This window comes from Mercenaria mercenaria, unplaced genomic scaffold (assembly GCF_021730395.1).
Source record: "Mercenaria mercenaria strain notata unplaced genomic scaffold, MADL_Memer_1 contig_5075, whole genome shotgun sequence".
NCBI classification, from domain to species: Eukaryota; Metazoa; Mollusca; class Bivalvia; order Venerida; family Veneridae; genus Mercenaria; species Mercenaria mercenaria.
Genome location: NW_026463358.1, coordinates 2,810 through 70,100, shown reverse-complemented (window position 1 = coordinate 70,100; position 67,291 = coordinate 2,810). Strand labels below are relative to the sequence as shown.

At 35.3% G+C, this 67,291-nt stretch overlaps 2 protein-coding genes and 1 non-coding gene across 3 annotated transcripts; 2 read left to right on the top strand and 1 right to left on the bottom strand.

The window, feature by feature from the left end:
• The first annotated feature begins 25,112 nt into the window (after positions 1–25,112).
• On the top strand, positions 25,113–25,679 carry LOC128554493 (uncharacterized). Its single transcript, XM_053535768.1, has one exon. It carries the CDS (start codon positions 25,113–25,115, stop codon positions 25,677–25,679), a length of 567 nt encoding a protein of 188 aa, XP_053391743.1.
• Positions 25,680–28,536: 2,857 nt separating this feature from the next.
• On the top strand, positions 28,537–29,592 carry LOC128554492 (uncharacterized). Its single transcript, XM_053535766.1, has one exon. The coding sequence runs from the start codon at positions 28,537–28,539 to the stop codon at positions 29,590–29,592; it is 1,056 nt and encodes a 351-aa protein (XP_053391741.1).
• Positions 29,593–65,409: 35,817 nt separating this feature from the next.
• On the bottom strand, positions 65,410–65,481 carry Trnas-cga (transfer RNA serine (anticodon CGA)). Its single transcript has one exon. It is a non-coding gene; the product is annotated as a tRNA-Ser (tRNA).
• Between the last annotated feature and the right edge of the window lie 1,810 nt (positions 65,482–67,291).

The window sequence follows — 67,291 nt, the reverse complement described above, 5'->3', positions numbered from 1 at the left end:
GATCTGCATTCCTTAAACTGCATTTAAATATATATGTTCCTCTTGTATTTTTGTAACGTGTGTAATGACGCTTGAACATAGCGTCATTAGTTGTATACATTTACTATTCGCAATATTAGGGGACTCAGTTCCCATACGACAACAGACTTCATGACCACCGACCTTTAGTACTTAACTGAATATTGATAACTTTCTGGCAATCGGTATGATTTTAAATTTTGTTCATTTTCGGAATTACACATTTATTTTCAATATTTGCTTTGCTGTGTTTTTAGTCACGCCTTTAAATTTTTACTGTTTTTACTGAAAGTTTTACTGATGGACTTTTAAAAACCCTTGTTTAAAAAATATGAAATAACTACTTAATTTCACAGCTAATAGTTATCATCCCACATATTCGAGAGGTAACAAACACATTGAAAAACGGCATGTTTTAGGCAGATTTACTCCCCAATTTAAATCGAAGGGATATTGTTTTGTACTATTTTTTTCCCTGTAACTTCTAGTAATCTATTTTCAAATTTCTTTGATGAAACTGTACTAGACTATGTAAATTATTATGTCCATCCATAAAACTTTCAGTAAACTTTATACATGACTTAAGTCACAACAAAACAAAATGTTTAAAATAAAAAGAGTATTTTTCAAGAATAATTAAAAATAAAAAAAAAAACAAAAAAAAAAACATTGCAATATATCTTACACTACCCAATTCATTTAAAAAGTCATTGGCTAACTGTTGTAGAATGTGAAAATCCCTTTAGTACGTTGAACATATCATAAACAACTAATGACGTCATGTTCAAGAGTTAGTAGACATGTAACAAGTATGATAGGAAGAACAACTGTCAAAGGAAAACGAATAACTTGCTAATAGCTTAAACGAGTTTTACAACCTGTAATTGAAGTTGCATTTAGCACTTTGTTGTGTCATCAAGGCACGCACACCTATGCGTCATATGATTTTTCAAAAAGTTTTATTTGTCATTTGGTAGCAGAATTGAATAAAAACGAAAATAATAATGCGAACTGATGAAATATCGAACGCTATATTTTGTTTAATGCTGGCGCGCGTTCAAGTAACAAAATTTTCGAATTTCGTATTGGCACGCAAGCCTTAAACAAAATGAAGCATTCATTTAATTGTTTCCCGATGGTATTAGTTCCATAAACAAAGAATTCATTTGGCGATTTGGCATGCTAACCAAGTTTCGTTTGTTCGCGATGGCGCGCTAACCAGGACGGCACGACGAAACGAGTCACAAAAGCAACGATTCGCAATGTCCTAAATCAGCAACCATATTTGCATGTCGAAATACTTCTAAAGAATGTCAATGAAAGTCTCTTTTAGAACGTATTGAGTTAAACAGAGCGCAGCTGTCTGAGGATGTCAAGTTGTTTGACACGGAGATAATGAAGTACCATGGCTTAACTTATGTCGGGCCGGGCTTTGGTATGGCTGATTTACTCTGCTGGTTGCGGTCATTTTGTGGTTGGTTTCTGCTTCACTCAGCCCATGTATAGTAATTTTATTATGCTGGACTATGTGATCAGATAACAGCACGAAAGTTTGCCTTTTTCTAAATTGATTCAAGTTGCTCTGGATTGGATAACTTGATGTATTAGCAGTAAGGTAACAAGCTCATAACGTAACTTCTTCTAGACAAGTTTAACCATTATTTGGATAGCATTTCTTCATACTTTAATTCATTTGAGAACAGACAATATGACAAATTTTCGTTGTAGAGATTTGTACATAATGATTTTAGATAAGTGATTTTGTGTAGTATTATGTATATAACATAAATGACCTCTTAAAATTCTGCTAGAGTGGTGGCAATGCATAAACATATATTTCATTGTGTTTTTAATATATTGTGCATATTTATGTCATGCCAATGAGATCTAAATAAATAAATAAATTAATATGTTTTCTCAGGAATCATCTTTATTTCAAATCTTCTTTCGTTAACTTTTTCTAATTTCAGTATTACACCTATTACTAAAACAGGGTTAATGCTTGCAGAATGGTGGTCAAAGCATTACTGAATAAAAGCTTGGGTACAGAGCTTTACGGTATAGCGGATAGCTAACTAATTTGTCCTGCACTTCAAATAAAAGAGATGAAGTTTAGTAGTTTTTTTTTCTGTATACCAGTCAGAAAACAGCTATTCTGTTCAAAACATTCCGCTTTTAATAGAAATGCATGTGTTTTTTTCTCCCCATGCCATTGTTTACATATGCGCTGATCTAGGGTGTACAGGATAGCTTTGGTCATTTTTTCCATTATTAGTTTAAAATCCACATGCAAACAAGCTTCCCAAGATTATTTTATTATGAATTAGAATAATAATGTATCCTCTTTTAAAAAACATCAAAGACTTTTAATTCACTGATGTTTTTTTACATACACAGATTTAGTCAGTAAAGCAGTAAAGGATAACCTCTATTTTCATTTGATAACATATAAAAAATAACACAATAAGGAAACATTTAAAATATATGTCTGAATGTCTGTCTGCATGCCAGTGAAAGAATTTCAAGTCTAAATACAAAATTTATCAACCTATCCTCTATACCCTAAAATCCGCTATACCCTACAGCACTGTAATATAACTGTGAAGTTTATGGGGAAATGAAAGATTTTCGATGTTATCGCCAATACTCTTGGCCTTGTAAGAATATTCTTTTCTATGCCATTTAATTGTTTTTATAACCTATGTTTCGTATGCCGGTAAAAAGTAACATACCCTATGTTACTTTGTTATATGTAGAAACTTTCAAACAAATCAATGATTGATTCATCAAATACCCCAGTTTTACTCAAGTGTTGATTTACAAATGTATCTTGTCTACTATATTCCAAATGTGCACTTACATCGAATAAAACACATAAGAAAAGACTGTAATTTCACACTTCTAATCTAAACAATCTACAGTACCTGACATATTTCTTTGGATTCATTTCTTTAAAAAAGATTCCACGGTTTATAAATAAAACGTAGACGAAACTAATTGACATGTTTTAATGACATTCATTGTTTTAATTAAAGCTTTGTCTAGCAAGCGACAGTTTATCCGCTATGAAAAGTTTATCTTTAGATAGCGGGTCGGTCTGCGCAACACGTGTACCAAAAAGATACAATTAGAAGGTAGGAAATGTAGTGAAAAAAACTTAAATACTAAATTTTCTCTTATTGCTATTTGTCAAAGTGGACAGTTTTAACAAAATCCTTCAAAAGTAAGTAATTACGATCCCAGTTATGGTTATTGTACATTGTACTAGTCGTATTTCTTCGACTTTTAATGCAGTTTGATAAAAAAACTTCAGAACTAATACCGTGATATTCTGGACAAATGAATTGAATAAAGACAGTTAACTAATACGTACGCAATACTTATTGACTCTTACAAACTACACTTTCTCTCTATTGTCTTTGTCAATGTAGAGGTTTAAACATTTTCTTTTGAATAATTTTGGAGTGTTCTCATGAAAAAGATTGTGTACATGTAACTAATATATAAAGGGAGTTTATCAAAACAATGGTAAGTAAGATAAATTCATAGTTCTTGGTCAGTGTACTATTGGGAAATATAGAATAAAAAACAGTTCTGCACGTTTAATAAAGCTGAGAAGTAATGTTATTTATCCGCACAGCATAGAATAAAGGCCGGATCCCGTATACAGAAAGGAAAATTGTCCTGCATATAAAGGTCAGTCATCCTGTGTAAAAATTTATACAAAAGCACAAAACACTTTATTTCTAAAGATGAAAGTGATAACAAACATTTTAGCACATAATAAGATCATTCCCAATTATACCTCAAAAACACAGGAATTGCAGAAAAATATAGGCGTTAGCACATAACTAACAAAGAATATTTTTATACATATTTATAACGTACGGTGGTATGTTTAGGACATGCAATTATATTTTTCAGATTAAATTATCTCGTGTACACGACATCTTATCTCGAGCGCAAGACATCTTATCTTGAGCGCTCGACGTCTTATCTCGAGCGCTCGACATCCATATATCGTGCGCACGACATCTTATCTTGAGAGATCAACATCTTATCGCGTGCGCACGACATCTTATCTCGAGCGATCAACATCTTATTTCGTGCGCACGACATCCCATCTATATATATTAAACCCCAAACTGGGATATAAAAGCAGGAAGATGGCGCTGGGGCAGGCTTCTACATAAAATATGCATGGTAAACATCAGAGAGTCCTTTTTTGAAATCCTGAAAAACATTCCTGAATGAAAAAAAATAAAAATAAAAATTGCACATTTATACTTTGATAAGTATAATTTCTATAGAAGCATTTAAAATTTAAAAAAAAAATCAAGAAAGTATACTTAAGATTTATTTTTAATCTCAACTGTCAAAAATTTGAATTTCCCGGGAGGGGCTTAGAGGTCATAACCGATAGCAGAGAACTGTAAACAAAACTAGATCGTGGTTTTGTTAATCAGCAAGAATGCTGCAGCAGCCGGCAGACAATAATTCACTACAAATTGTAAAGGCATTACACATTCACCTCTTTTGTTTAGTATCTGTTTATCTGCATTTTATCACATGTATGTTTATGAAATAACACTATATTCAGAAAATGACTCACACTTGTGAATAAAAACTTATTGTATAACTAGTACATTAGTGTTTATTTGCTGAAGCTTGTGTTAGATAAATAAGTTGTAATTTCTGTCTGTTCTCTTTCCACAATAAATTATATTTCCATTTTCCCCATTAAATGCATTATTTTCAAATTGAAATAATCCGGTATGAAAGTCCAGTTGCAGAGTGCCACAAACTTCTACTTGCTAAAGCCGGTCCGCATGAAGGTTATGACCTCCCTTTCAGCCGGTAACAGAATAGGGAAGTTTACATGAGTAACATCTTTATCTGACAGATGGCGGAAGATGATAAAAATAACTTAATTCAGCATTTAGATAAAGAAAAGAAATAAAATCTGTTTTTTTAAACAATCTAGATTTAGTCCATAGATTCTAAATGATAATTCATTTTCTGATTTAACCTTATACATGTTGAGCCAGTACTTCCACTGTTAGATATCAGAATGATAAATTGTTTACATATTCTACATTTGTTCCACTCAGTAAAGAGTAATACCCTGCATCCCTGAATCACACACATTACAGTAGTTAGCTATGCATGTTATGTAAACCATTTGAAAGCTGCAGATAAAAGTGATTTATATCTAGTTCCCAAAACATTTGGTTGACCCATTAGGTTAGTTGGTTATTTCACTAGCTTCAATATTGACCTACTTCAAACAAATGAATAATAACTGTATAGTTTGAAACTGCTACAGTAAAATATATAGCTCTTATAATCAGATCAGTATTTTGGTATATTGAAATTAGTACTTCATAAAATTAGCTGGTCTGATTACTCTGATGTACCTATAGTGTGGTATTCTGGTCACTGTGATAAGCTGAACTAAAACATTGCCAGGATATTTAGTCACCAGATGTATGTGCAGTTTGTTCGTATTTACATGTATATAAAATATGGATAACAGAGCAAGTAGTTTCAAAATTAAATTTCTGGGAGATGAACATGTAAAAACAAATACTCAAACATTCATTATGTAATATGCATATTGACATTGTTATAATTCTGAGAGATTCAACAATTCTATGGAACATGATTCAAAAAATTATGTAAGAAATGCCAATTCCTGTGTACCATTGCTCTGATACTGATACTGATGCTAAAGCAAAGTTAAGTTTAAACGTCTTAACTTCCTCCAATCACGTAAATTATTAGTACTTTAAAAATGGAAAATATTTGTAGATACCCTGGTAGATACATAGTCGTTTTAATTTGTGGGTGAATATTTACTACACTTTATTCAGATCGATCTGAAAACTAGTTGTTCCTGTATATACAAAAGCACACGAGTTTCAGTGTTATCACCCGCCAACCTACTCTCTAAATATGCTTAAAGGCTTTACTACCGCTGTATCTGCCAGGTAGGGCCCGGCGTTTAAGGCCCTTTCTGTAGGCACTGTAACTAAAAATACAAACTTCAAGAAGGAACTATCTATTTTAGATATATGTGTAGCTAACTGCATCAAAGAATGTAGACTGAAAAAAATATATTTCAGATATCATTTTCGGAAAAAGAGTTATTTGAGCTGAAAAAATGATCCCGGGTAAAATATTTGGAAAAAATGGAGACAACTCCGCTATGACGTTACGGTAGGCTTAAGTGGCTATTGACCTAGTACCCCATGCAAACTATACACTTTTTACCTCTTCGAAGGAAAAAAGCATGCATAATTATTCATAATTGCCATAAGGATTAACAATCTAAATAGAAAATTATGAAAAGATCAAATAAGTTAATGCCCTGGTGAAACTGTGACATTTTCTGTGGTGAAATTTGTCAACAAACAAACGATTATTTTGAAAAAGTCAAAACCCACAGAATTTCACAAGGTAAAATATATTGAAAAGGTTACTATTGGAAAGAGAACAATCTCTTCTATCAATATATATTACCTTGCGCTCGAGATAAGATGTCGTGAGCACGAGATGAGATGTCGATCGCTCGAGATAAGATGCCGTGCGCACGAGATAAGATGTAGTGCGAACGAAATAATTTAATCTTAGAAAAAATAAATGTATGTCATTAACATACCACAGTAATAACAGACAATATGTTGAGTTATAATTGTGAAAAGTTTTAGTATAATTAGCATTGTGATAAAAATCGATGAACGAAAAATCTATCAGAATTGTGATTTTCTTATCGAGTATGAAATAATGCGTGAGGTCCAGATTAGAAAAATAAGGCTAACGAATTTCATATGCCGACATTTTCTGAAGATAGTTTTAAGTTAAATATATCACAGATGAACAAAATACAATGAAGAAATGTTTGTGCTTCAAACGTGCACAACTTCCTTAAGTTAGAGCATTTTGACTCCAATTCTTTTTATAGCGAACACATTTGAAATTTTATGTCCAAACAAACACCTTTTCACACATGAAAATCGTACCCAAAATTTTGTTAAGTGAAATGCATGTGGAAAAAATGCGTACCTCAAGGGAATAACAAGAATCATTACAAAAACAAAAGCTTTTTCGGCGTAATCAATGTAAAGTTTTACTTCAAGGTAATTAACGAAGATAAAAGGTAAAGGTAAATTTCAACTAACAGTAACATTGAAACAAGGACAGTCAACGGCAAACACTTTAAGTAGAAGTAATCAAATCCTCCTGAGACTTTTGTCTTGTATCTGTGTGATATAAACGTTGATTTCCATATTATTACATATTTGTTCTGATTATATTTTAAACAAAGTAATGTACATGCAAGAAAACACACTGTACATCTGATCAATTATCGATCACGTAGTCAACGTTTTTAAACCATCACTAGCATACTTATGCTAAATTAATACTTTGATTATATGAAAATAATAGTTATGTACAAATGACACGCATCCAGTATCGTGCTCCAAAAATATAAATGTCACAACTCTGGTGTTACAATAGCTGTCCTGTCATTTAAAGAGAATTCCTATAGTTTCATACATTTTTCAAATTCACATACATGATAGGAATATTTGTGCTGAAAACAATGAACAATAAAAACAATGGGTCACCAGGCTTGTTTTTGTGAAAAATTGTTTTGAACACACCTACTGTTGCTGAAACTGCCTGCGATTTTTCAACATTTTCATAATTTTCTGCTTTTTTATTAATACCAACCAAAATATGCACCAAGACATCACAATAATGATTATTCTTTTTACAGATTTTATTATATACTTATAAAAATATATCATAGTCATATTTTAATACTATATCCTTACAATAATGTGTACAAATAAAAAAAATCTTGTTTAAATTCACTTTTGTGAACTTTTTCAGTTAAAAATACCCATAGTGAAGATTTCTTTTTTAATTTTGAAAAAACTGTTTCATAGACTTTTTTTCCTATTTTTCTTGTGTATAAATGTGTAGCTAAAAATGTATGGGACACCAGGCTAAATTTTATGTTAAGACCGCTTGAATACAACAATCGTTTGGATGAAAAATGACGCGAACCTAACCAAACCGATAACATGTATATCTGCTAGAAGTAAAAAAAGTTAAAAAAAAATCTTCATTTTTTCTTTAATTGAATACTAAATAATCTGAAAGGAGAAAGTGTCTTATCAATACAAAATCAATTGTCTAACATTATATAAACAACACTGTCTTTGTATTAAAATGCGATGCCAAAACACAAAAATGGCAAGATACATGTCAGGCATGATACATGTCAATACAATATAAACCAGTATCAACATTTTATTACAGTAACTGATAAAACTTATTAAACTGTTATTTTATTCAAGATTCCTCATATTTAAGATTTTCTGTCACATTTTTCAACAAAGTTGACTTCACTTCAATTTTCCATAGATAGTGTCGGCTGCGCAGAAAAATGCGCATACAAAACTACAGGAATTCCCTTTAACAAACTGTTTATAATGTTTATACATTCCATATGTATTAATTTAGTTTCATGATGATTTCTAAATACATGTTGCTGATCACTTGCGTGAAAACAAAATGTTATATAACAACTTGACCAGATCATTGCAAAATTAGCCGAGATCATTTTGTTTAATATATCCTGTCTAATCATTACGGCGTTTTATTAAGAAATGTTAGTTAAAATAAAATTGTAGATTAAGACAAAGGAATGACAATGGACAGATTGTGATCACAATACCTCATCATTTGCAACTTTTGTTCAGATGAAATTTTATCATGTGTTCAATCTAATGATATTTCACATTAAGCAATTTGCCCATAGTTTCGGTGAAAATGTTCGACATTTTCGTTTCCACCAAGTTTGTTATAGAATGTAAATATAACATTGAAAAATAAAATAATGAATATAAAATTTAGATATTCGTAAAACTGTGAAACAAATGTAAACTTTCTGCATTATTTCAAAAGCGTTGCAACGGCTAGCAACCCTCTTCAGATTTCTGGTTATTCTTAAGAATACATGTATATTACAAAAACCTTATTTTAATAACGTTGTGCAACTATTTTTTTCATAGTAATAAATTTTATGGAATTTTAGAAAGTATTTTTCGCATTTAATGTGTGGTTAGATCCGTTATATGTAAAGCAAACATTAAACAATAGTTCCTGCATATTTTGAAACTTTTCTCTTTGCGCATTGGTATAACAACAACATCAACATTGGTAGTTAAGGCATTTGGTTATTTCACAAAGAGCCCTGCGGCCTCCTAGTATATAATGTTTGCATGTCTTCCTTTGATGAATTTTTAATCTGGAAAAAAGAAATTGAAGACGCTTTTAGTGATGCTGACTACAGCACTAGCTATTGTTTTTACTCCGTCCACGACAAAGGTTATAGCTTTTGCTAGCGGTCCTTCGGTATTCTCGTGCCTTGTTTCATCGTTCTTTCTTGCAATCGAAGAATCTAGCCTGTTCAAAGACTCAATGTCCTCTTCTTCCCAATCATCTTGTACATTATAAACTGCATCTATATATTCATCATTGTCCTCTTCATCGCATTCATTAAATTCTTCTCCGATTTCAATTGCTTCTGTGCGTCTATTATCATACATTTGTGTTGCTTCTCCATGTAGTTGACTTTCGCCTACTTTTTCATCAGATGTACGTTGCATTGCCTTTTCATTTTGTTCTCGGAGCTTGTCGTTTTGCTGAGTGATCAATCGCTTTTGTTCTGTTATCATCTCCTCGTGCTTTTCTTTCAATTTCCCAATTTCCTTATCAGCTTGTTTTATTTTACTGATCATCTCATCTTGTAAATCTTTGAGTTTTTGTGCACTTTCCAGTTCAGCAGTTTCCTTTTGTGTCTTCATTTCATTGCACTTTCCTAGCAAATTATTAAGAAAATTAAATATATTTGTTAGAAATTACTGCACAAATTGTTGATTTTAGAGGCGAAATGGTAAAGAAGCAAGGATAAATTGTAACAACGTGACAAGTATCTCCACCTGAAATTTGATCACAAAATAGACAGCAGTGCGACAAATAATCCTATATATCAGTTATCTCATGTGTAAATGATTCAAATTTTTCAATTCATGTTAGAGTGGATAATACTTTACCAAACGGCAAGATTAGAAACCTTTACAAACGTATAGATGTCTTACTGGCCGAAACTTACTATGTGCATTTTGTAACATTTTGCTATACATCTTGCTTTCGATTTATAATAGTTATACCAAATCCAACTGTCGCATGAAGAAAACACTGCAAACAACCATAATACACCGAAAACAGTGTGAGAAGAATTATTGCTAACGCCAATGTAAAGTTTCTCTGAAGAGGTAGTATACCATATCGTAAATTCTTAGTATTTTAGATAATTAAAAAAAAAATACATCTATACACAAGCTGATTTAGACACATATTTCATGTAAATAACAAATTGTTTACAGCCTATAGCTGGTCAGATTATTATTTGTTTTTTGGATTTAACGTCGCACCGGCACATGATAGGTCATATAGCGATTTTCCAGCTTTAATGGTGGAGGAAGGCCCCAGGTGCCCCTCCGTGCATTATTTCATCACGAGCGGGTACCTGGGTAGAACTACCGACCTTCCGTAAGCCAGCTTGATGGCTTTCTCACATGAAGAATTCAACGCCCTGAGTGAGGCTCGAACCCACCTCGCTGACGGGCAAGTGAGTTGAAGCTGATCAGATTAAGTCATTTATTCAGGAAAATACTGCATTTGGTGATGCAAGCATGAAATTTAGCATATGTACTTGTCTGAGCCTATTTTCTTCAAAAAGCCCGTTAACCACTTGAAAATTAAAATGGCGGCCATTCTTTAAAATGGCCACCACAGGCAGTTGATTTTTGACTTGAATAGGCATAATATATTTTATATCGAGTTCTTTTGTGTCAATATTGAGGGAAAGATATCTTTAAAGATGTTTCGAGTGTGAAAAACCTATTTTTATACGCAAAAGACTGGTTTCTAAATCAAATATGGCGTCTTTTTCCAAGATGACCGCCGTTTCATGCAAAAGAACTAATTTGCCATTAACACTGACGTTCCAAGTTAAATTGATTATATTGTTAGAGTCGAATGACTTATATTGTTAGAGTCGAATGACTTATGTAGAGTGTTGAATGACAGTTTTTGTCTTGCCTGTGACTTTAGGAATTGACGACGACATTCATGGTGTCAGATTGGACATGTTTGCCAGAAAGCAGAGGTCATATGATAATATTCCCCAACTCAAGCAGCATTTGCCGAATACACAAACCCTGCTGCATACCAAGCTGGTTTCATATTGGGACAGGCACTGTTTTGCCAAACGGAAATCGTGAATCCTTCTGAATGGAGATGGGAGAAACATGGTGACCTTTGGCAGATATACTAGATTCCACCAGTTGCAGATAGCTGTAAATAACTGACCAAATGAACAGAATGTTGTGCTAGGTGTAAATGCTTTCATTTTGGACACCAGTGTACAGATCTATGCAGCTGCAAATGTGACAACTAATTAGCCAAAATATAAAGTCTTGAGAAATGCTTTAGTACAGTAGATCTGCATTGTTTTACCGATGACACAAAACAGATCTTTTATTTTTCAAAATTGATGTGTCTACATGTATTGATACATACACTTTAATTTTAAAAATGTCCGCCTTATATACAGTTTGACAAGTTCCAGTCAATCAGTGACGGCCATAAAGAGACATAATTAGAGACATGAAAACTTAACCTTGAAATTTCTAATTTTAAAAGGGGATTATTTTGTTAACATTCATGTCTGGAACTTGGCTTGGCACATTGCCTTATAAGCATGAAAGCATGTGTAAAGTTTCAGCCCAATAAACCTAGTCGTTTCTGAGAAAAAGACTTCAAAATGAAATTTCTAAGTTAAAAATGGAAGATAATTTGCTAAAATGTATTTCAGAGTTATGGAACTTGGCTTAGGGCAGCGCCTTATAACCACACAGACATATGTGAAGTTTCAACCCAGTAAACATAGTAGTTTCTGAGAAAAAGGCTTGACATATACACTTAACGTTGACGCACCCGCCATTGGCGTTATCGCCGTCTCCGCCGGAAGAGCTACGCCTTTGTCCGCCGTCAGTTCTTAAAGTCGCAGGCGAGGCAAAAACTGTCCTTCAACACTCAAAATGTATTAATTGACCATAAAATTAAAATTAATTTAACTAGAAACGTCAGTGATAATGGCAAATAAGTTATTTTTACATGAAACGGCAACCATCTTGAAAAAAATACGCCATATAAGAGTTTGAAACCATTCTTTTGGGTATCAAGAATAGGTTTTGCACATTCAAAACATGTTAAGAGATATTATTTTTTTTTCAATACTGACAAGAAAGAACTCTGTATATGTCTGTTCAAGTCAAAAATCAACTTCCTGTGGCGGCCATCTTGAAAAATGGCCGCCATTTTTATTTTTTAATTGGCTAACGGGCTTTTTGTAAAAAGTAAGCTCAGAGGAGTACACATGCCAATTCTCATGCTTGCACCACCAAATGCAGTATTGTTTCTGTAATCTGCCCAGCTACTAACAAAACAATCAAGATGAAGCATAAAAATACAACACTTTTTCATAGCATTTTTACCTTTAGACATCTATGAAAATACAGAGCATTTAAAAAAATGAAAACGGTTTGAAGAACCTGAATGAGAACAGAGGTTGAAAGAACAGTACTTTTTGGACAAAAACAGTATATACACTGAAAGGAGAATGAATTACTGGTAAACCAGTAAGGGGCTATAAGAATTCACTTCAGCATTCCTTTCTCAATTTTATTAAAAGAAACATTTTTCTACTAGATAAATGATCTTTATCTGTACGTTGATTCTAAGGTGTCCGACAGCACACATCCGCGATTAAAATACAAAGTAGCTCATGCGTTAACTCTTTTTTTGCTGTCTTCGTTGGGAAAAATACCGATATAGTAGTAAATCATCCGTGTACAATACAGCTTGTGATAAATTTCCGTGCCTTCTCGGTTATGCATGGGCGTGACACTAACTGTTTCACTATCGGTGATTTTTGTGATCGTCCGATTACGGGAAGATTGAATCTAGAATTTAGTGCTAGTCTAAAGCTTAGTGGTTCGATTACCGAAAATAATAGTGCATCCGTTTATTTCCTTGTACTTGAACATGCTTACTGCTTTGCAATGATAAAAATAAGATTGCAACGCAGTTCTCACTTTATTATTATAGTACGAGAATACACGCATCTATATCTGTTAGAAATCGATATGAGGGGCCTCCGTGGCAGAGAGGTAAAGGTCGCTGGCTTCAAATCACTTGCCCTTCATCGATGTGGATTCGAGCCTCACTCGGGGCGTTGAAGTCTTCATGTGAGGAAATAATCCAACTTGCTTAAGGAAGGCCAGTGGTTCTACCCACGTGACGAAATAATGCACGGAAGGATACCTCCGCTATCAAAGCTTGAAAGTAGACATATATATGTGCCGGTGCGTCGTTAAACCCAACAAAATGAAATAGATAGTCGAAGAATGTGAAAATAATGTTATTTTCACAAAAACAAAGAAAGAAAAAAAAAGAACAAAAAAAAAAAAAAAAAAGAAAAAACAACAAAATAATAAATTGTTACAAAACTAAAAACAAGGAAGAATATCCAACACGGAAAGCCACGTTCCAAAAACGCATCCTCCCCCAATGGCACACACGAACAACACTCGCACACCATATACAAAATAAACACACAAGGAGAAAACAAACAATTACAGGAACACAGTGGGGCACCGCCTTGGAACGGTCAGTGGCAAAACCACCACTGGGGAATTTAAACAGGTTTAAGGTGCACCTAACCTCACTCTCACCCCAACCATGTTCCAAAGTCACAAGACAGTGTAACTAAAAGTTATTCCCGACATATATATATATATATATATATATATATATATATAAAATAAACAACATTACATGAGTAACATTATATATAACAATATAATGTTACTCATGTAATGTTGTTTATTTTTTCTTTATAATATACTTGATCCGGTACAAACTTTTGCATTTATATATATATATATATATATATATATATATATATATATATATATAGTTAACTTTCAGAGAGAGAAAATAAAGCTTCTCTGGTCCTAATCAGTTAAAAAGACTAAACTGTCACTACTGATTTGTGAGACATGAAAACTGAGATTTGATATATATATGCAAATGCTGAACCAGTACGAATGTGTAGTACAATTCGGGCTCGTTTATAAAGCAGCATTGAAATTAATGTTATTGGGTTAGTGGACTTGCTGTGGCATGTGCGAGTTCGTTTGTACTGCCAGGCGCTTTGCCGTAATTGGTCTGGTATATTGTGGTGGTGATTTAGTTTGTATAAATTCTCTCTACTATATAATAATTTATAATGCGAACTTGTATCCTAGCGGATCTCACGAATGGGAAAGTCAACTGTTCCGAATATAATTATTGATCGAGGCCGCGATCATATTGAATAGGACAAGTATATGTGCGCTGGGGAAAATATTTCATGATGGACCTGTGAATTCTTTACTTGTGGGTGAAACAGGTCTCATAAGCGTACATACGACTAGCTTCTACTGATTATAAAACATACCGTACGATTTGTTGTGAATTAACTGTTGTTGTACTTTTAGTAGTTCAACCGCCACCTTTATTTAAGAGCAACATTTAAAAAACACTTTTTTTTCATCCTCAAGTAATAAGTAAGTAGACTCGCCCAGTTTAATAAATCTAGACGCATTATATAACTATACATAGAGCGCTTACTTCACCCGATTTACATTCGGAACATTTTCACGCGTTTCGGGCTTTATCGTATGTTTAACATGGGATTTTTGAACCGTCCAAAGATGTTGGAAATGTTTGTCTCATTGTTTATTTTTTTTTTAATAAAAATGTTACTGCTTTCATTGTCTACCACTTTTTTTTCCACCCTTGCCTGAAAAAACAGTAAAGAGTTTGTACACTGTTCAGACAATTGTGCTCTGTTGAAATTTAACCAAACACAAGTTTACCTGCATAAATAGAAAGCATGATATGTCACCATGCGCGGATCCAGAGGGGGGCGGAGGGGGACCGGGGCCGGACCCCCTCTGGAAAATCTTTAAAAAAGGAAAGAAGACAAGAAGGAAAGAAAATGTTTTTCGAAAAAGGCAACATTAGGACTGCATGTAAAGTATATACGGCTGCTGCTACATACGACCCAGACATAATTCATATTATTTATCTAAAAGAAACTTAGAATTTTACCTTCAAGAAAGCTTGATTTTATCATTTTCCCAAATTTAACAGGTTAGTCCATAAAACTGTCCCAGAATGCAAAAAATGAAGTGCTAAATTTCAAAATTTCCAGGGTGTCGGGGGCGGGGGGGCAGGGGATCGGACCCCCTCTGAGAAAATTGGCTGTGTCCGTGCATGGTCACTATACCTGTCCAGTACTGGACATTATGGTAAACGCTTCTTTCCTGCACAAATGACAATTTCGCAACTTCTGTCCGGTTTGTACAAATTTCTGGCCGCGATAAACCATTTGACTTGTATCCCTTAATGCAAACTATCTCTATATATTCAATGTATCCGCGAGATCCAGTTAACTTTCAGAGAGAGAAAATATAGCTTCTCTGGTCCCAATCAGTTAAAAAGACTAAAATGTCACTACTGATTTGTGAGACATGAAAACAGCGATTTGAGTATATATATATATGCAAATATTGAACCATTATGAATGTGTAGTACAATTCGGGTTCGTTTATAAAGCAGCATCGAAACTAATCTTATTGGGTTAGTGGATTTGTTGTGGCATGTACGTGTTCGTTTGTACTGCTAGGCGCTTTGCCGTAATTGGTCTGGTATATTGTGGTGGTGATTTAGTTCGTATAAATTCTCTCTATTATATAATAATTTGTAATGCGAACTTGTATCCTAGCGGATCTCACGAATGGGAAAGTCAGCTGTTCTGAATATAATTATATCCCTTAATGCAAACTATCTCTATATATTCAATGTATCCGCGAGATCCAGTTAACTTTCTGAGAGAGAAAATATAGCTTCTCTGGTCCCAATCAGTTAAAAAGACTAAAATGTCACTACTGATTTGTGAGAGATGAAAACAGAGATTTGAGTATATATATGCAAATGTTGGACCAGTACGAATGTGTAGTACAATTCGGGCTCGTTTATAAAGCAGCATCGAATCTGGTCTTATTGGGTTAGTGGACTTGCTGTGGCATGTGCGTGTTCGTTTGTACTGCTAGGCGCTTTGCCGTAATTGGTCTGGTATATCGCGGTGGTGATTTAATTCACATAAATTCTCTCTACTATATAATAATTTATAATGCGAACTTGTATCCTAGCGGATCTCACGAATGGGAAAGTCAACATCAGTAAGTCAAGTAAGTTAAGACAAATGAATATTGCATTCCGTATCCAAAACTATTTACATGTTTGTGGTCCTACATGCTTTAACTTCATAAACTAGAAAGTAGGTCAGAAGGTCATGATTAAGATTATTGAAGCTGTGTATTGAAATCTGTATCAAACATTAAACTTGTGGTCCAGATTTCTTTGGCATTGCTTCATAAATAAGTTTTTGTGAAACAAGGGACTACCTGGGCGTGGCCTATGTTGACACAAGATCATGATTTGAAAAAGCTTGGTAGATAACCACAAGAGAATATGTTTTACATTAGATGTTTCAAATTTCTTTCAAATATTAAACCATGCACAAAATTGTTACAATTAATTATTATAACTTTAAGCTATTCAAATTTTACCATGGGGAGAGCATCCACCAGCCTGAATATCTCTTGAGAAATTAAATATCTAAAACAAACGACAAAAACAGTTATCCGGAAAACTATTTATTTGACCTGTATGACTGGAATCGTATTATCTAAAGTGACTTTGGTAATTCAGTTTTGAGTAGTTATGCCTATTTATTAATCACTTCTTATAACCACTACAAAATGTTATTCATATTTAAATACGTTCGGTAACTATTCGTAAGAAAACAGGCTTTGGGTCAGAAAAAGTCCATACTCTTGCCTTTTTATAAAGCAAATGCATCGACGACCCGGTTTACATCATTGACAACCTCCTTGTGAATGTGTATCAGAGGTAGTGAAGACATTCAGTCACTCGTCATTGTTAAACAAAGGTTGTTTTGATACGTTTCATTGCACTGAATGAGCGTTTGCAAAATGGAGATGTTGGAGGCATGGTCAGAAGCACAGACAGAACAGTGTTTATACAAGGAAATAAGTCCTTGCTGGAAAGTATGAATGGTCTGAAGTCTCTGTTGTTTCTGACTTGCAATATTTAAATCTACTCTCTACTTTGTAACTTCATTTTCAAACAGTTGAAATGTGCCGTGAAGATCTGGTGCATATGCGGTGTAAATAGGCGCTGGCACTTCTGACTGGAGGATTACTGGTACATTTTCGTCGGCAAAACGGTCTATATTTTGTAGAATGCGAGTAGCCATTTCTAGACTAAATGGTCGACAAATATATTGTATACCATAATCCGCCAGTAATCCAAGACACATTCTACACCATGGTTGCCTTCATGCATTTGCCTTCCAACACACCTTGGTTTAGATGGTTCAGTGCCGACGTCTCTAATCATACGAATTGACGTTTCGTATAGGGCACATTACACATCAGGGTCATTCCGTTCATTCGAGAGAACTTGTAGCTCAACCTTTGTTTCTGTAATGACATCTAGTAAGTCCACATCTTTCTTCTGCGAAAGGCTCGTCAGCACTAAGATGATACTCAACACATAATAAGATACTACAAGAGAAATGATAAAAACAGATGAAAGAACTGCAGTAAGCTACTGGCCCGCCTTCACATCTCAATCTTCATGCAGTGTTTTCTGGGCATGGATTACAACTGGAAACACGCGCTTGAATGTGCGTAGGGCAACATTTCAACTTGACCACCGAATTTTACAAAGGGTCCGCATTTTAGGGCGTTGCTTCATTTTCTCTCTTGGAATTTCGTCCCTTGCCAGTTCCTTGGTAAATGCTACCAATCGTTAGCTGAGTAATCAAACAGAAAGCCTATAGCTTGCACAGTTGCCATCATGGTTCTTATACATGGGATTTTAGAGCTGTGAACTAAGGCTAGACTAAGTGACCTTTATTATCTTCTCTGGTATGTTTCTTTTTCTTTGTACTGAATTATTTGTTGATTCAGACATTTTCTTGTTGATCGAATCATTTTCAGAATCTCTAGACTTGATAGTCGCATAATTTATAGCTAGGACCGACGCTGGTGACTAAATTGTTTTCTTACTGCCCTTTCACAAAAACAAAACACAGTACAATATACTGTAACTTTTGCGCTAGAGTAACGAAGTCACCTATATCCAGACAACCATTCTTCATTGATTTTTCGGTGTATATCGCCAAACATTCTGAAACTGATGATGTGTAAAGAAAAACTTGACTTTCATGTAAATTTACAGAAAGGAAATATAGGTAACACGCAACCCATCATCGCTTACAGCCTCGTACTTTTATTGCATGTTTTGCATTTTACTTTTTTCAAATTTGAAGAAAATGTGTAGGTACGTGCATAAAGTGTCTGTAGGAAGCTACGCCAGTGTCTCCGTGAGGTAATATAACAGATATGTTACTGTTGCTACTTTTCTTTATAATGCGGTTATGATATATGTAATAAAAATGCAGTCAACCTTGTAAAAAGTACATCGAAAACAATGGTTTATTAATAGAATTACCTTCATTTTGCTGAAGAATCTGATCAATTATTGGTCACTTTCCGTGTAAGCTGAATTTTCTAAGTCATGTGATTTCCCACTATGAGAGTAATAGTTCCAAATTATTCACAAATAAAAAATGAATTCAAGTATGTCCAAAGATTATAAACCCTTTCTTCAAAGATATCTTTTTAAGTCCACAAGCTTAATGTAATTAATTCAAATTTAAATATCCAAACTGGTAATATTTTGTTACCAAGAAATATGTGAAAGTTAATCAATTTATTCTTAATCCCGTTTATGAAATGTATAAAATACCGTGAATTTAACACGCCCGACACAAAATAAGTATGAGAAGACATTTTACCTGAAGGCAAGGAAATGAATGTATTTACAATTCGTAAAAAACGGAATATTTCAATAAAATCTGCTTCTCCTAAATTGTAAGCAAAATAAATATGTAGGCCAACGTTGTATATGTTGATTAATAAATTTGTACAATTTTTCGTTTTATAAACATTTTGTTACTGCATGAAAAGATTTAGATTTATACAGTTATAGGACAAGGGTAGAGAAGGAATTTCTCCTAGATTGCTAAGATGATGCATGTAATTAATTTTAACCCCCAAGTCAATAAAATGGACATTAACACTCAGCAGTGGGGCTACAGATTACGACAGTGGTCAAATCTAGACAATGTGTGAAATGATAAGAAGGAATGTGTAAAACAAAAAACTGCACATGTATTTGGCAACAGCACTGACTCTTTAAGTTTACAGTTTTGATGGCTTAGCTTTCTATTTCTTGTCTCAGTGTTTCATTGCTGCATAATTTTATTAATGTATCAAATGCAGTGAGATACATTTTTCTATCAAAAATGTGTGTCTCATCTCAACTATGTTCACAATGTAACTATATACAGCAAAAGCATTGATTTGTTTTTTATAATTAATGAAAATCACACGGCTCTTTTTCAACAAGTTCAGTGTCTGATTTCCTGAATTATTCCTTTGAATTTACATGTTTGTGGAGGTAAATATTATTTACTACACTTAGCTGAGAGTTATTCTTTGCACTGAAAGCAGTTTGCACTGTCTTCTCATCTTACGACGGACAATTGCTACACACTTTGTCATTGTATGGTCGACAGACTTCATTTACCAAACTTCACATAAGAGTTATTCTTTGCACTGAAAATCAGTCTCATTTTTATCAGTCATCCATGAAAGTCATTCTGAGTTAAGGTAGGTCTTTCTGCATTACTGTCATAGTCATTCTGGATTAATTCTGAATTAATGTCACTATCATTGTAGTAACTTGATTCAAAGTCATTCTGAATAAAGGTCACAGTTATTCTGACTTGTGATCGCTGTCATTTTGACCTCAAGGCATAGGCATTCTGAACTTGATTAAAAGTCATTCTGAATAAAGGTCACAGTTATTCTGACTTGTGATCGCAGTCATTTTGACTTAAGGGCATAGGCATTCTGAACTTGATTCAAAGACATTCTGAATAAAGGTCACAGTTATTCTGACTTGTAATCACAACTTCGAAGGACAAACACGTATCTTTTAAACTTCTAAAGATTATTTCATCTCGTAATATTTGAAGACATTCTGAATAAAGGTCACAGTTATTCTGACTTGTGATCGCTGTCATTTTGCTTTAAGGGCATAGGCATTCTGAACTTGATTCAAAGTAATTCTGAATAAAGGTCACAGTTATTATGACTTGTGATCGCAGTCATTTTGACTTAACGGCATAGGCATTCTGAACTTGATTCAAAAACATTCTGAATAAAGGTCACAGTTATTCTGACTTGTGATCGCTGTCATTTTGCTTTAAGGGCATAGGCATTCTGAACTTGATTCAAAGTCATTCTGAATAAAGGTCACAGTTATTATGACTGGTGATCGCAGTCATTTTGACTTAACGGCATAGGCATTCTGAACTTGATTCAAAAACATGCTGAATAAAGGTCACAGTTATTCTGACTTGTGATCGCAGTCATTTTGACTTAAGGGCATAGGCATTCTGAACTTGATTCAAAGACATTCTGAATAAAGGTCACAGTTATTCTGACTTGTGATCGTAGTCATTTTGATTTAAGGGCATAGGCATTCTGAACTTGATTCAAAGACATTCTGAATAAAGGTCACAGTTATTCTGACTTGTAATCACAACTTCGAAGGACAAACACGTATCTTTTAAACTTCTAAAGATTATTTCATCTCCTAATATTTATGTACTACCTTAAAATTTAGTTAATAATAATTTTTTAATTGCGAAATGTATATTTGTTATAATTTTGGTTTGCTTTTGCCCAATTATTGTAAATATAATTATAGTATATATACATGTGCCTAGCGGAATGTCACATCACATTCCCTGAGTAGATTTTAAAATCACTTATATAGAGCTCGTAGACTGTTCGTATTGCAGTTTTAAGCAACTGCATTCATATCATAATCTAATGAATTTCTAACTACCTTTAAGAGAGATTCTTTGATATATATGCGATTTATCTTCCCTTTTCATTCATATTTACTATCGTCAGTTTTGACATTTCTTGTACAGGCGAAACTCAACAATCTGATTTTATCCTGTTGTGTTATTTTTTATAAACTATGCATGATTGCACGTTTATTATAAAAACATTCAACCAGTCTTTTGTAAGTTTTTTATATAAATAAAAAGCAGTTACACTGATATGACATTTTTCATTATTCTATTATTATGATATTGACAAAATATTTACTTTTCACATAATAAGGCCACATTGAAAAAAACAAGCTAAACATATTAGAAATGGTAAGACAATAATGCATTATTTTATATAAAGAGAGTTGTTATCAAATCTTGTTAGTAGTACGAAAATACGAAAAATGAAAGAATCTATGCAAGATGTATTTGAAATTATTATTATTAAAGATGATGAAAAGTCATTTACTTTTCATTTTTTCCTCTCAATAATAAATGTTGAAATTCCAGCCAGATTGTATGCATTCTACACTGTATGTAGCATTGATATCGTAATTCTCTCACCTGTAAATCGCGGCGATCCACCGCAATTCACAGTAAATCACCGGCACTTCACCGCGATGCGCAGCGATATGTCTTCTCAATACACCGCAATCGATTTACTGCTTATGGTCACGGTGGAAGCTGTAAGACTACGGGGATGCAGGAAAAACGCGCCTCCCAGTGGCTCATAAAAGTGTCCGCGCTAGGGTCCAATCGCGGGGAAGCACGGACTTCGAAAAATCCGCGAGCCAGGGACTGTACTTGGAGTTTTGCACGGCATATGGTACAAAAATCTCCTCACACAAGTCAAATGGACTATACATTTAGAATTACATCCGGCGGTATATACCAAAACAACTTTGAACAATTCATTAACAAGGGGCTGCTAAAAACAATTTTCAAGCTGAAAATCATTTCTTATTTATATATTGAGTGCCTCAATCGGGAATCGTTACAATCGATCCGCTTCCCAGAAAATATGAGTTAGTATCAATTTTTGTACCGATGTGCAAGACGTTGTGGTTCGGACTAAATATGTGGATGCATATTACGCATAAGGAAAAAGCGTATTCATGAAAAAATTCGAAGTGAGACGCTCTGTGCACGTGCCGGAAGACCACATTTTTTATTCCATAGTATATCTTATTCGGAATATATCGCATGTTACCGTAGAGAGAGTGGTCCCGATTTTCGTTGCGATGACTCTAACTCCAATGTTGTAAGCGCAAGTTGGACGTGGTATGTTTAGCAGGAGACTTAGTAGAGTTGACTTTCTATAGTTTTTAAAATGTGTTATTTATTATGTTTATAAGCAAAATCATATACACAGAGAGACACTGCTTGACGGAAGAAATGTTCAATTGATTTATCATGATGTACTTTAAAACCTCTCTAAGAGATGATCCAAAACAGTTAACTTCGAATGTAATCTGATTGACTGTTCAATGTGCCTATTACAGAGTATATGTTTCAATATTGCATTACGAAAATGTAGTTGTTGATAATACTAGAAATTTATTATTAATTGTTTAAATAAAAAGAAAGTAAATAAAAACATGATTTATATTGAATATAAAGTAAATTTAACAGATGGACAAAAGAAAAAGTTGAACAACTGCATGGTAAAAACAAAACGGAAACGCCTTTGAAAAACAAAAATGGATTAGAAATTAAAAGTTCAATAGAAAAAAGAATAGTCAATTGTTGGGGCAGGGAATAACAACTATAAAAGCCTAGTACTAAATGGAAAGTATAAAACTAAGAAAGAAAGAAAAACAAAATGTTTTGTTTTGTTATGCCTGAGGCTAGTCTTAGACTTCCTTTGTTGCTAAGTTTGGCAAGGTATACAACCTGTTTCTCAGCAAAAACTAAAGAAATGATTTCCATTTGTTACATTTGCAGAAATAAATTTAGAGTTTTAAACTTATGTTTTCTTTAAAATATAAACCAGTGTCTAACTGAAATGGAAAACACGATTAAAAAATAAAGAAATAAAACATAGCGGGGTGAATTCAGAATAACAAAATTTAAAAGAGTGTGGATTAATATACTTAATTTATTGCATGAAACAGTCGATAATCCAAAGAAGAAGGAACATCATTTCTTCCTATTTCATTTCTCATTAAATATTCACTTTCTTTTGTATCTCTTTTAATTGTGATATGTAGTAATTCATTGAAAATTCATTCATAAAGTATAAGTTCAAGCTACTGCCAAAAATCTGTCAAAACTTCAAATCAGCTGAATAATTCTGAACAACTGTTAGAAAATAAGTCCTAAAAGTCTTAAAGTGAGTGATATTGTTGATCAAGACATCTGAAAAAAACAACAACATACATACAAATAATTATAAGAAACCATTACTGGTTTGTCCTATAAATAAAATAGCATGGCAGTAATGGCTCTATCGCTTATGGCTAAATCAATCGTCTGTACGTGTTATTGTTAAATATAAGCAGGATAACTGTTTCATTTTATTGAAAAATCGTAGTAGTCCTGTTTTAGGCTGATTTCTAACTAATTATTACACACTAAAGAGCTTATATGTAGGTTTTTGATTGACCCTAAAATTAAAAACGACGTTACTAGTACAGCCGAACTTCCTTTGTTCGAACCTTATGGAACATACAAAATTTGTGCTAGTTTTCGGTAGATGGTTTGCTGTGACCTGCCGAGGATCTTGCATGAATTATCCGAGTTAGGGCGACGGAGTTTGATCGAGTTTGAAAAGGTAATAAATCAATCTTAGGTAAGTCAAGTCAATAATCTTTTTACAGCATGAACAATGAAATTTTTAAAAAAAAAAACACTGATTTTCTTTTAAAATAGTCAAAATCCACGGCAAATAAAAAGATAGAGTCATGTGTTTGACAACTTGAATTTGAACCTCAGATGTTTGCATCAAAACATTCTCCTTGAAAGTTACAATTTTTGATAAAAGTTTCGAAACTCTTTTGCAGTTGCCGCAAATTATCGCGATATTTATGTAATTTTTTCCTTATGCTCCGGAATTTAAGCGGGATTTTATGCCGTAAATATTTGTTATAATAATTTATGCTCCAGATATTTTGGCGGGAAAATCTTATGTAACTAAATTTTGCTCGTAGAATAAGCACGCTTTTTTATTAATTTTCTAAAAGTTTTCTATGAGCATTTCTTTCTATTTTTGTTATAGTGCCAGTTTTGGCGTTTATGTAATTTTTGGCACCTACTTAAAGTATAAATAGAGCTACGGATAGATTATGTTAGTTCAGTTAAGGTTTTTGTTAGGAAAGATAAAAGTTAAAATTGGAGCGATGTGTTTAAAAGCTGGAGATTTAAAAGTGTATTCAGTTCAGTGGATTTTAGTGTTAGAAAAGTGTTATTAAAAGTGATGTTTGGAGTAAAGTGTTTTGGAGAGTGATCTTTGGAAAATGAAATGAAAATTAAAAGTTGTGTAAAAGTGAAATTTGTTTCTGATCAGTGTGACGAGAAACAAAATTGTTTTTGTCACGGGGTTCTTCGCTACATTCAGACGGTCCCGCAAACCGGATACTTGGGATGATATAAACTAACAAAGGAACAATATTTGTGGAAGTTATTCTGGAGGTGAGTTTGTCACAGTAGACATTAGACATGGCTTTCGTCTACTAAAGGTGTGAGGACGAGGTATAGGAATGTGCTACTCAAGGAAATTTCAAATGCGAAAAACTTGCTTCGGAGTGATGTAAGTACATTTGATAGAGATGAGTTCTCTAGAATTCTTCAAAAGTCAACTACTTTGTTAAAATCTTACTCTGAGAAGTTGGTCACACAAATGAACAAGTTAATTGAATGTCTCGGAGAAAGTGATCCTGAATTTCTAGACACTGCTATTGATGAGGATTTCCAGTTGAATTTCGAAGTAGAGAATTGTATCATTGATCTTGATATATTGAAAGAAAGTTTGAGCTTGAAAAGTGTATCTAATACCGCAAACGATTCCCAAGAAACGTCACCAGAAATAAACAGACTTGTGCATGTTCAGGAGCAAATGCAAAGACTAATGGAGTCACAAAGTGAGCAACAATGTAAGCTCTTTGCTCACATAGCTAGAACAGAAAGTACTCATAAGAGTTCAGTTAAACTTCCCAAATTAGACTTGAATGTGTTTTACGGTAACAAAATACAGTGGTGTGAGTTCTGGGACGCCTTTGAATGTGCAGTTCATAGAAACACTAATTTATCTGATATAGGTAAGTTCACGTACTTGCAAAGCAAGCTTGGAGGTGAGGCCAAACGATCCATTGCTGGTTTAACTTTGTCGAACGAGAATTATGCTGTAGCCATAGGGATCCTCCATGATAGATATGGGAAAAAGCAGGAGATTATAGAGCTTTACTGAATATCAAGAACCCAGTGAATACAGTAGATAGTTTGAAAGAATTTCTGGATAGTGTGGAGAATTACATTCGAAATTTGGAAGTGCTTGGTGAAAATACTAATCAACATGTATTTGTGCCGATGATTCGCACGAAGTTACCAGAGAAGGTTTTGCTCCGGACTGAATTCTTGATGGGAGCAAACGAAAACTGGACGGTTGATAAGTTGATATCGGAGTTGCATGGTTACATAGTCGCTCGAGAAAACTCAAAGAAAAAGACAGAATACCATGTAGATGGATCAAGATCTAATTCGTTTCAAAGTTCGATCAATGAACACCAGTCTGAGAGCAAGCCAACCCAAAGAGGCAAAGCGTATTTTAATAGATCCTATGGTAATTTTACTGGCAGATCAAACAGCACGACAGAGTCTCTGATGATTAACTCCGGTAGCTCTAGTTAAGACCTAGTGGAGCCAAAGCTTGTTCTGAAGTCTGCAAGTTTGTCAGAAGAAACATTGGAGTGTTGAGTGTACGAAATATAAATTAATTAAAGCAAGAAAACAAAAGAGAAAAGGATCTTGCTATCGGTGTTTAAAGGCTGGTCATACTGCAAAGGAGTGTAAATCTAACAGAGCTTGTGTATATTGTGGTGTATACAATGTGCATCATCGCAGTCTGTGTCCAACTCGTTTTAAGAAGAAGGCTACTTCTGAGTCAACAAATATGAGCTTGTCAGAGGGAACAAATTCTCTTGCAGAGTCAAACGAGGTTTCAAGCGAAAACGCCATGGTGTCAATCGGCAAGAGTGTTTTAATGCAAACTGCTACAACTGAAGTAAAGAAGTCGGATAGCAAAATTCTGTTAAAACGAGACTATTTTTAGACTATGGTTCGCAACTAACGTATATTTCTAGGACTAGGACTAAAGACAGACAGAGTAGAGGAGTTAAATGTAGTTACCTTTGGAAACAGTCAGTCTAGCACTATAAGAACCTCACAGATGTCTCTCTGTTTGAAGTTGAACAAGGGAGAATACATGAAAATAGATGCCAGCATAGTTCCTGTAATAAGTGGAAAGATACATAGAAAAACGCTTGACCTTTCAGTTATTGGCAGTCTCAACCATGTCTTGGACAGTTTGGATTTAGCAGATACATTCGCAAGTGAAAATGAGTCATCGAGTGTTGATTTGCTTATCGGAAATGGCTACTACCTTGACTTGATATTGCAACACAAAATAGAGGTTCTTCCAGGACTTTATCTCTTAAGTTCAAAGCTAGGCTGGATTCTGACAGGCAGGATACAAGATTCTGAGGAAAATTGTGATATTCCAAGTATGTTGACACTTACGTATCAGTCCAAAAGGGTACCTACAAGTTTGTTTCAAAGCATAGATAGTGAAGTGCAGACATCGACTGATTTAGAGGATTTTTGGAATATCGAGAAGATCGGTATTGCCGACAAGGTAAACAAGTGTGATAACGGATTTGCCATGGATAAATTCAAAGAGAGCATACATTTTGAAGACGAAAGATATGAAGTTTGTTGGCCGTGGAAGGATGAGATTCCCGAATTACCAACCAATCGAGAATTAGCCTATGGAAGGCTCAAGTCGTGTTTGAAGAAAATGAAAGATAAACCCGATCATCTTGAAAAGTTGATAAAGTAATCCAAGATCAGCTCAGTAAAGGCATAATTGAAAAGGTGGATGCCTCAGATTTAGATGGGATAGTACATTATATTCCCCATCACGCGGTCATTACACCGCAAAAGACTACTACAAAGTTAAGAATAGTCTATGACGCATCGGCAAAATTGGTGAAAGACAGTAAAAGTCTAAACGAATGCCTTTATAGGGGCCTTGATTAGTGTGGACTTCTAATGCAATTTCGACTCAACAAGTAGTACTCGTGTCGGATACAGAAAAGGCATTTCTGCAAATTGGCCTACGAAAAGACCAGAGAGATGTAACTAGATTTATGTGGGTGAGGGATATTCATTCCCAATCTTTAAGTTCCGGAAACATCGAGACTTACCGTTTTTGCAGAGTTCCGTTCGGAGTGATTTCTAGCCCGTTTTTACTCGGAGCTACAATAGAAGCTCATTTAGACTCATATGGTGAAGGTATAGCAGAAAAGTTGAAAGGAGACATATATGTGGATAACATTATTACCGGAGCATCAAGTGAAGAAGAAGCCATACACCTTTATCTGACGTCGAAGTCTACATTCAACAAAGCTTCGATGAATTTGCGAGAATGGTTGTCGAATAGCGCAAAAGTAAACGAATTTATGCCAACCAAAGATCGTGCAGAAGACAAAGACATGCATGTACTTGGTTACACATGGGACTCTAAAAAGGATACAATCGCTGTGAAACCGCCAAAGTACTTTGCTCCGTTCGACGTGCTCACTAAACGGAGTATTCTTAAGAAAGTTGCCTCTGTTTTCGATCCTTTAGGAATGTTTGCTCCGGTGACTTTACGGGGAAAGATGCTCTTACAAGAATTATGGAGCAAAGGATTTGGATGGGATGATGTGATAAACGACGATAGCATTCGGCAAAGGTGGACATCTATTACTCAGGATTTACAAGACATCACAAAGTACAAAATAACTTGATACATTAAGGGACGTGAAGAACAGGACGGTACTTTAAAGCTCTTGTGTTTCTGTGATGCTTCAACGTCTGCATACGCTACCGTCATTTACCTCCAACAAGAGTGTGCTACAGGAGCAAAGACAAGTCTAATATTTGCAAAGACTCGACTTGCGCCGGTTAAAGCACTTACAATACCGAAGTTAGAGTTACTGGCCATTCTAATTGGTGTTCGTTGCTTGCGCTTTGTGAAAACACAATTGCAGAAAGAAATCAAAAACATGTACCTATGGACAGACTCCCAAACAGAATTGTGTTGGATAAATAGTGACAAGGACTTGCCCATACAAAACAGAGTATCTGAAATCAAAAGTGTTGACAATTTGATAACAAGTTACATAAATACTAAGGAAAATCCAGCCGACGTCGCAACCAGAGGAACCACTCCACAGTTATTAAATGAAAACAGACTTTGGTGGTACGGTCCTGAAAAAATGAATGAAAATTCCAAGAAGTTGAAAACCGACAATGATTCAAGATCAAGACTTCTAAATGATGAAGTGACACACGAAGCCACGGCATTGTTAAACACTAACGAGAAAAGCGAGGACCAACACAAGATTCCCGAGACACCGTTTGATATAAACTTGAACAGATTTTCATCGTTCACAAAATTATTACGTGTGACTGTTATTGTGATGAGATTCATAAAAATGTTAAAGAAACAACATGTGCAAAAGGAATTTATGACCAGTTCGGAACTAGAGGAGGCAAGTAATCTGTGGATAAAGCACATTCAAAGGAAACATTACCCTACCGAAGCAAACGGATCCAGTGGTAGACAAATGAAGAATCTGCAGACACAGCTTGGTTTATTTGTGCATGGTAACGGTATGATTCGTTGTAAAGGGAGACTAGAGAACTCGGCTTTGACTGAAAGCACCAAGAGACCAATACTGTTACCTAGAAAGGAAAGATTAACGGATATTATTATAGAAAGAACAAATAGGGAAGTTCTGCATTCTGGTGTATCACAAACACTTGCCAGAGTAAGAAATAAGTACTGGATACCACAGGGACGCTCTGCAGTAAAGTCAGTGTTACGCATGTGTTTAATATGTCGAAGACACGAGGGAGGACCATACAGAATGCCCATTATGGCACCTTTACCATCTTCAAGAGTTCGAGAGTCATGTGCCTTTTCTAGAACTGGAATTGATTACCTTGGTCCTCTTAAAATCAAGACATCGGAAGGGCCGAGGAAAGTTTGGATATGCTTGTTCTCGTGTATGGTTACACGGGGTATTCATCTTGAAGTGCTTCAGGATATGTACTGAAGACATTTTTAGGATTTAAAAGGTTCATCAGTTTTCGTGGTGCTCCGGTAGAAATTCTTAGTGGCAATGATGCACAGTTCAAGCTTGCAAGCACAACACTCGAAGAATTATGGTGTAAAGTGATTCGAAATGAAGATGTGCAGTCCTATGTTTCAACGTCAGGAATACAATGGCGCTCTATTGTGGAATTAGCTCCCTGGGTGTGTGGGTTTTACGAGCGTTTGGTTGGCCTAGTCAAAAGATCACTTCGAAAATCGTTAGGTCGGCGGCTTTTGGTACTTATACAAACGATGATCAAGGAAATAGAGGCTGTGATAAATTCTCGACCTTTGGTGTATGTTGAAAATGACGTAGAGTCAACTGTGTCGCTTACTCCGGGCCATTTCTTGACATTGAACCCTAGAACCGGAATTCCAGATTCTGATGGAGATAACGATGATCGTGATTATGTAACAGAAGAAAGATCACTTCAAAACCTTTTACAGGTATGAAAAATAGGACAGAAAATATTAAACGATTTCTGGACTATTTGGAGAAATTAATATCTCATTTGCCTGCGTGAAAGGAAACAGACTTTCCTCAAGGCAGGGAGGGTTGTGTCATCTATCTTGCCGCAAAAAGACGATATAGAATTGTTAAAAGACAATGTGCCACGCGGCTGTTGGAAAATCGGAAGAATTACTGAAGTTAAACGAAGTAAAGATGGTGAAGTTAGATCAGCAAAAGTCAAGTTACTGAGTGGCAAATTTCTAAGAAGACCTCTTTACTTGCTGTATCTGATCAAGAGTAGTTCTTCTGAGAACACTGAAATTCCCACAGAAAATGTAGATCAACCCTTGAATTCTTCATAATTGAAGCAATATGACAGACCAGTTCGAAGAGCAGCAGAAATTGCCAGAGCCAATATGAAGCAAATATGCGAATAATAAGTTGATTCTTTTATTCAAAGGATAAACCGGAGTAAAACATAGTGTGAAGTGCAGTTTACCGTAACCAAGTAAACCGGAGCAAAGTGTATAGAGTGAAGTGATGCGTGTTGTTATCGAGTGTCGTGTCATTGTATACATAGTAGAGGATTAAGCACGGACTTTTCGTGCGTTTCATTGCTATATAATAATAATCGCACACATTTTGTTCACATTCTTTATCAAGTTATAGACAGATAAACACATTCATATAACATGGAAAAAGGACAGAAGTTTGTTTTGCGATACCTGTAACAGTTCTTACAAGTATAAACGTAATTTAGTCAAACATATAGATGAAAAAAATTCTGGCAAATTCTGGAGATGGTTGTTCAAGATTGTAGATCAACATTCTTGAGAAGGAACTTCTAGTTTGACCATCTCTGTTCAGTGCACAAGTTTAGTCGGGATGATGCACGAAGAAGAACATTAGCAGCAAAAGTTGAAGGTGACAAGGTTCTAGGTACAAGTACAAGCGAATACTCTAGTATTATGAGAATGTTAGCGAACATAATAGCGTGCTTGACATCGTATCAGAGGACGCTAATCCGCCAGACGACAGTAGTGATAGTCCTATTAGTGCAAATGACATTGAATCTTTAGTCAGTAAAGGGTCTCCTGAGCAAAAGAATGAAGCTAAGGGTGAAACCAGCACTCCTCAATCTGATTGTTATAGTGATATTTCTGAGGACGAAGTAATTTCGGATGTTAACTCCGAGGAAAATGCTCCACTCTCGCAGAATAAGACTAGTGCATACGATCAATTTTGAGAAAATTTACATTTACCGAGGTGACGATATTATCCTCGTTCAAGAATATGTATGTACTGATACGTCAACTTATGACTATTGACAAAGTTTGAACACATCTGCGGATGTCTCTAAATTGCTTTTTGTACTTTTAGCATGTGTAAATGTTGAGTTCTGCTCAACCCGGGGCTAGAGGGCGTGGACGGTAGCATGCATTTCCACTACCGTCCATGAACAGGCTCAATCAAACCGAGCCTGCAACATTTTCGTTTTTGTCGTGTTGAGCGACCTGTGAAGTTTCCATATTTCTCTATTTTATACAGAACAAAGTAAATAGGAGTTATATACGCATATTTAACCAAATCATGGACATTTAATGTGGGAATTGCTGTTTTGTCTTAGGTAAAGACTTAACATAGATGACTTTGTCAGTGTTTTGTATAATTTGTAACAGACTTATAAAGTAATGATATACTTACATGTTTTCTTTCAAAAAGTGATATTTTGTGTTTCTGTTTACAAGTGAAATGAGGATGTTAATTTTTTATGTTTCTTATCTTTAACTTATGTAAACTTCCTGGGCTGGGAATGTCGCAAATTAAAGTCATATTTATGTAATTTTTTCTTTATGCTCCGGAATTTACGCGGGATTTTTTGCCACTGTAAATATTTATTATAATATGCTCCGGATATTTTGGCGGGAAAATCTTATGCAACTAAATTTTGCTCACATAATAAGAACGTTTTTCTTGATTTTCTAAAACTTTTCTATGAGCATTTCTTTCTGTTATTGTTATAGTGCCAGTTTTGACGTTTATGTAATTTTTGGATACAACTGAAAGTATAAATAGAGCTACGGATAGACTATATTAGTTCAGTTCAGGTTTTTGTTAGGGAAGATAAAAGTTAAAGTTGGAGCTATGTGTTAAAAAGTTGGAGATTTAAAAGTGTATCCAGTTCAGTATAATTTGTATCAGACTTATAAAGTAATGATATACTTACATGTTTTCTTTCAAAGAGTGGTATTTTGTGTTTCTGATTACAAGTGAAATGAGGATGTTATTTTTTTATGTTTCTTACCTTTAACTTATGTAATATTCCTGGGCTTGGAATTAACGAATTAACGCGATATTTATGTATTTTTTTCCTTATGCTCCGGAATTTAAGCGGGATTTTATGCCACTGTAAATATTTGTTATAATATGCTCCGGATATTTTGGCGGGAAAATCTTATGTAACTAAATTTTGCTCACAGAATAAGCACGTTTTTCTTGATTTTCTAAAAGTTTTCTATGAGCATTTCTTTCTGTTATTGTTATGGTGCCAGTTTTGGCGTTTATGTAATTTTTGGCGCCAACTGAAAGTATAAATAGAGCTGCGGATAGATTATGTTAGTTCAGTTCAGGTTTTTGTTAGGAAAGATAAAAGTTAAAGTTAGAGCTATGTGTTAAAAAGTTGGAGATTTAAAAGTGTATTCAGTTCAGTGGATTTTAGTGTTAGAAAAGGGTTATTAAAGGTGATGTTTGGAGTAAAGTGTTTTGGAGAGTGATCTTTAGAAAAGTAAAAAAAAAAAAAATAAATAAAATTAAAAGTTGTGATAAAGTGAAATTTGTTTCTGATCAGTGTGACGAGGAGCAAAATTGTTCTTGTCACGGGGTTCATTGCCACAGCAGTGTAGATTTTAACGTCTACATAAACGGAATAGTGTTTATAACATGGAACTTTTTTTTGATCAGTTTAATATATTTTCCTATGATTAAAAAGAAACACTCATTAAAGAGAATTCCTATAGTTTTTTTCCTTCCATAGATTTTTTTTTCCAAATTCACATATATGATAGGAAAATTTGTGCAGAAAGCAATAAACAAATAAAAACAAGGGGTCCCCAGCCTTGTTTTTGTGAAAAATTATTTTGAACACACCGACTGTTGCTGAAACTGATAGCGATTTTTCAACATTTTCATAATTTTCTGATTTTTTTATACGCCCGAAGGGACGTATTATGTTATGACGCCGTCTATCCGTCCGTCCGTCCGTTAGCAATTTTGTGTCTGCTCTGTAACTTTTGAACCCCTTGAAGGATTTCAAAGAAACTTGACACAAATGTTCACCACACGGAGACGACGTGCAGAAGAGCGCTTGTTTCGGTTGACTAGCTTCAAGGTCAAGGTCACACTTAGGGGTCAAAGGTCATATGAGTGTGTTTCGTGTCCGCTCTGTAACTCTTGAACTGCTTGAAAGATTTCAAAGAAACTTGGCACAAATGTTCACCACACTGAGACGACATGCAAAGCGCTTGTTTCGGATGACTAGCTTTAAGGTCAAGGTCACATTTAGGACTGAAAGGTCATATATGACTTTGCTGTGTCCGCTCTGTAACTCTTGAACTGCTTGAAGGATTTCAAAGAAACTTAGCACAAATGTTCATCACACTAAGGCGACATGCAGAGCGCATATTTTGGATGACTCGCTTCAATGTCAAGGTCACACTTAGGGGTCAAACGTCATATATGACTTTGCTTTGTGTATATTGCTCTGCATTGCAGTGCTCTTGTTTTTATTTGGCAGATTCCTTTTTTGTTCTCTTACAATATTTTTTTTGTATTACTTCCCTTTTTTGTTACTATCAATAGCTTATTTTAAAATTTTTATTAATGGCCGTAGGGAAAAACCGAGACCATTTTTCTGTGTTACAACATGGATGGTACATCCAATTTTCAGATGTATTTTGAGATAACTTTACCTGGTAGGAATATTTTGTGGAATTTTCCCTTTTTGTTGTTCCTGTGCTTTGGGCTTCAACAGTCAAGTTCTTTAAATTTTGCTCCCATCCTCTGGTGTAACCCTTCGGGCGTATATTGCCCCGCTTGGCGGCGCTCTTGTTATAAATACCAACCAAAGTACGCATAAAGACAGCACAGTAAGGTTTATTCTTTCTACAGATTTTATTATATACTTATTTCATATCACAGTCATGTTTGTAATACAATATCATTACAATGATGCGTGCAAATGGGAAAATACCTGGTTTCATATTCACTTTTGTGAACTTTTTCCAATAAAAAATACTCGTAGTACAGAATATATTTTTTAAATTTTCAAAAAAATTGTTTCATAGAATTTTTTCCTGTTATCCTTGTGTATAAACAATTGTATTGTGAAAATGAAAATGGCTAAAAAGGTATGGGTCACCAGGCTAAATTTCATGTTACGACCGCTTGAATACAACACCCATTTAGACGAAAAAATGACCTGAACTTGACCAAATTGGTTACACGTATATCTGCTAGAAGTTAAAAAAAGTTTTAAAAATTCTTAATTCTTTCTTTAATTGAATACTAAGTAATCTGAATGGTGATATTGTCTGATCATTACTAAGTCAATTGTCTTACATTGTATGAACAACATTGTCTTTGTACTTAAATGCGATGTGAAAACACAACCACAAAAATGGCAAGATACCTGTCAGGCATGATACTTGTCAATACAACATAAACCAGTATTTACATTTGATTACTGATAAAACTTATCAAAAATGTTATTTCATTCAAGATTCTTCATATTTAAGATTATCTGTCACATGTTTCAACAAATGTTGACTTCACTTTAGTTTCCCATAGAAAGTGTCGGCTGCGCAGAAAGATGCGCATAAAAAACTATAGGACTTCCCTTTAAGTTGATAAAAACAGTTTTTAGACTTATTTAAGTTTAAATATTATATCTTATCTTGCAGTTTCAATACATATACTGAAGGATAACCTCATTTTGTTGATTTAACATTACACCGACACAAATAAAGGTCATATGGCGAATTTCCAGCTTCGATGGTGGACGAAGACCCCAAGCGCCCCTTCCGTGCATTATGTCATCACGAATGGGCACCTGGGTAGAACCATAGACCTTCCGTAAGCCAACTGGATGGCTCCCTCACATGAAGAATTCAACGTCCCGAGTGAAGCTCGAATCCACATTGATGACGGGCAAGTGATTTGAAGTCAGCGACCTTAACAACTCGGCCACGGAGGCGCCCGATGGATTACCTAAACAACGAGTTCTTGGTTCAAAAGTATTGAGATACACAGGACTGAAATAAATACAAAAAACTGGTAGGAAAACGAACAAGAGGGACATAATGACACTATACCGCTCACCTGTTAAACTTTGCCTTGAAATCATCAAGAAAACATCCTGACCAAATTTCATGAAGATAGGGTTATAAATAAGTCTTCTTAAGTGTTAACAAGCTTTTCCTTTGATTTAAGTGGTGACCTTAATTTTGACTTCATATGACCCAGTTTCTAACTTGTCCTAGAATGCATCAAGATGAACATTCTGACTAAGATTCATGAAGATAGGGTCATACATGTGGCCTCAAGAGTGTTAAAAACTGTTCCTTTCATTTGAATGGGTGACCTAGTTTATGACCCCACATGACCGAGTTTAAACTTAGCATAGAAATCATAACGATAAACATTCTGACTAAGTTTTATGAAGACAGAGTCATAAATGTGGCCCCCAGAACAATAACAAGCTTTCCTTTTGATTTGACCTGGTGACCTAGTTTTTAATCCCACATGGCCAAGTTTTGTAGCTGGTCTTAATATCATCTACATAAACAATTTGTGTAAGTTTGTATTAAATCAAAAAATAAATGAAACCTCTATATGGCTGAAAATTTTGCCCCTAGCAGGAGCAGTAACGCTAGAGTACATGACCGAATCTAGACGGTTTTCGAAAGGAACTGAGATTTTATTGTAACTTAAGTTGTGTGTAAGTCTGGTTAAACTCCTATGTAAAATGCCACTTCTGTTGTGTTCACAAGGTAAAAATAAAAAGAAATGGCTTTTTTTTTCAGGGGCGGTAACTTTCAAATCTATAATTTGATCTGCCAGATTCATTATGGAATCCAAGATCTATTGTTATTAAAGATATTTTGCAGTTTGTATCACATCAAACCATATACGAAATCTCTATATGTCTGCAAAAGCAGGAAAAGCAAATTTTGGCACTTTCAGGGACCAAAACTCTAGAATCTATGATAGAATCTAATAAATTTGCGAAAAGAAACGAGTTATTATGCCAATACAAATTCTGTGCAAGTTTCATTAAAAATGCAAAATGTGGTCTCTATCGTGTTCAAAAGCCAATAATAACAAATTTTGGAATTTTTAGGGGCCATAACTCATTATGGCAATAGAAGTTGCGTGCAATTTTGATATAAATCAAACGCAACATTTGGTCTCTGTCGTGTTCACAAGCCAAAAGTAGCAAATTTTGGCCTTTTAAAGTGCCATACCTCTGGAACCCAAGATGGGATCTGGCTAGAGTTTGAAACGAACCGAGATTTCATGCATGCAAATGCAAGTTATGTGCAAGTTTGACTAAAATTGATTGCTAAATGTGGTCTCTATCGTGTTCACAAGTCAAATATAGCAAATTGTTGCCCTTTAAGAAGCTATCACTCTGGAACCCAGGGTTGTATCTGGTCTGCTTTTCTAAAGGAAGCGAGATATCATGCCTATACAAATTGTGTGCAAGTTTGATTAAAATGATTGCAAAATATGGTCACTATCGTGTTCACAAGAAATGGTGGACAGACGACGGACGGAAGGACGAATGGCGATCACAAAATCTCATTCTGTCACTACGTGACAGGTAAACTAATAAAAAGTGAATTGCAGAGGCCTGACAAAGTTCTGTCCTGCTGGATACAATCTCACTTATATACACTATAGAAGGAGCGAATAAAGAACACTTACTTTCAGCTTCCTTGTCTGTCAATTTCTTGTCTGCCGCGATAATGTCTTTCTTTGTTGATTCCTTTTTATCTTTAAACATACGGATCACTTGCGTTACCTAAATTAAAAGACGAAACATTTCTTTTTTCATCTCAATACTTTTAAGTTACAAATGTAACTTTGGTTTATTTTTACTTTTGTTTCATTATTAAACGCACTTTTACATGCATTATAACAAAGGCTATATGTTTTGTAATTGAAATAATGGTTTCTGATCTTGTTAACTGTATTGTTTGCACGAGGTATGTTAGAAAATATATAACAAGTGCATTTGGATACTTATCTCAGAAACGCGTGCCACAATAATAGAAATAGATTTTTTCTGTATAAAGAAAACCTAAAAAGCAAAATAATAAACGTTTTTCATCAAAACTGTAAAGCCTTCCTTTAATCTGGAATATGTTTAATTCTTTAGTATTTGATATTACATCATAAGACATTTTATGTTTACATTGCCATGGTACCAAACAGATTATATATCAATCAATAATGATGTCCGCTTGATACCTATTAAAGAATAACGTTTTAATATTTTTGTAATTTAGTGCAAAAATATAACGCCGCAATTGAACGACGCCCTGACCAGTCGCATTGCCAAATGTCGCCTCGTAGAACGTTGCCTAGACAAACAGCGCCTTGCTTAATGTCGACCCGGCGAATCTCTCCCCGACACTTATCGCCCCACTTTCAATACAATCTCATTATTTTCACTCAGCTTTATAGATATTTTAAAAACGATTTTCATCAGTTTACAATTTTTGTGTCTGTTTACAGATTATTTCAGACAGAGATTCTAACATATGTAAGGTATTTCTAGATGCAGAAACGCAGTTGCCCTAAGTCGCTCACCTGACCTTGACTATTTAATCGTGAATAAATATAATTATGACACACTAAATCATAAATTATAATATTGTGTCAAGCATACAAAAACATACAACAGGCCTATCTTCAACAAATTTCAAGGAAAACCTTACAATGACTCTGTGGTTCAAAAGAAGAAGCTGTTTAAAAGTATTTTTATTTTTAATTCTTATCGCCCCAAACGAGGACAATGTGCCCCCGTTTGAATAACTTTAAGAGGGGACATTGCCAAGATGCTACAAACCAATTTTAGCGTATGAATTTTATTCTGTCAAGTACTTTCATAGAAGAAGATGTCTTAGTAAATTTATTGACGACTGACAACGGACGGCGGATGCCGGTTCATCATTATATGCTAAGGTATGACAGTACTTAGACGATACTAAACATACATGCAAAGTATACTAAACATACATGCAAAGTAAGGATAGTTACTCAGATGATGCTGATATATTCAGTTATTTTTGGCAGGAATAGTTTTCAGTAATCTCACGATCGCCTCTAAAATGCAAATTTAAACATCATCCTATAGAAAAGATATCTAGGGATTAGTGCAAACACCTCGTATCTACTAGGTTTTACTTTTTTCTAAAGAAAATGATAGCGTTAGATGCCGTTGATAATATGTAAAAAATTGATAGCTATGTCATAATTTAATTTATTCAAATATATACTCACCGTCATAAGAAAATACCACTCTGAACATATTTTTATTTTTGTCTAAGCAATCCAGCTTGAAATTTAAATGGTTATAAACTGGTAAACACTGGGTGTGTCATTGGGCGTTTATTCCTCGGACGGAATTGAGTCGAATCGGATCACGTAGCTTGAGTAAAAGCTTCAACACCGGGAACGGAAAGTGGAGTTTTACAGCTATGTTTACGTCGCTTGTTTCCATAACTGACGAGGGTAAACCAATATTTCTACCAAAGTAGTGTAATTCCTTCATTCAATTAATATTTTATTTTGTTAAAAGTTATCATATGTTTATTTCGCCACGATGTTTCTTTGACATTGAAATTGTACCTACTGATTTCGCCATACTGTTCTTGCATTGTTCACGGTCATCCCGATTAGGAGGCGGTGTGAAATTCTAACTCGAGAACAACTTTCTTTGGTTTGGTTCGTGTCATTAGGGTGATTCTATCTCATTTCGGACACTGAAGAACAAGAAGAACGAAGCGCCAAAGGCCGCCTTGAATGGCAACATAACAAAGTGTGTATTTTCTTATGACGTTTAGTATATTTATTTGTAAGGAAACCATTTATTCCATATTTTGCTTGTTCAAAATTTGTATTTTATTTTTCTATGCATTTGTTTTAGCCTTAAACCCAGCTATATGATATAAATATACATTATCTAGTGACAAGCTGTACTAGGTCTAACACATTAAGAGCAGTTATTATTGTAGTTGTCATGTAAAACAAACTACTCGTACTTCCTGTTTTTTAAGTAAAATGATAGTTTAACTCAATATAGTGCTGTTTCCTGAGCCATACTCTAGCATGCTGAGATACAGTCATTTTCTAGATTACATTTGCAATCAATATTTGTTATTTGTGGCAAAACAAAGTATCCGTATGCACATTTTTGCATTTACCTTGGAGGTAAGGAACCAATTGAAAAAAATGTTCTGTCAGAAAGTTTTCGATAACATTACAACATCTTACCACCTTCAGGATAAAATATTTTACATTTTGTACATTCTGTGAATGTGTACTTGTTTGAAATATTGGTGCAATTAAAAACTAATGTTAGAACACATGTTATTCAAAACTCTTGCAGTATCAACCAATAAAAGTTGAATAAAAATTATATTTTAAAAGGCTCCTTATTTTGACAGCAATTGTAAGCTTTTAATACTCTTGACTTTTGTAGATTAGATTTAAAATAAAAAACCAATATTCTGAAATAAGGGAATCTTCAAGAAGCATCGAAGACAATATCAAAAAGCAAAAACCGGAGACTCGTTTTGATTAAATTTGTTACTGCATTTTATAACACACGAGCTTAGCTCAAATCATATTACCCATTAGATGCCATGTGACCTTAGTTGTTAAAACTAAAACTTATTGAGAGGTGAACAGTAAGCGTGATTTATCGTTATTCGAGTCTATCTTCGGTTTATGCCAATTTGACTTGGGCGTAATTAAGTCTGTTTAATGAACCAAGAAATCAACAAAAATATTAAAGCTACCAAGATGCAACAGTGTTATGTATACTGGTATATTAGGTTATTTTCAATTAAAGCTCCTTGTACAAAAGCTCTCGGATCTCAGGTCAGCTTCCCGGTTTTTTACAGTTTAGGTTTATGAAAAGTCGCAAAGGACAGCATCATTTATAGAAGGATTTGAAACCCGGTTAATTGGTTCAGGAGTCAATAAAAATCTCAATACCAGAAAGCATAGCGCCTTCTCTCACTTCTGATAATAGTTTTCTGTCAAATGTTATTCAGATGAGTCAAATGCTGATGAAGAAGAACATAAAGTTTACCATAGTTGATTAGAACGATCACTGAACAAGATGTATATGATGTGTCCACCAAAGAACAAGTTGATAGTTAACTATTGTATAAACCTGTTGAAACCTGAGCAAATAATGTGAAAGTGATGCGGAGGAACAGGATAAAATTTAAAGAGGGTTAAGCTGTAATTCATTGTTAAAACAATGAAACAAATGAAGAAGCAGAATGGGTTTAAAAAATTGTTACAAACTGACAGGACAACCAAGTAGTATTGTAAAATCCGTCAAAACAAAAGATGCTGACGTAAGTGTACAAAAACAAAAGTAAACTAAGAAACATATAAATATTATAAAAGATCAAGCTAAACTTCCTTAATAAAAGTAATAAGAGGGGATATCTACAATGTCCAGCAAGTTGCAATCAAGTACGAACCAGGTTTTCACTAACTGTTCAAATCAGAAAACGAACAGGACACAGAATGATGTTTTTACAAACAAACTCAAGTTATTCAAACACATGATGAAACAATGAAAGATCAATCTGATAGTATTCATCAGCAATAATCAAGGGAAGTTCGATGTGTGAGCTGTGTGAATGAATGAAGATACAAGTTGACAGTGATAGCCAATAGACTGGCATAACAAAATAACACACTGATACTATGAACGAACAATATGACAGTAAACAAGAGCATGAACATGTCAAGACACAAACTGATACTGTTAAACAATGTGATGAACAAGCTGAAATCAAAAACAAAGTTAAAACCGTTCAGGGAAAAGCTGTTCAACAAAATAAATTGATAGACAACTAATGACTTTATGTCGTGTTATTGGTACTGTTTAGTTTCTCAGCATGACCATTTCGGCCTGGGTGGTCCTAATACTCCCGCTTTCATAGCCTTGGGTATTGTATAATCACCCCTTGGACATGGTGCCTGTTTTTTAATTTTGTCTTTTGACAGTTCCTGTGATATGCAGGCTCCATAACTTCAGATCCCATTTCTAAATACCAGTCGTTTAGTTCTGCCCATTATTTTCTCGTTTGGGGCAAACCCATTACTTTATCTGGGGACCAAACACCGCTTTTCACGGAATTACACGATAAAACCTTGTATCATTGAAGGTTCAATGTTCACTGCCGTTTGAATACATCTGCGGATGTCTCTAAATTGCTTTTTGTACTTTTAGCATAGGTAAATGTTGAGTTTTGCTCAACCCGGAGCTAGAGGGCGTGGATGGTAGCATGCATTTCCACTACCGTCCATGAACAGGCTCAATCAAACCGAGCCTCCAACATTTTTCGTTTTTGTCGTGTTGAGCGACCTGTTTCCACATTTTCTATTTTATTATCACAGCAGCGTTGTTCGTGCCGTGTGGCGGCCGTAAAATGTCTCCTCGTACATTCAATAAGGGTTGTTATATTTCGATCTTCCCAGATCGTTCAGCACGATTTTTATGTCGTGTTATTTGTACTGTTTAGTTTCTCAGCATGACCATTTCGGCCTGGGTGGTTCCAATATTTCCCGCTTTCATAGCCTTGGGTATTGTGTATGCAATAGAAACTGTATTTTTCAATAAATCTTCATGAATTTATGTCAGAATGATTATCTTGATAAAATCTAGGCCTAGTTCGAAAATGAGTCATCTGAGGTCAAGAAGTAGGTCACTAGGTCAAATAAAAACAACATTGTGTATGCGATGGAGGTTGTATTTTTCAATTAATCTTCATGAATTTTGGCCAGAATTATTGCCTTAATGACATCTAGGTCAAGTTCAAATAAGGGTCATCTGGGATCAAAAAGTAGGTCACTAGGTCAAATCAAAGGGAAACTTTGTGTATGCGATAGAGGCAGTATTTTTCAATTTATCTTCTTAAAATTCAGTCAAAATGATTGCCTTAATGAATTCTAGTCAAGTTTGAAATGGGTCATCTTAGGTCAAATAGTAGGTCACTAGGTCAAATCAAGGAAAAACTTTGTGTATGCGATAGAGGTTGTATTTTTCAATTAATCTTCATGAAAGTGGCCAGAATGATGAAAAATAGGTCACTAGGTCAAATCAAAGGAAAACATTGTGTATGCAATAGAGGCTGTATTTTTTAATACATTTTCGTGAATTTTTGTCACAATGATTACCTTGATAAAATCTAGGCCTAGTTCGAAAATGGGTCATCTTAGATCAAAAAGTAGGTCACTTGCTGAAATCAAAGAGAAACATAGTGTATGCGATAGAGGCTATATTTTTCGATTGATCTTCCTAAAATTAAGTCAGAATGATTTCCTTGATAAAATTTAGGTAGAATTTGAATATGGGTTATCTAGGGTCAAAAAGTAGGTCAATAGCTTAAATCGAAGAAAACCTGGTGTATGCGATAGAGGCTGTATTTTTCTACTGATCTTCAGGAAATTTTGTCTGAATGATAGCCTTGATGAATTTTAGGTCAAGTTTGAATATGGGTCATCTTAGGTCAAAAAGTAGGTCACTTGCTTAAATCAAAGGAAAACCTAGTGTATGCGATAGAGGCTGTATTTTTCAATTGATCTTCCAAAAATTAAGTCAGAATGATTTCCGTGATGAAATTTAGGTAGAATTTGGATATGGGTCATCTAGGGTCAAAAAGTAGGTCACTAGCTTAACTCGAAGAAAAACCTTGTGTATGCGATAGAGGCTGTATTTTTCTACTGATCTTCATGAAATTTTGTCAGAATGATAGCCTTGATTAAATCTAGATTAAGTTCGAATATGGGTCATCTGGGTTCAAAAACTAGGTCACTAGGTCAAATAAAGGATAACCTTGATACAATCTAGGCCTGGTTCAAAAATGGGTCATCTTAGGTCAAAAAGTAGGTCACTTGCTCAACTCAAAGGAAAACCTTGTGTATGCGATAGACACTGTATTTTTCAATTTATCTTCCTAAAATTAAGTCAGAATGATTTCCTTGATGAAATTTAGGTAGAATTTGAATATGGGTCATCTAGAGTCAAAAAGTAGGTCACTAGCTTAACTCGAAGAAAAACCTGGTGTATGCAATAGAGGCTGTATTTTTCTACTGATCTTCATGAAATTTTGTCAAAATAATAGCCTTGATTAAATCTAGATTAAGTTCGAATATGAGTCATCTGGGTTCAAAACCTAGGTCACTAGATCAAATCAAGGATTATCTTGATAAAGTCTAGGCCTAGTTCGAAAATGGGTCATCTTAGGTCAAAAAGTAGGTCACTTGCTCAAATCAAAGGAAAACCTTGTGTATGCAAAAGGGGCTGCATTTTACACTTGATTTTCATAAAATTTGGTCAGAATGGATGCCTTGATGAAATATAGGTCAAGTTCAATATTTGTAGTCTGGGGTCAAAAACTAGGTCATATGGTCAAATCAAAGGAAACCTTGTGTATGCGATAGAGGCTGTATTTTTCAACTGATCTTCATGAAATTTGGTCAGAATAATAGCCATGATGAAAGCTAGGTCAAGTTTGAATATGGATCATCTGGAGTCAAAATCTAGGTCACTAGGTCAAATCAAAGGAAATACTTGTTTATTCTCAAGATTTTTGCTCCAATTTTATTGATAATTGGTCAGAATATTTTTTTTCAATGAAATCACTAGGTCAAACATGTTTACACTGTTATGGTGTGTTATGGTGTGTTTCTTAGGTGAGCGACCTAGGGCCATCTTGGCCCTCTTGTTTTATCAACAAATTACGTCACAGCGAGTGCATAGTTAACGAGAATAATTGAAATGTTAATATCAGTTGATAAATGGTATTGATCCATAAAAAGAGGAAAACCACGATAAAAACTCGCCAATCAATGAGTTATCCGTAAGCGGCCAGCTGATCACCGAGCACGTGAAAAGTGCCATGTAAGATTTCTTCATGCAAGCTTTAAATTACACCATTGTTTACTATAATAAGTATATAACCAAGCAGCCTTACTCTTTCTTAATTTTAACTAGAAAATCCACCGTCTGGTGACCATTTGTTTGAGGAATCAGAATTATTTGAATAATCTTGGTAGAAGGTCGCAGAAAGAGCATTTCTGTGAAATTGTTTTAAAAATCAGACAAGCAGTTTCACAAAAGAAGACTTTTAAAAGTTCAAATAAACACATATTTTGAAACTGACCTCGTCCTACGGTGGCCTTGATGTTTTTTTTAAATGAATTGGAATAGTTTAAACAATCTTAGTAGTGTGTTACATACGAACCATTTGTGTAAAACTATTTTTGTATAATTGTTAAAAATATTATTACTTTGATTATACCAGATTTATATAGCGCCTCTTTATGACAAACACGTCCAAAAGTAGCCATTCAGGGCGCAAAATTCTTTCCTTAGTGGTAAAGACACAGAACGAGCTGACCAGAGGGACATTATGACATAAAACCCCAAGACCCGAGGGGAGAAATCCTTTTAAGATACAAGTCAGGTCGGCTTACTTACAAATGTAGCCTAGCTCTTTGCGAATAGACAAAGTGTATAGCCTGGTGTATAGTACCGATACACGCGAAGTCGTGTTTCCTGAGAAGAACCAGTAATGGCCTCTTAGTTAGGTTGAAGACACTCGGTATTACAGAAATTGGCAGTGCCAGGACCGGCATTAGAACCCTGGACCACGGGATTTACAGTGAAGCGTGCTAACACTAGACCATCGGGTCATCCGAAATTTATTTTTGTTGTGTTTAACGTCACACCGACACAATTATAGGTCACATGGCGACTTTCCAGCTTTGATGGCGGAGGAAGACCCCAAATGCCCCTCCGTGCATGATTTCATCACGACATCACCTTGGTAGAGCCATCGACCTTCCGTAAGCCAGCTGGATGGCTTCTTCATATGAAGAAATCAACGCCCCAAATGAGGCTCGAACGAACCCACATCGATGAGGGGTAGGCGATTTGAAGTCAGCGACGTTAACCACTAGGCCACGGAGGCCCCACCTGAAATCGGACCAGCAGTTTTACACAAGAAGAGTTTTAAAATTTCCATTATAAACATGTTTACATACATACACGCCAACTGACGGCCATGTTATTTGATGAATAATTTGAGGACCATTTGTTTGAAAATCGGAACTCGGTTTAGGGAGGAGAATTTTTTGAAGATTTTTTCATTGTTTCCTCTTACCTCTCCTCTGTGCAACCAAGCTGAATTGTTTGGTCGAGGACCACCAAAGGAGTATCGAGGCCAAGATTCATCAAAATCCACTCAGTTGTTTTGGAATGTCGTTTAAAGTAATGCTGACGGACGGACGGTCGAACGCACACACACAGGCACACTTACACGACAATTTCATACACAGCGTGATCATAATAGTCAAAATCAAGAAACAATCTAACTTACTTATGCATCATATACCTGTACCAAAATACGGTCGAGTTTTTGGTCATTTGGAAATGCGTTGAAAAGGTTCAAATGATTTGTTAAGAAGCATAAAATTTCAGCATATATCAATCAGAGCATTGAATGAATAATTATGATTATTTCATGCAAATGACCACTTTTATTTTTGAGAAATCATGTTACAGTCTCGTCTTGTCCCTTAATTGAGATCAATTGAAACTGATGATTCCAGATACCAAGTCGGGTGTTCTCGGTGCTTACGAAAAGTTCCGAATTTTATTTTCTATGACAAGCACGCGTGATGACGTCACAATTTCCTGTTTTCTATAAATGGACGGACAGGAAAAAGCAAACACAAACAAAATATCGAAATTAGTCAATGAAATGAGGGGTAAAGGAAGCAAAAGAAGACTGCTAAACAAAAACACAACAGCTGAGCATTCCAAAACGAAACTGAAAAAGGTGAATGAAGGCATTTAGACCAAAACGAAGTGGAATATGTTTGGATTAGCCTGGCTCCCTGGCTACATGGTTATTTTTTTATATAAATACTGGAAGCAAAATAATAAAATCTTTAGCCTCTAAAATAGCACATTTTATCTGATGGCTGAACCATACAGCCTGGTAAAAGTTGGCCAATGTAACCCTTGATTACCCCTGTAAACTGTTAACTACTGAGAAACCTATCAATGGTAAGGCAATTAACTATGCTACCTAATGACAAGTTCTCCTTACCAATTTGAGAAAACATCCAAGATGTTGTTATTTTCTGGAAAAGTATAATATTGAGACCGTTCATGATTCAAAAGTTTAATAGTAAATGTAAGTGTGAAAATATTGTATGTGGATAATTAGTTGGAATTAACATAAACTCAGGATCTTTTTTATGAATTTAAGGTTTTATTAATTGTTAATTTGGGAATCTCCACCTAAAGAAAGAGTTATGGTAAAATTAATCCTTACATCAAAAAAAAAAAAAAAAAAATTCAAATGTGTTCTATGTGCAGAAATGAAAGAAAACGGAAAAGAAAGACAGCGCTTGTTTCATGGTCAAGAAAAAACAGACTTGTGGTACATAATTGAGCGAGTTTGGGTATTAATATTTCGGAAGATAAGTACAGCGAAAGTTGCTGTAGAAATTGTGCTAATGCACTCGACTATGTATGACTCGCGCGTTGCATATCCTATAGTTTTTTTAAAAAAAATATACATTTATATGGGGCATACATTGGAAAATTGTGAAGATATTTAAATAAACAAATAATTGAAATAGAAGCGCTGCCCGTAAGACAGCCAATGCTCGACTATTCAAAGTATTGTCCCAGAAGCAGGAAAATGTTACCCTTAATGTCAAAATATATTTAGAGTTTCAATCCTGTATCTGCATCATTTTTGGAGATAGTAACTTGCATGCAAAACTTTAACCAGAAGTTTTATGTTCAAAAGGGGACATAATTTGACCAAAATGCATGTCAAAGTTATAGGATGTGATGCAATGAACTAGTTTTATAACCCGGAAGGCACATGTGACGTTTCAATTTAATATCTGCATTTATTCTGCAGTTAGTAACTTGCATGCAAAACATAAACCAGAAGTTTTATGTTCAAAAGGGGACATAATTTGACCAAAGTGCATGTCAAAGTTATGGGACGTGATGCAATGAACTAGTTTTATAACCCGGAAGGCACATGTGAAGTTTCAGTTTAATATTTGCATTTGTTCTGCAGATAGTAACTTGCACGCAAAACTTTAACCAGATTTTTCTAAATCTAAAGGGGGCATAATTTGTCCAAAATACATGTCAGAGTTATGGGACTTGACCCAGTGAGGTTGGTAATTGATCTAGAAAAATAAAAAATAAGTTTTAAACATAATGTTATTATATGCCTTTAAGTAATAGCTGTATGTACTTGCATGCAAAACTTTAACCAGGATTTTCTAAGTCCAAAAGGAGGCATAATTTGGTCAAAATGCAGGTCAGAGTTATGGGACTTGATGCTATCAGCTAATTTTATAACCCCGAAGACAATTCAATATCTGCATTAGTTTTAGAGATATTAACTTGCATGTGAAACGTTAACCAGATTTCCAGAAGTCCAAAAGGGGGGCATAATTTGCCCAAAATATACTGACGAGATAAAGAAACGCCTCCTTGAAATTTGGCGTTATTTTTTTCCTAACGCTTTTAATTGTTGTGAAATGTAGTAAATCTACATGTACTTTGACCGACAAACACAGTGAACAAAAACTCGCGCGATTTCATTCAGCCATTTGTTCACTTCATGTACCTGGTCATGATTTCCTCGTGCAGTCCGTGCATGTAAACCATGTGGTTTGATTGAACGATTTTTGCACATGTACATGTGTAATACGACACACAACCATATTTTCAGCTATTCTCGGAAAAAAACATTAGTTTTCGTAATGCCGAGGCTGAATTCTGAAGAGAGGGCTCAGGTTTTGGCTATGCTTGAATGTGGGCGAACGCAGGAACAAGTTGCTAGACGTTTTAACGTCTCTCGTTCGACAATTGTGCGTCTTATTCGACGTGTTAGAGACACGGGAACGTCTATCGATAGACCACGTTCAGGTAGACCGCGTGTAACGTCAATACGACAGGATAATTATATACGTCAACGTCATTTACGTGACAGATTTGTGACGGCGCAATCTACGTCACGTATAGTTGTAGGTAACCGTGGACGTCCAATTAGTCGACATACAGTGAGAAATCGACTCAGAGAACGCGGAATTACCTGTCGTAGGCCCTACCGCGGTCTAATTCTAACGTTACGCCACCGTCACCAACGTCTTATTTGGGCCCGCAACCATCGCGGCCAGCGTTGCAGAACGTAGTGTTCAGTGACGAGTCGCGTTTCAACTTGTGGAACGCCGACGGACGTATCCGTGTCTATAGACGACGCCATGAACGCTACGCAAACAATTGCGTTTTGGAGCACAATCGTTACGGTGGAGGTGGAGTAATGGTGTGGGCAGCAATCAACCATGGTTTAAGTCCCAACTCGTCGTTTGCCAAGGTAATCTCACAGCCAGGCGTTACATCGACCAGATATTACGTCATGTAGTTGTCCCTTTATTCCGTCAACGTCAAGGATTAGTCTATCAGCACGACAACGCGCGACCTCACGTTGCACGCGTCACCAGGGACTTTCTACAGGCTAGAAACATTAATGTTTTACCTTGGCCGGCGTGTTCACCGGACTGCAATCCGATTGAACACGCGTGGGATTATCTCGGACGGCGGTTACGCCAACGTCAACCCCAGCCAGCAAACGTCCGGAAACTGGTTGCAGCGCTTCACCAGGAGTGGGCCAGAATCCCACGGTATCTGTTACGCAACTGGTGCGGCTCTATGAGGCGTCGCCTTGCTGCTGTGGTTGCTAGCAGAGGTGGCCACACGCGCTACTGATTTTTCTAATGCAATTTCTCCGACCGGGCTATTAAAATTTAAGATTTAAGCTTAATGCGACAATGAAATGATTTCTTATTGACCATAAATTCTTGTAAAGCATCTAATTTGCGAATGGAATTGTTCTTTTCTAATTTTGAATCACGGTCAACGAAAAATTGTATACCGAGTTTGAATGAGGCGTTTCTTTATCTCGTCAGTATACATGTCAGGTTAAGGGACTTGACCGAGTGAGGTTGCTATTTGATCTAGAAAAAGAAAAAAGTTTTCAAAGCTATATGCCTTTTAGCCTTTTAGTAATTGCTGTAATGTACTTGCACGCAAATCTTTAACCAGGTTTTTCTAAGTCCAAAAGGGGGCATAATTTGGCCAAAATGCAGGTCAGAGTTATGAGACTTGATGCTATCAACTAGTTTTATAACCCCGAAGACACAGGTAAAGTTTCAATTCAATATTTGCATTAGTTTTGGAGATAGTAACTTGTAAAACTTTAACCAGGATTTTCTAAGTCCTAAAGGGGGCATAATTTGCTTAAAATACATGCCAGAGTTATGGAACTTGACCCAGTGAGGTTGGTAATTGACCTAGAAAAAAGTTTCAAAGCTATATCCCTTGAAATGATAGCTGTATGTACTTGCATGCAAACCTTTAACTAAGGTGTGACGCCGACGCCAGGGTGAGTAGAATAGCTAGACTATTCTTCGAATAGTCGAGCTCAAAATGTCCAATGTCATTTAGTAAAACTACTTTTTGGTGGGAAGGGTCTGGCCTCGACGCGGGGTACAACCTCCGTGTATAAATTCATTACTTGTATGTTAAATATGGGTGATATTTTATGTGATTCTCCGTCATGTAGTTTGTTATGTTTATAATATTTATAATGAGTTCACTCTGATTTGTCATTATGTATTATCATTGTATGCTACACATACATGTTCATGAAAAACTTGGAAGTTAATTCTTGCAAATTTTCAGAAACGCATTTTTCTGATTTTCTTTTGGACTAGAGACTTTTATTTTCATTTGATTGGAGTCCAATTTAAAAGAACAAAAGCTGTATTATGCTCATGGATGCCTTTTGTAACCAGTTAAACTACACTAAATATGCTTACATAAAACAGAAAATACGAGAAATTTGGCAATCGTTTTGTGTCTTTTAATAGAGATAGGGCTTGCACAAAACTGTCTTTATATGAATGTTAAGTTTATAAGAGAGTAATAGCAATAAATGTTAGTTTTGTCTATATAATGAAAATGTGATTGATCGATTAATCCCAAAGAAGACTTTATTATTTGTCTATGTGAACACTAATATTCTATTTTTGACTGTACATCACAAACATGATGGTATTATACCAAATCACAACACTTTTGCAGGTATATCAGTTATGAGACTTTTGCAAATAAAACAAACCATAAAATCGTCAGACATTATATTTTCTCATGCCATCAAAACTTTTCTCGGGCTATTGCCTGTATTTTTACAGTAATTAGAACATTGAAAAAAATCCAGCCAAATTACTATAGGGGTGTAGATTTGTATCATCATGTAAGCTTTTTGTATAAGTATTTAACAAGATAATTATAATGATTGTACTCTGTTTATATGTAAGACCTATTTGGTTAGATCATAAAAATTGTTTTAATATACTGCTGTCATTTCATTTTGTACTAGTTACTACAGAGTACAATTACTAAAATGTTCTTTGATGTTTCTTTCTGACTATCTTTTTTCCATTATTTATTCAATTTAGCTAAACTTTGTGACAAAATGATATAAATAATTTTATTCAAACGTCTTTGTGAAGTGTGCTTCATCCCTGAACATTGCTTTAAGGTCCCTGTTCTTTGACTGATCAGTGACTCTGGACTAGCAACAATTATATCGGCTTTTCATTCATGTAACTGTTATATATATTTTACTTCATTCTTTCCTTTGTATATATCCTGTAAATACACTGCCTTTACACCTCCTTTTTTAATTTCACAAGAGTCACAAGAGGTGACACAACAATAATGGTACATTGTGTGCTGTCATTATGGAAAAAAATCAAATGCAAATGGGGCAATTTCAAAAGTTAAGCTTTTGTCAATGCCAGAATAAAACATCATTTCCTTTGAAATACCATTTTACAACATGCTCTTGGTTTGGTCTTACTTGTTCATAATTATTTTTAATTTTTTTAGACCTTTAAGTATAGCTTCATCCATTTCACCATTAAAGGTGTACTTTATAATGATACAATTCTTGAAAATAGATCACAAATCCTCTTTTAAATATGCATCCCTTTTGTATGAAAGTACATTCCTGTTGCCTGATAAGCCATTACAAGCTGAGGGCAGGCCATAAATCGGTAAATAAGCTTCGGCTTATTAAATAGTGGCTAGCACATGAAACCCTTAGATAACATATCACAGTGATAGCAGCTGATTATCACTAAAAGAAATTAATGGGAATTTGTCTCACAAATTTGTGAGACACTGTAAGCCAACTTTCACCAGTCCCTATGTTCGGAGCCAGGGGCAATTAAAAAGTCAGTGAAGAAACAACCTGCTGGAGTTACTTCCCTCTAAATGAATAAACATATATATGTAGAACAAACATAGGGACGGGAGCCAGTCTATGTTAGGATATGCGATGCCGAAGACTGAAAACCCCGGGCAATGATATAGATAATATTGTTAAAATTTAGCTCCCTTTCTGAACAACCTGAATCAGAATAATGAAATCTCTGGGTGTGGTGGTGACTCTAGCTCCAATAAGGGACCGGATTCAGCTTATCTAAGCCGGCAGCTGCAGCCGGGTTTTAGCCACATGAAGTCTATCTTAGACATGAGATTGCGATGCAAATTAGACTAGAATCGTCTAGGTCACAGGTTGTATTTTAAGGGTACATTAATCTTGCTTTTAACATATACTATTTATTTACCAAAATATACACGTCCAATATAACATCCATACATATAACACCCATACGCATAGTCTTGTTCATGGACTACCTAATTTTATTCTAAATGTTTACGTTCCGGTTGTGTCCTTCTACACTGTACAATAATCAGTTTAACCTTCAACATAAACGGTAATGAGATCACTTAATCATCATGTTGCAGAAAATTAAAAGGCCCACCTGAGGAAACTCAAGTGCGCTGTGTCGTCCTGTTCAATTTTAACTTTATTGATTTATTATTAGATCTATACGTGAATCATGGTTGCTTGCAATTTCTTGGGGTCTCCACGGGTAGCTTGACCGCCTTGTAGTTGTTATATGCAATAAGTGCTTACAATCTTAGTAAATATTATTCACTGCCCTTTGGTAAATCGTGTATGTACACAACTGCCAGTTTGTCTGCATAAGTTGCAATGTGCACTTAATTAAGTATGTCCGTTAATAATAATGTACGAAAATACCAGTCTGTTCTGTGCCCATGTATAAATCAAATAGTAACGTAGAAAATGTCAGCTTGTCCGTGTTAGTAATAATGTATACAAAGGTCTGTTGTTATAGATTTGTAAGTTGCTGGGTATACAAATGCCCACGTGTCCGTGTCAGTAATCTGGGCGTGTCCGTGCCGTGAATATTTTATACTAGCGTTAGTTGGTCCGTTGCAGGCTTGTTAGTACTACTGTAACCAAGAATGTTTTTGAGCTCCGCCGGATTGTACAAGAATAATAATAATATCGTTCGTGGCGTGTCCGTTTACATATTTTTGGCGTGTCAGGTTATGCCAGTTGTGTATGATTTTAAAAGCGTACTTGTGTTGTGTAAAAAAGTGTACATGTCACTTGTTTATAAAGTTTACGGTGTAACGTTATGTAAACCCCTTTTTTGTTTACAGTGTAATGTAATGTTGTGTAAAGTTATGTAAACCCGTGTAATGGTTTACGGTGTAATGTGGTGTAAAATTATACGAACCCGTAAGTTGGTTTACCATGTGAAGCTATGTAAACCAGTGTGTTAGTTGGATGTAATGTTATGTAACCCGTGTGGTGGTTCTTAGTGTAAAGTTACGTAATCCCGCGTGGTTGTTTACGGTGCCAAATTGTGTAAACATGTGTGATGGTTTAATGGTGATTTGATGGTCGGTTAAGTACGCGAACAGGATTTTGCCCATGGAATTGTCCGGTAATTCCTAGTTTCTCGTGTGTGCTAGGCAATCTTTATACTCTAAAACATACAACATTTAACTTGAAACCGTTAGTAGTGGATTCTCAATGGTAAAGATTTGGGGTCAACTTTTAAATCCTGCTGGATTTTTTGAAAGCGGGTTTATTTTGTTTTATGAACTTTTTACTCCCTTTTTACTGTTAGTACGTTTTCGTGGCTCCCCTTTGTTTTGGCAGCCGAATCCTAAGACATTACTTGATTGTTTTTTTTTCCTAATTGTGTGGGTGTTTGTATGCTTGTGAGTCTTTAACGGTGCCCTACTGTTTTCTTATGTGTTGCTTGTTCGTTTTTCTATGTTATTCAGTTGATCGTCGTTGTGTGTTTATCTTTGGAACATGAGTGTCTTCGCTATTGTGGTTTACGTTGTAGTTTGACTATTTCTAAAGAACATGGCATTCCGTTTTATATTCGTCCTTGTTCAACTTTTCCCTTCGGGTTCCTCTCCTTATACCCGGCCCCCACTCCCCCACGACCCCATTTCGCCCTTTACTATTTCTTTCCCCTTCATCAATATTTAGCATGAATTAAATTGTACGTGTTGGATGTTTGAAGCAACCCGTCTGAAATATTTTTCCATTACAGCTTCTTTTTGTTGTTGGCAAATGCGTGGCTCTGGGGCTGTGCTTTTGATGCTCTGTGCTTCCAAGAAATCTACCCTTACCTATTATCTTATGTATGAAAGTTAAACAAATTATTTCTTGGTATGTTTTAGTCAGTGAAGGTGTCAAAAAGTATCAAACAAAATGGTCCACTGCCATTTATAATCCTTTTCAAAAGTAGTTGAGAAATATAGCCGCATATACCAAATTATTCGTTGGTCTAAGACAGATATAATATGTATGTATCTCTTCTAGAGACAGTGAATGGATCCGAAAATGACATCATCAATATTGCGACCGATTACGAAAGTAATACTGCTGAACACAATAATGATGGGTTAAATAATTATATGAAAAACCTCTGTTCCTTTAGTAATATGGAGTTCATTTAATATTACCATTATAATAGGATTCCCCTTAAGCTGGTGCTAGGGCGTAAGTGGTATTTCATTTTCTTTTCTAAACCTCTCATGAACAAACTCTGTCATTCAAGTCCTCTCTTACTTTGATTAGTTGATTTTGGTACTTTCAAAGGATCTTAAAAGCTTTTAACAATCATTTGCGCATGTTATCCATGCCTATGCAGAAAGCAGAACAACAGCAGAACATTATTACAAATCAGGAAAGCAGACATACATCAAAGCAGCTCAATACCAGTTTAAGAACGACATATCATGGTGTCGTCCACCTTTTTCGTTAGAAACGATAAAAGAGGAAAGTGTAGAATCCAGCTGACAAAGGGCTGAACACCAAATATGTACAGTATCTCTAAATAAGCGGGTCAAATAAAACATTTTATCATTTTGTCAAATACATTTGGGAAATTTTCGATTGATTTTGATATAAATAACTACTGTTTTGATACACCTTGGAACAGAAGTGTTTTCAAATTGCTATTTAACACACACAAGTCTAAATTACGATAGATACATATCGTAGAACATTCTCGCAGTTGATAATAGCGGTATTTATGCAAAATAACATATTGATAACGTTCATTTAATTCTTGAAAGTCGCTCTTGCAAAGATGTATTGACAATTATTTAAAGGTACAGGCATAACGTGCATATAACCAACAGACAACATAACCTTCAAAGCTATTGTGCGGCAAACCAGGTATCTAGTACTAGATACTTGCTTCGGCTGATATATTTCAAAATAATGTATGGGCAACATTCCTTTTGAAATAGAAAAAAAATCAAGTAAATCGGATATAGAGATATGTCAATTCCATGCGATGCAGTATTGTAGTCTTTGCATTGTTAGTTCCATTTATTAACTGCTCCTCCCTGGCATAAAAATATCAACTAGTTGAGCAACAAGGATTGACTATATATGAAAACATCATCAAGAATGTATTATTTATTGTTAATAAAGTAACCGCACCTGACTCTATAACGTTTTCTAATTCATTCGAAAAAGTCTTCAACAAGCTAGGTAGAGGTAGTTCTCATGGAATACTAATTACCTCTCCAAGAACTGCATTCCCTTACCGGACATCAATGTTGTTCAGAAAAAGGAGAGTGATTTACAAGCTGCCTCACAGGTTCACATGGAAAAAATGTTTAACAATATTACAAGAAGAAAAGGCTTAACTGAAGTTAAGTGCACAAAAGTTCTTTTCTCATTTATTAGATTATTTTGTAAGTAGGTATAAAGAGCAAAGCAGTCATATGAAACTACCAAACAGCAAACCTTGTAACTGTTGGATTTTAATTTTTCTAGATTTTGCAAGACTTTATACTGATTCAGAATGTTTTTAGCAGAATTGCATAATCTTAGTCGCAATACATGTTCACGTGGTGTAAAATAGCAGTTCGACGTGAAGTTATATGATTAAATAAATTAGAAGTGGGACATGTATAAGAGGTTAAAGTATCTATTAAGCGAGCTTAATGTGACTGTACATACAATTAAGGAATCAAACATCATCTGGTTGATAATCTCTGCGAACTTTACACTACCGTCCATGAACAGGCTCAATCAAACCGAGCCTGCAACATTTTTGTTTTTGTCGTGTTGGGTGACCTGTGAAGCTTCCACTTTTTTCTATTTTATTATCACAGCAGCGTTGTTTGTGCCGTGTGGCGGCCGTAAAAGGTCCCCCCGTACATTCAATCAGGGCTGTTACATTTCGATCTTCTCGGATCGTTCAGCACGACTTTTATGTCATGTTATTGGTACTGTTTAGTTTCTCAACATGATCATTTCGGCATGGGTGGTTCCAATACTCCCGCTTTCATAGCCTTGGGTATTGTATAATCACCCCTTGGATATGGTGCCTGCTTTTTAATTTTGTCTTTTGACAGTTCCCGTGTTACGCAGGCTTCATAAGCCCAGATCCCCTTTCTAAATTCCAGTTTGTTTAGTTCTGCCCATTGTTTTCTCGTTTGGGGAAAACCCTTTACTTTATCTGGGGACCAAACGCCGCTCTTCATGGAATTACACGCCTCAACACGTGTATCATTGAAGGTTCCATGTTCACCGTCGTTTGAATACATCTGCGGATGTCTCTAAATTGATATTTGTACTTTTAGCATGTGTAAATGTTGAGTTCTGCTCTTTTAGCATGACTGTGTAAATGTTGAGTTCTGCTCAACCCGGGGCTAGAGGGCGTTGACGGTAGCATGCATTTCCACTACCGTCCATGTACAGGCTCAATCAAACGGAGCCTACAACATTTTCGCTTTTGTCGTGTTGGGCGACCTGTGAAGCTTCCACTTTTTTCTTTTTTAAAAATACAAACTTCAGGGATGTGATGAGTGACCATATCCTTTTCATTGGAAGGACTCAAGGTGAAGGTTTGAGTAAAATAGATTTCCTTATGTAAAACGTAAGACTTTTTTATTAATGGAAAATACTGCGCCATTAAACAAATATTTGCTCCCTTGATATCGTTATTTAGTCATTTTCTTACTTTTCTTGATATTTCTTTTTTTTTTTTCATTTTAAGCATAATACATTCCATCTTCTAGTTCCTAAAAGTGTTTTATCTGCTAGAATGAATAGAGTGAAAATTACTTTCATTAAATATATAGTTTTCAAGGACGTTGTCACCTGTAATTATTCAGCAGTCATACGTTTTATGCCTTTCTTATTTTCTCTTTAGCCGCCATATTTATGACGTCATAACTTTTTCTAGTCGCATGTCCGGAAAGTGATACATGGGACATTACGATAACTTACTCCAATCTACAATTTGGCATATGTCTCTACATTTTTCAATATTTTACTCACGGCGCCCCATATCCTCACTAATTGCCATGTACTATAATAATGTGGTAACTCATATTATTGTAATAATTTGGTAACATATTATTTTCACGGATATTACATGATGCAGTATTATGTAACTGTCCAAGAACATACGCTTTCAAACAAATGTCAGTCATTATGAAAATAAATTCTGCATAGAATAACACAGTTATGACGCTAGTTGTAAAATTTTATTTTAGAACAAAAACTAATACTTGTGTCACATAGATTCTTGCAGCGTAAATTACGACAGTTACATAGTCACTATTGTCACACAGTTTTAAAAATCTTGAATATACCACATATCACAAATTAGCAATTATACCAAGCCAAAACTAATCTTTCGTTTATTCAAGATGCATTGTTCAATTAAAAAATGGAAAAAACAGGGTCTTTTGAAGCAAATGGCGGCCATTTTGAAATAAAAATTAGTGCACTGCCATTTGTAATCCCGCTCGAAAGTAGTTGAGAAATATAGCCACATATATCAAATTATTCCAGAAATAATATGTATGTATCTCTTCTTCCGGCCGCGACTGGATCCGGAAATGACGTCATCAATATTGCGCCCGATCACGAAAATAATACTGCTGAATAATGTCTAATAAAATCAGTAAAACTGCTTATGGATATCATGTCATTAAACAAGCCAATAAGACATTTAAAATGTTCATTCTTATACTTTCTCATAAAAAAAAAAATTAGTTTCCTTTAACAGTTTGATTTGTATCCCACCCACTTAATTTACCATGCATTTTTACACGCCGCTTCTGCCTCTTGATATTAAATATTTTCGACTATTCTTATGGTATTGAATATGAAATATGATCATTTCCGAAAGTTACAAGAAATATAACATACTGTAAGGGAATATAAGTTACCAATATCTGCTTTTAATAGAAGGAACGGAAACTGACGAAAATTCAGTGCATATCAATGTCGGCAAAAGAAGTTGTATGCTCTAATTATATGGTTGTGTGCAAATTTCATGTTTTGTTTGCAATTTTATCTTGATAATATATAAGCATGATCTAGACAATTATGCCAGTAGAAGTTTACAGAATCTTTTGAACTTGTAAGTGTTGAATTCATGATAATTATATTTATTCAAACTTGACATCCACGCGGAGAGTGTTTTACTTAATACGTTTTCGGCCAAGCGATAACAAAGCTATCTATATAAAGTATTATTTATTACCCCTGCATTTAAAACGTTCTGAGTTAAACATGGGCTTTTCACAATCACGTTCAGCTAATTATTGCAGAAAGAAGGGCATCAGGGGCAGGTGGTAATGTTGTCATAACTGGAGCAAGGCAATCATTTCGTTTTCGTTCTTTCGTCATTTCTTCTCTACAACTGAAACTATTTCTCAACAGATCCGATATGTGATATACTCTGATTCATGGTAATGCAACGTTCCAACAAAACAGCCTCTTTAAACCGTAACACTGCAGCAATGCACTTTTTTAGTTGGATTTAACGTCGCACCAACACATGATAGGTCATATGGCGACTTTTCAGCTTAAAAAGGTGGAGGAAGACCCCAGGTGCCCCTACGTGCATTATTTCATCACGAGCGGGCACCCAGGTAGAACCACCGACCTTCCGTAAGCGAGCTGGATGGCTTCCTCAGATGAAGAATTCAACGCCCCGAGTAAGCTCGAACCCACATCGATGAGGGGCAAGTGATTTGAAGTCAGCGACCTTAACCACTCGGCCATGGAGGCCCCCTGCAGCAATGCATGTATAGTTTAGAACATGATAAATACATGAACAAAGTAAAGCATATAGACAGCAAGCTGAAAACATAATGCTACAACGCCTTTGAACGGTCAGTTGCAAAACAACGCTGGTGTGTTTAACAGTAGTTTGGCAAAAATGCTCACACTCTATATCCCCACCATATTCTAACGTTATAGAACAGTATACATAAAATTAAGCCCCCGACAGCTGAAAGTCCTATTCATGTAAGGGAAACTAAAGGCATGTTATGTGAAACACAAAAATGATGGGTAAAATAAAAACATCTGGTCCTTCAGTATTATGGAGTTCATTTAATATTATCATAATAGAATTCCGCTTAAGTTGGTGCTAGAGGTCGCGGGGGTGGGGGGTGGGGGTGGTAGGTATTTCACCTTTCTAAACCTCTTTTGAAAAAAAATCAGTCAAACCAAGCTTCTTTTATTTTGATTAATAGTTGAGTTATATACTTTCAAGGGATCTTCTGAAAGTTTCTAAAAACCCATTTCCATGCCGTTTCAAAAATCAGAACAACAGCAGAACATTGATAAGGACCCGACGAATCAGGAAAGCAAAATATATCAAGCAGCTCAGTATCAGTGGGCTTTAAGAACTACCTATCATGGCGTCGTCCACCTTTTTCGTTAGACACGATAATACAGGAAAGTGTTACATCTAGCTGACAAAAGACTGAAAATTTGCACTACATCTCAAAGTAGTGTGAGAACTGCATATTTAAAACATTTTATCATTTTACCAAATACATTTAGGAAAATCTCCATTTTTGATAAATAACTATTGTTTTGATACACCTTCTATCAGAAGTGTTTTGAAATTGCTGTTAAAGTTAAAACACACACACACACACACACGTCTGAAGTACTATAGTGACATTTAGTAGAATATTCTCGCAGTTGATAATAGCGGTGGTTTTGCAAAATAACATATTGGTAACATTTATTGAATTCTTGAAATTCGCTCTTTCAAAGATGTATTGACAATTATATAACGGTAAAGGAAAAGGTCTTTATTTAACGTTGCGTATAACCGACAGACAACGTTACCTACAAAGCTATTGTGCGACAAATCAGGTATCTAGTAACAGACACCGACCCGGGCTGATATATTTCAAAAGATTGTATGGGGAATATCCCCATCTAAATAGAGAAAAATCTCGAGGAAATCTGTGTTCTTAAATCACTTTTAAATATGGAGATATGTCAATCCCAAGCGATGCAGTATTGTAGTCTTTGAATTGTTAGTATCATTAATTATCTGCACCTCCCTGGCATAAAAGATATCAACTATTTGAGCAACAACTGATTGTCCGTATTTGAAAGCACCACCAAGAATGCGTGAATTATTGTTAATATAGTAACCACACTTGACTGTGTTTAACGTTTTCTAAATCATACGAAAACATCTGCGACAAGCTAGGCAGAAGCAGTTCTCATGGAATACAAATTACCCCTCGAAAAACTCCATTCCCTAACCGGACATCAATGTTGTTCAATAAGAAGGAGAGAGTTTTACAAACTGCCTCACAGGTTGACACGGAAAAATGTTTAGCAATGTTACAAGCAGAAAATGCTTAACTGCAATTAAATGCACAAAAAGTGCGTTTAATTAAAGCAGGTCCTTTGTCATTCATAAGATTATTTGGTAAATAGGTATACAGCAATCCTTGCTTTTGTTGGATTTTAATATTTTTAGGATTTTGCAAGATTTTATACTGTCTGCGAATGTTTTTACTAAAGTTTACATATATTTTGTCGCAATATCTTTTCACGTGGGGAAAATATCAGTTTAACATGAAGTTATACGATTAAATAAATTAGTAGTAGTACATGTATTAGAGGTTAAATTATCTATGAAACGAGCTCAATGTGACTGTATATACAATTAAGGAATCGAACATAATCTTGCTGATCATCTATGCGAACTTCAGGGATGTAATGAGTGACAAAATCCTGTTCATTGGAAGGACTCAAAGTGTAGGTTTTAGTACTATCAAGTTCCTTATGTAAAATGTAAATATACTGTAGGTGTTAAATGATGGCATCATAGACCACCTAGAATGCTGGACTCAAACAAACATAGAGAAAACTTCTGAAGATTCCTTTCGTAGATGTCTTTAACGAGGAAGTATGTAGTAATTAGATTTATCAATTTTAATATGAGAACTGACTCTATAAAACAGAGTACGTTTTTAAGCTGTTTATGCATTAGAAAAAACATTCTCAAGATTGCACGATGTAACATTTTCCTATTGAGCGTTCTGACCACAGTGTCTGGGCATTAACCTGATCTAACACACTCTTACAGATAACAAGGGTTTATATATATATATCATTCTATTTGACTGTTGAAGTGATTGATAATTTAATATCACTATTTTTAATCAAAACTAAACAGAAATTTGCTCACTTAATGCTGTTAGGTCTATTTAGTCATTTTCTGACATTTATGGATATTTCTTTTTTATTTTTAGCATAATAAATTCCATTTACTTTTTCATAAAAGTGTTTTATTTGCTAGAATTAAACATTACCTTCACTAAACATATCATTTTTACAATATAACCTAGTTTTCAAGGACGTTGTCACCAGTAATTTTTCAGCAGTCATACATTTGTTGCCTTTCTTATTTTCTCTTTAGTCGCCATATTTATGACGTCATAACTTTTTCCAGAGATACGTGAGAAATTACGATAACTCGTGTAGAATGTGGTATAGGTCTCTATATTTCTCAATATTACAAATCTCCATGTACTAAATGGCTGAAATGACCTATAAAGTTGATGAAAAAAATTGACATTGTATCTGAGCTTAGACCTGTCATTTTCTTTTGCATAATACTAAACCAAAAAAAAAAAAAATGATATCAACCCGTGCTTGTTTTCAAGAAAAATTAATAAATGTTCACTCCACCCACAAAAGTATTTTTTCATTACCCCACCAACCTAAAAATTATAAACATTTTTTTCTTACACAACAAATTGCACAATGTTATAAACAGTTTCATAACTTTTTTTCTTACTCACATGCTCAATAATACTCTATATACTTTAAGGTTTCATGCCTCTAGGTCAAATTCTTTTCTTAGATACATTCTACACAAGCTTTCGTGACATTTACGTATATATTTGACTACGTCAGGGGACATAAATCTGGTTTTACTGAGTGAAATCTCAAATAAAAAGCCCTGGTGCACAACTTCGCATGCTGAATCTAATTCTTGTATGGTTTCATGACTCTAGGCCATATACTTTTAGAGGTACATGCGACACAAATTTTAGGCCCTTTATGTACAATTTGACTGTCAAGGGCCATAATTCTGGTCTTACAAAATGTACTATATAAAATCCGGGATGGGGCACAAAAAGTATAACGAAATTTTTAGCAAGTAACATTTGAACTTGAAGGAGATAGATCTACGTTACGATTTTCTGGAACTGTATCTGACTTAAAGTCGACTGAATCATTACTTGACAGAATAGTTTAACTTGACTATCCACATTGTATTCGATTCGAGCAAGATGATTTCTTGGACTCGAACCTCCTACGACTACTCCTCCCATAAAACACCATCTCTTTTAAAGGTATAATATGCACGACCTATATTGTCAGTATACACGATATTTGTGTGCAAGTGCGCTGCATTTCCGACTATTATGTACTTTCGGCGGCGAACCATGGAATTTGCTTATAGCGGTTATCGCTTGCTGTGCGATTGAGTTGCGCACAAAATATTGTGATGAACTCCTTTAAGCTTTACCAAACAATACGTTTATCTGATGGTTTGGGGTCAGAGATCTCAAAATGGAAAGATTTTCAGTCAGCTGCAACAAAGACGTAACAAAACATGAGCCTGATCGTTATATTAATTTATTCATTTGCATCGATCTAACACTGATCATTATTTATGGCTAAATAAGAAAAGTGTCCGAAAGTACCCGGAATATGCTCTTGACTTTCCCTAATGCTATGCTTGATTGGCTAGATATTTTTCAAAAGATTGTATGATCAGGTGCCGAATCTATTAGAGTTTTACTATTTCATTCTGTTGCGCATTGTATAAGCGCAATTGTGCGTGGAATAAGTACAGTATGGTGTTGCGCATGGTGTAAGCGCAGTATGGTGTTGTGCATAGTATAAGTACAGCATGGTGTTGCGCACGATATAAGCGCAGTTGTGCATGGTATAAGCACAGTAAAGTGTTGCGCATGGTTGAAGCGCAGTTGTGCATGGTAAAATCACAGTACAGTGTTGCGCATGGTATAAGCGCGCAGTTGTGTATGGTAAAAGCACAGTATAGTGTTGCGCATGGTTTAAGCGCAGTTGTGCATGGTATAAGCACAGTCTGGTGTTGCGCAAGGTATAAGCGCTATTGTAGTTGGTATAAGGATATTTTGTTGCTCGTGCATGGTATGCATGCAAGGTTAGGGATGATAACTTGTACCACTGTAGCGTTCGATCTAAGGCGCTGTATAATTACGCAGTAAGTCGGGGAAGAGCTTTTATATTTTTTTTTGCCCGGTCCAGTCATTTTACAAGGCCGCTCATTTAGAGCTAGAATGTTTTGCAAAGTAGTTTTGGCAGCATATTTCTAGGATCTTCACGTAGCGGCCACATATCTCCATTTTATAGAAACTAAGAGCTGTTCAGGACAAGTGCAATAATTTTGTTACTGTTTCCAGTGAAAGAAATGTTTTAGGACGTTGACCAGATCAAACTGTAGCCTGTACGGGACCTTGGTGGATCTGACTTTATTAATAAGAAGATCTAACCGCAGCCTTAATGGTACCTCGGTAGATCTATATTCTATATACAAGTTTAATTGTATTCATTAAACGACACAATACAAGAATTGAACTTAACATAGTGTCTTTTATTCATTTATAAGACACGATATAACTGTGGGTTCAAAAGCAAAGTGTGCAATCTGCAGATTATAAGGTTATTTCCGAAGTCGCATCAGTAGTATGTGATCGCCTTTTGTCCGTATCACCGCTTGATAAATTAATTGAGTCTTAAAATAATTAGGGTTATTTCTCGCTTTGTCACTTAATTGAGTTCAATTGAAACTGACGATTCCAGATGACAAGTCGGGTGTTCTCGGTGCTTACGGAAAATGTCGATTTTTGTTTTTCATGACACGTGATGACGAACTCAGACCTGTTAGATAAATAGCTAGTTCTTGTCATTCGATTATTTCCTTTTCTAACATTTCATTTTTCATGCATAATTACGTGTTGCTTTCCGTTGTCTGTCTTACTTTTTCATTTAATGATAATAGATAGAGTGTATATGATAAGTTTTGGTAATTGTGGATAAGTTTAGTGTTTTACCCCTCAATTTAATATGGAAAGTCACGTTTTACTTTACATATATTCCTCACATACTAGTACCATACACGAACCCCGGCACTAAAATGGTTCAGTTTTAACAAAGGTAGAATTTAGAAGTAAGGTGTTTCACGAACATAATTTTAAGTACGTAGTTTATAATAGAAATACGTATGTCCTTCTACCGATAAGTTAAGCTTTACATTTAAAATCGTTTTATAAGAGATCTCATGTCTGGTGCGAAAAGTGTTTACGCCAGTTTCCTGTTAAACAGAAAGGTAAAATTATAACAAATACCACATTTGCATCCACTTCTTTCACGTCCATTTTAAACTTTTGTAAGACTTCTTCAAAGTTTGAATCGTACTTTTCAGTTCCATTGACAACCATGTACTTGTTCTTATCCCCAACAATGTTTTCGTAGTATTCCGATAACTGTACCCAGATGCATTCCGTTACCAGCTGCAAGTTTTTAGCGTTTTCTTCTTGCCAGATAGTCTTCATACGCTCCTTGTAACAAAGATAAAAGTTTTGATTAATACTGCTATTTGGGTTTTAAAGTAAGTAGGCTATCAAACATATATCTGGTTCATCTTATTCCAATTATGCAATTATGGTTTAGGTATCTAACAACTAAACATACATCATATTACGTCAATAGACATATCACCTAAACGTTTAACGTTTAACACTGTGCTTAATGTGGCGTTAATGAAGATGCATAATTAACCGGCGCGAGGGGCCGTTAGGGAATTTCTACGTTTCATCACTTCTCATGAATAGACTAAAGAAAACAGTAAAGCTGGACTTGGACCTCAATGTGGTTATATGTCCTGGTCGTTTGGAGTCCGTTTAGTAATTACAGATAAAAAGACAAAAGCTAGTTGGCTTTAGGGGGATATTGCACATTAGTTTATACATAATTTATTTTAGGTCGATTGTGAAGGAAGTTCTACAACTTATATTTATTACTCTCGGCACCTCATTCCTGATGGAATACATCGCCACGAGGGTATGAGAGAAGAGGCCTGTTTTCCTTTTAATGCTGAGCGCCAAGCAAGGGAGCTACTGGTACCATTTTTACGTCTTTGGTATGACGCGGTCGGGGATCGAACCCACGACCTCCCGCACTCGAAGCGGACGCTATACCACTAAGCTATCGCGGCGGTTATATCGCACCTTGATAAGCAGGATTTCCGTATAGAGTGGTTACTGACCGTTCCAAGGCGGTGCCTTTATATTCAACGCGTTTTCCGTCGTCTATCTTATATTTTGAGTTGCGTATGTTGTCATGTTTGTTGTAAGCGTTTCATTCCTTTTTCCCCTCACTTCCCCTATCGCCCCTTCCTTTTCCATTCATTTTTTTCTCCCTTGCTTTGAAATCCCTTCCCCATTTACCATGAGTAATTTATCGTATCCACTTTAATTTTGGATGGCGGAATCTTAAGGCGGTACCCGATTGTTGTCTTTCCTGCTCATATGTGTGCGCTTGTGTGCTTGTACGTCGGTGTTTCTTGGGCGGTGCCCTACAGTGTTGTTATTACTTACTTGTATGTTTATCTATGTAAGTTAGTGTAGTGTTATTGTAACAACAACAGTTTCAACTTTTAGAATAATTACGGTATCACTAAAAAATTATTCTCCTTTCATACGATCATAGATATAAAGTTTCAATGAAATTCCATTCCGCACCTATCAAAACAGTGTTTCAGCACTATCTTCTTAAACCCTGACAAAATAGCAATATCATAACCACAGCACTTAACTTGTGAACTTTATCAAATGCTATTAACATTTCCGCAGATAAGGCCAAGAATGTTTTAATGTTATTCATTCTCTTTGAATTCATTCATTTTCTAACAAATGTACTGTTTCGTTTGTAAAAGACACCGTCTTAAGATTTTAATACACGCTGATTTCCAAACTTCTTGATCAAAGTGTATGGAACAGTTTCATAATTAGTGCCCTTTCCTCTTCTGTGTTTTTCTCAACAGTACTTTATCTCCAGGTATTAAATCCCTCGGTTCCGTCTGCCTTTTTGGTCTATGTAAAGTTTAGTTTTGCTCTTATGCACCCTGTCAGTATCACGTTTTTCCTCATCATAAACTCTTTATCTGCCATTTTGTGGCAATTTGTTTTCATTTGCCTTTGAACAAAAAAAAAAAACAAAACAGAAAAAAAAAACAAAAAAAAAAACAACAGTTCGCTGGATGACTTATTTGTCACAGAATGTGGTGTTAATCTATATGATATCAGAATGATACGTTTGTATTTCTCTTTTCCAGTCCTTTCTTTTCTCAGCGCGAGCAATTTTAATCGGTTTCATCTATTTTGGCGCTCAATTACGCCATTGGCGGATGGGAATAACGGAGTAGTTTTATGGCGGATAATGTTCAAGTCTTTCAAGTACTTCTCAAACGTGTCAGAAATTATCTACCATTATACGTCCAAATATACTCCACGTACCTGTATCTACAGAACAGTTTGTCCAGAAGCTCGATCACTTTTCACTAGTTATGTTCTTTTTTATTTCAAGTTCATAGTAGAGGCTGTAGAAATCTATAACAGTCACAACGTCCGTTGTCCAATGGTCCCATAATATCCGTGACACACGTGTTGAGGCGTGTAATTTCATGAAGAGCGGCGTTTGGTCCCCAGTTAAAGTGAAGGGTTTGCCCAAAACGAGAAAACAATGGGCAGAACTAAACAAACTGGAATTTAGGAAGGGGATCTGAGGTTATGGAAGTCCAATTTACCGAAAACTTCAGCTTCGTTCATGCTGTATAGAATTTCATCTACTGTTGGTATAGGGTGTCTTTCGCTTTTGTATGGCCACATTTGCCTGACGCATGTCAGTCACGATTCTTATGTCATTGTTTTTCTTTGGCACAATTATTGCAGGGCTGACCCATGAATTTGGTTCATCCACACGTTCTATTATGTCCATCGATTCAAGCTCATCTAACTTGTCACTGA

What these genes read in the sequence shown, in the direction of transcription:
- LOC128554493 (XM_053535768.1), top strand. Translation starts at nt 25,113, where the DNA reads ATGAACAAGTTAATTGAATGTCTCGGAGAAAGTGATCCTGAATTTCTA.
- LOC128554492 (XM_053535766.1), top strand. Translation starts at nt 28,537, where the DNA reads ATGTACCTATGGACAGACTCCCAAACAGAATTGTGTTGGATAAATAGT.